Here is a 72089-nt window from a genome sequence, read left to right on the forward strand (position 1 = left end):
GTTTTGAAAGAAGTTACTGCCAAAAATGCAAACGTCTCGAGAAATAGCAGAAAAACTTACGTACACAAACTTAAAATAAAATCACAAACTTTTGCATCCACAAAACCGACATTACTTGCCTACCAACCCAATGTATTTGCATAACGATCCATAGTCTGCTTGTGATTACACTTTTAAATTACCATCTATAAAGGATGAGTCATTTAAATAGATCCCTTCGAATATCTTCAAAACTGTTGGTGATACCAAAAAACGTTTCAGATAAAAGTTGGTTTCAAATGGTTCCAAAATGGTTTCGAAGAGGAAATAATTTGGGATGCGTAGTCTTTTTGTAGCTAGCCGTATAGAGGGTATATGAAGGTGAAATTGATTTTTCTCAAAAGAATCATATCTTTTTTAACACATGAGTGGATGTTGCTGATCCCCTATAAAAAAGTATTGAACTATTTATTTATACCAAGAAACCATTTAGTTTAGGAGGTACTTTTAATTTCAATATTCAAATTTTTTAAGGACGTATTTTGGAAACCTTTAAGAAAGTACACATTGTATTACTAGTACCACTTCGCAATTTAGAAATTAAAATATATCCCAAACTAATGGTTTTTGGGCATAAATAACTTAATACTTTTCTATAGGAAATCGAATAATTCATTGAAAAACATATGATTCCATTTGAAAAACAAATTTGACCTTCGTATGTCCTCTACGATTCCATCTACAAAAAAACTGCTTACATCAAAGTATGCTCCCTTCCCCGAAACAATTGAATTTATTCGAGATCGATTTAAAAATGATTCACCCTATACATAGACGTACATAACCACACGTGCCCAAAACAAGGTAACCGCGCGTACGTGAGCAACGCATACCAATATAACCCCGCGAGTAGAAACTGAGGCTACGGGGGATTAAATAACGATCGAAGATGCGGCCGCGATCCGCCTCATGGTTTTCCTTCGTCGGCTAACCTTGCGGCGGCCCCTGATTTATCACGGCTTGAATTTATATCGCAATTAAGTGCGAGGCTGCGGTGCGTTTTACGCAAGAGATATCGATGTCGTGGTTGGAATGCCCCTCCCAAAGTCTTCGACGGGGCCTAGTAAAAGGTATCTCGTGTCGTAACCCGAAAATATCAGAAGGGTCCATGGCAATTCTTTCATCGTTTGCTGGCCGGTGACGAATCTCCTTTTGTTCCTCGATGTCCTCTCTCTGTCCGGTCGTCCTCGCCGAAATCATATCCATAAATCGAGCCCGGCCCGTCGTTCCTAACGTCGAGAGGAAAAATAAATTCCATTTCTGAAGACACTGGAAAACGTCCTGGCGGATACTCGAAAGTAAAAGGGTTGTTCGTTATGGTCGAAGTAGCCGGGGACGCTGGAGAAAAGGCGTTTGGCGGGAGGGGGCGAAGGAGAGGTTTGGCGGGAAGGTATGGGATGAGGTAGGTGGTGGAGGTCAAGTCAACAAGAATTCTTCGTAATGTCTTTCGAAGGGGTCGAAGATTGTTCTGACCTATTTGAAACTCTTGAATTCTATTGAAGTGAGAAATGCTAACTCCCTTTCTCGGAAGTGTCTATCAGACTTTGCGTTCACGTTGCATCGCGTTGAGGGCATTCGCGAAAGTATGGAATTTCATGGTACATTAGTTGTACGATACATAGACTGCGGATATTCGTGCAAGTATAATATGTCGAAGTATGCGGAGTATATGCAAGATATATGCAAAATATAATCGAAGAATAAGATTACATGTCTAGAAAATATTAATCGTTTTATTGTTTTGTTTATTATCATTGAAACTATATAACAGTATACTATAATAGTTATTTCTTTGTTCTCTGATGCTTTTTATGTTATAAAATTAATTTATACATCGGAAAAGAGCTTTATACGTCACATGATGTTCGATAGGCGTATTTAAAATTGCACTAATGATGCGTTGGAACATCTTATGGTCGTTCTATATGTGTATCCTTCAAAATAGTACTTACTCTTGATATTATTTTAACAATTAACGTTTCGCTGCAATACATACAAACAAAATATGCACGCAATATACCTACAAAGACTATGCAATATGTAATTTGCAGGTATTATGCGAAATATAGAAAATAATAAATATATTTTTAGAACCCCTTAAAACAAAAGAAATTTCTGTCCAGGTTCGCATTCTTTGACCTATTCTCTAGAAGAATTAGCATTTACATAAATATGTATAGTGTAGTGATACAACTAAAAATATTTAGCACGTGTTATGTTAAAGCGAGAAACACTTTCCAATTTTATCATCTAAGTTTTATTAGAACCGCTACAGTGCCGTCGTTTTTTACACAGCCATAAATACGACACTGTGAAATTCGAGGGAAACTTTCTTTTAAAGAATCTGCGAAATTGGATTGTGAAATTTTTAACGGAAATAAAATTTTTTTCATCCGTTGGGCGAAGAAGCCTTCAACCTTGATGTCCGTCTGCTATCTGGCGGGGAACATCGGCTCTCACACTTCTTGGATGTTCGAGGAGTCTCGCGACCGAAAAATATCGAAACTCATAAAATAAAAAGGATTTACGACTATCGTTCTATCCCAGGCCCGTCAACGGAACTTTTTGATACTGAGCTTTTACCGCATCGATCGTCGAAATCGACCGCATCTAATTTACGGAGCCGTTTCGTGGACACTGTTCACGGCCACCGGCGAATGTGCCTCTTAGAGAACGGTCCACCGAAACGTTCGAGTTAAGCGCATCTAATTAATTGATGGAGGACGTAAAAGGAGAAGAGAGTTTGACGAAGAAGAATAAAACTTGATCTTCCGAAGTTCACGTACGTCGTTGAGATTCTGCCGAGACCGAAGAAGGGCGAAGCGATGAGTTCTTAGAAATCTAGAATTCCTTTTGTGTCTGAGAAATTATTAATAAAGTAATTCTGGAGAAGCAGAGATGTCACAAAAAATCGTAAGGCAAGCGGTTAAGTAGAATATGCCGTCGTCATTGTTTACAAATATTCAAGGTCTATCGTGCAACTTGTTGAAATTTTAATAAAATAGAAAGTAGATAAAGTGATTGAGGGGCGGTGGATTTTTATAAAATAATTCATAAAGACATGGACAAAAGTAGGAATTCATTACCCCCCCCCAAATATCTTATTGGAGTAAGAATACAATTGAAATCTTGTTTCATCCTATGAAAGTGTTGTTTTTTATTGCATTTCAGAAAGCCTTGCGGGCTGTAAATGCATAAAATCGTCAGTTTAGTGATTAATGATGAGTTATTATTACTTGTTATGGTAAGAAAGTAAAGTACAACGTAACAGGAGAGAAAATCTTGCTATAGCATCCAATTTATAGTAACCGTGTATATTATATGAAGATAAAATATGAACGAAGGTGTAGGTATATAAAAATTAAGAAGCATTTGGCATATTTCTAATTATAGAAGTGAACGTGTAAAATGAACGTTGATCTAAATGCCACTTTTTATTAGGTACTGTACATTCTGTATATTATTACCAGACAACGGATCTTTATACAAGTTCAGATTTTTATAGTATCGAACTGAAATTATATCAATTATTTTTCTGAATTATAACAATATTTGGGTCCAAACTAAAGTAAAATTCATGCCAATCTTCACAAGATGGACTACTGTATTGTGTTTTTGGACACACAGATTTACGATAAATGCATAAAATTCACAATCTAATTATCAGATCATGCAGCCTTTCATATGCGCCACTAACGTATCCATTTCGAGATGGTGTCATTTAGAGTTAGTTCTTCACATTTTCAATCAACAAATAACTATCTGAATCAGCGATTAAATAAGTATATAAATGGTAATTACTTAAACACTGAACGCGTATTTATCAGGGTATAAATTTTAAACTTTCTTCTGACTACTATTGTATGTTCCACAAAAAGATAATACCTTTCTACGAAACTCAATTCCACAAAAATTACATTTATCGAATACTACCATATATGTAGTACGTACATGTAGAGATACGAGACATACCGAAGAAGTTTGATCGAAACATCCTGGGACCTGCTGTATGTTCTTCGCAGGAAGAATCGTTATACCAGTTATGTGTTCGAAGAAATGGGGACCAATTTAAACAACATCCGCCTGTCCCCGTTGTTTCTGCTACACTCTTACCGAGAACCGTACCTTCTCCTCCCAAGAGTCTGAAAAATCTACACATTCCCCGTGATAACAGTTCCCTGGAACTTATAAACGAATAAAGACACGGAAAAAGGCAGTTCGTTCTGACGTTATTTGAGCGGACGTTCCAGATTTCTTGAAATCCCTCGACTTCATCCGCGAGGCTTCGATTTTCAACGGTAACTAAATTACTCGCGTAGAGTATAAAGTCTACCGGGTCCGGAGGTGAAGATTTTTAACGCGAATTCGAAGTTACGCTCGTTGCCTCCATTGTACAGGCGAGTCTTTCTTTCCAGGGCAACGGCAGCGACCCGAGACTGATGAAAGTTCTAATCCTTTTGACACTCTTGAATGAAACACTTCGCTCGGCAAACTTAAATCAGCGAAAATGAAGATAGAAGTCGGACCGGTTAAAGTCGCCTTGTACCTTGTATTGTTACCTTGGCGTAACTAAAATGTACCGATACGTTCTTTCAAGTATCACTGCCGATCGATGGTTTGAAAATACGTTGAATGATCCTTCTTGCCTCTTCGAATAACAATAAATATTAGTGAACATTGCAGCACAACATTTCAGGGGAAAATAATAGCTTTCTGTGGCGAGAAATAGATCATTTATGTTTCCTTGTCTGGAAATTCAAAGGGTTGAAAATAGAGTTTCGGCATTTTAGAATTGACATTTCTAACACGAATCACTAGTACAAGTAACGTTCCAGAAAAGTCACATACACGAACTATACTTCCTATTATTGGCTCTGTTGTCCTCCTCACTTATTTCTTACGTTTGCCTACTTTTCTTCGGATAAAATTATTTCAAATGTTGAGTAATGGGAAGTAAACCAACAGCAGACATAAGATTTAAATACATTGAATACTAAAAAGGAATATTTCAAGACGTAATATGTATTGAAACATTAAATTCATGTCGGGTCATATAGACCTGAAGAAAGACAGCAAGTTTCGGTAAGTTGATTGAATTTATCAACTGAAAAATTATATCAGGTGTATAATCGCAAAAAACTTACTTTATTGCATTTGATTTTAAACTGGAAAATCATTAATGGTGTCTAACTTATTTCTTGTAACGTATAGATAGGTACTAATCAATAAACTGCACCTTGTAGGTGGTGGACGCAAATTGAAATAAATTGTGGGTCTAGTATTATCAATAATCAGAACTAGTATTATCAATATGTAAAGTATATTTGTCCGTGGACTTTTAAGTTCTGGATGGTTCACTAGGTATTGTTATCTGAAGAAGTACTACCAAGGCTCTGTGTTCCTTCACCCAGTCAGCTTAATTAGCTTCTTTTTTGAGGGGTTGCTTCATTAGCTCCTGAGTTAAATTAAGGAGATTCTGAAGTGGCTTAGTCACTTGATCATTCCTTCGTCTGTTCATTGATTATATAAGACAATCAACTCTCGGTCAGACGCTATAAATCACCCTATTTGACGCCAAGCTGTCTTTAAATATTGAATGTAAATCTAATAATGCTTGGTCATTAATTACTACACCTCATTTTTAACAATCATATAATAGATCGGTTTAAAACTAGCGTATTTAATACAATACAATAATAAGTGAACCTTACTTGTTTACAGACAACTAATTTTAAAGTTACCACTATACGCATTAATATTTACAATATACTGTCATATTCCACCGTGTATTTATTTTGTACCTTGCATTGTGTAATAAAAGGTAATATTATTCATTTATATGTATCGCAATAACCGTTTTACAGTAATTATTTCTCCATTGTTGTATTATTTGTCGATCTATCTTAATCCTTAAAACTGTTTACGTTACTGCGGTTTTAACTTATTTTATAGAAAAATCTAGCTTAACCGGTTTGAAGGTAATACTCGTGTACTTGGTTAACCGTAATAAATAATATTATCTGTACACTCAAGATTGCCAAACGACTTAAAGACTCTGATACAAACAGGTAAAAGAAGGCAATATACTGACCGATATTTTTTTCACGTGATTTTTATTTTTTGATGGAAAAATGAAAAGGATAAACTACTATTTAATTTTCATTCTTATGAAATCATGGAGAAAATTTTAAATTAGCATAAATATCTGCAGCTATAAAAATTTTCTTTATATACATAAATGTTCATTGCATACGGGGTACACGATTAGGGACAGAACGTTTTACCTCTAATTACGGATTAGAGAAACTGCAGCTTCTTCCTCGCTCTTAGGAGAAACTGACGTATCGTAAATCCACAACAACGCCAGATTTTGGACGGATTTGGCTAGAGGATTGCAGACCGGTGTCCCAAATTTGAGACATGTATATCGACCCTACATTCTGTATCCCCACGTCCCATGCACTCGGTCTCTAAGGTATGCAAAATTCAGAGAAATTCTCAAAAATTCCCTGTTTACACTGCTACATTTCCAATTCTACATACGACCATCCCACATTCATATTTACTGAATTTTCCTGAAAATCAAATAATTTTGTGGAAAATATTCCTGTTATGTGAACGTTAGGAAAACTGGGGGATAAATGAATAAAAATGTGGCAAAAAGTTATGAAAGTTAGAAAATATGGAGATTTGACATTCTGCTAATTTTACGATTTTAAAAGTAATGGAATTCGATTGAAATGCGAAAGAAATATATATATAAATATAATAATGGGTTTGTTGTATTTGTGTCAACAAATACTATCATATTATGATTAAAAAGTACAGATTTACGTTTAGAAAAATTAACTTGACTTTGATATCTCCCCAATACTAAACTTAAAAAAAAATTCTTTAGACCACGTAATGTCTCCTTTTATACCAAAGAACTTTTATACGAACATTTTCTGTTAATTTTAATCTTTCGTGAGATATTGCACCTTCTGCAGTTAAACAAAACACCCTGTATATATGTTACATACATAGTTACCTACATACTATTTCATAATTGTCCAGGACGACGTCATTTGAGGTGACATTTTTAAAGTATTTCCAGTATGTAAAAGCAAGGCCCCTAATGCTCGTACCTGGAAATTACGAGGAAGTGCATGGAAAAAAAAGGTCTCGTTGCGGTGTCCGTTGAAAGTTTCCTGGTGTAATATATGTTCATCTAACTTCATGTATGAATAATTAAAGGGAAAAGAAGGGTGACCTTTTTCCAACGACAAAATCATGCCGGGAAATCATTTTACACCAAGCTCGGGGATCTCTCGTTTCCCAGTTCAATAAAAGTTTGTGAAATTGCCCAGCATGGACGTATTAACTCGTATTGTACTCACGATTGTATTCTACATAGCGCCCCTTACGGCTAACGAATGTTTATCTGCAAAGGACAGTTGAAGTAACATGAAATGCGAAGAATTTTTAATACGCTTCGCGTACTTTCGTCGTTATTGCACGACAAAACGGGACGGTATTATTAAAACAATGTTTGCTGTCAACAAAGAATAATTCAATTCGCAACGCATTAAGAGAAACAAGTTGTTAATTTGATTGCGTATACTTATAAAATCGTAGAATTTCAGAAATGTAAAATTAAAATTTAATTGAAGAATGATATTTTTAAACCTTGTACTCTGGTTTTGGTCAATTTTAACTGAAACGGGTATTTAATTATTAGTAACACTTTGTATTTTAAATACCTTGTATATAACTGCTTATTATATGTATGTATGTACATATATGTATACATTGCAATACACTTACAGGTGAAGACGTGTCTTTAATTTATTTTTAATACTGATGCAGCTTCACTGAATGGAATAATGTAGATATCACATAAACAAAGTATAGGAATTAATATTAGAAATTGAAATCTTTGACTCGAAAGTATTCAGGTGTCATTGTTAGTTACTCTTCAATACATTGAAAATATATAGCATCATTTCATGTATAAATTACAGGTACAATAAAGAGCCATTATAGTAATATGTTTTAGCTATAATGTTTCGAAACCTTTGTGGTTAATTGAGGAATTGTAGTTAAATTAGTAATGTATCATTTTGGAGTGAAGCTTTTATTATCCAAAACGATAGGAGAAGACAAAGATATAATTAATAGTTTTCACATTTCTTTACATTAAATGTTTTTGATTTTACAAGATCGACTTGAATATTGAAATTAAAAATATTAAATCAATAGAGTATGTATTTAAATAATTCATAATTCCATTTATAAAAAAATTTGAATTCATGCCACTCTTTTTGTGACTTTCAACGTTTCAGCGCCAATTAACACGCTTTCAGCTACACTTTCGTTGCTCTTTACTGTCATTTCATCACTAAAATTGCAAAGCAATTGATAATTACAGTATTAATACCAGTAATGCTAGAAACATTTACTACATCTCTATTAGTAAAATCGTATTTACTCTATTAAGCTTTCCAATATGCACTTTGCCGAGTGCTAACCTCAATTCCAAACAGTTTTCTAAACTGTCCTAACCAGTTGCCATTCGTACTCAACGTGCCAAAAGTTTCGTTATACTCAACAATCGGGAAGTTTATTCACCCATACATCATTATACGTAATTCAAATTATAGGAACGTCAACATTATTATTCGAACACTATTATGAAGGTGAATTTTTGTCAGTCACGGGAAGCTGTTGGTAGTAAAGAAAAAACAGTTACAAATTAATGAAGGAAATATACTTTAAAAATAGAAAGACATATCTATGCTAATATAGTATCCGGTAGATAATTTATAATCCGTTCAAATATTTTAATTCATCACATTAAAAAATTCAATAAACTTTAATGACGTCTCTAATTTTTTTGAAGTTTAGCAGAACCCTTAGTAGATTGAACACACTATTTGATGCCAATACTTATAAATTCATGTAAGAGAATTTATATTTGCGTAAACATTCGCAGTTTAAAGATTACCATACAATAAACTCAGAAAAATACTGATCATTTTTGAGCATATAATTATGACATCTGAAACCATTGTTTTACCTTTCACACGCATTACGCAACAGTTCGAGTTATAAGAATTTCATGGTTGTCGGTTACGTAAGATCTTTCTTGTAAGAAGGTGATTCTCATTGTCAGTGGTTGACGGGCGAGAATGTTCCGACAGGTCTATCTGCTGTACCAATACGTAATTTCCAATGGTTACAGTAAACATGTAGTATTATTCAAATTTCTTTTCAATTTATTGTTCATTCAAACTAACGTAGGTTGTTTTAGACAAATAAGACATATTGTTAAAGTAGCCTAAATGTTTGAGTTCTTTCTGCAATAACATAAAATTTTATACAAAATAGTTGATAACTTATTGGTACACCTTATATTTCGTTCAATTCGTATTTAGAGCACAGGCTTGCATTTCATTCGACGAGTTTAAATATAATTAATTGTTCATGTTATTTCATCGAATTACGTGATCGCATTCTTCAAAGTTTCGCGGTACGTTGAATCAATGTCGTCTGCACAGGTACATAAATTTTCAAACTAGCAGACATGCAGACAGAGGGAGAAAAAAGATCATAATTTTTATCGACGTTCGTACGCGCCACGGGAACAAAGCGTGCACTCGACACTCGTTCGCCGTGTTATCGTTATCTTGCACGCCTGTAACACTCTAACGCCGTAGACTAATGGCTTTAATTACCGAGGCATTTCTCGCTAAGAGTCCAATTTAGTCGTCTGACAAAGTTTGTAAGGTCAGAACAGTAGAGCATGTTCCAGGCCGGAAAACATGTTAAGTGAGCAGTACGAAATTTTAACGAGATATCAACTCTGTACTGACTTCCGGGATATTCTTTACGACATATCCTGTATATCAATTTATAATATGTAATTATTTTTTACTGTTAACTGAAGGGGAACGATCTTATTTCTAATCGCTTTGAATATTTTGTAATACTATATTTTAGAATCTTGTGAAAATTAATAGATTTTTATTTATGAAATTAATAAAATTTGAAATTCTTACTTGTTTTATGTTGTAGTTAATTATTGACTATAAAATGTCCTTTCCTGCAATCAAGATCTAGTTTATTTGTTTTTGTAATAAAATTTATGTTTAAATTTTTGAAGCTACAATTGAGCATATTCATAGTTCTTAAGTTAATGAGATATAGAACAATGTTATAACTAATGCTTCTTTAAGATTTAAAAGATATCGAAGACATGAAAATGAACACATATTAAGAACTATTATTAACACTGCATTCTATGATAACGAAGTTTAAATTCCATTTTTACTCGTTCCATAGTGCTATATCATACGTTCACTCTCAGCTTTTTGTCTCTTATTTTTGTATTTTTTATTTTCTACTTGAGTGTAATATAGAAAACTTATTTTCATTATTCCATTGAAAAATAATATGTACCTCATAAATAATAATATAAAAATGCGTACCTTTCAAACAAGTATACTATAATGTGTTTCATATTTTCAATACACTTAATTAACAGTTTAATGAAAACCGGAGGTTTCTATTCATTTGAATCCTGATAAAAGCCACAATGAAGAAAAACAAACTTTTTTCTACTTCTAGTTATCACAATTTACCCTTGAAAAATAAATACTTGCATAAAGATCAGCAGTCAACTACTTTAATGAATATGAGCAAAGTTTTCTTCTTAAAATCCTCCTAATTCTTCTCATACATTTTATAAAGTCGTCCCTCAAATTACACATGAAACAAAGCTCCTCAACACTGGCGAGACTAATGAAATTCTACCTTTGCGTGTAACTCCCGTCAGTGCCTTTGATGTGTACCCCCTATTGCATATAATTATGAACAATAATCTAGACAACAACTTCTCTCTGTTGTCATTAATTAGTCCCACGAGTAAGCAGCATCCACAATTTTTCATCATGTCCCGTACCGTGTGATGATTAGTACGAGTTCATTGGATATTAAAGTATCAGTGGATAAAAATCGGGCGATACTGGAAGAGTATCGATGAAGAAGGGGAGTCTGTAAAAGGTCCAGGGGAGAAAGAACGACAAACAACGTGCCTGATGTTTGAGATCTATCAAAAAAGAAACGGGTCTGGTAACGTAGAAATTTGTATTGTCAAGTTAGCAACAAATTAACATTATCTCCTTACATTACTTCCTTAAGGTAGTTGCCTTGGGAAGCGACAAACAGTTGTAGACACTTGTTCCCATATCTTGACACAGTGCAGGAAGTCTTCAACTGGAACTGCTTTCAATTGGTTTGTCCGTTAGGTTTCGATTTTTAGGAACAGGAAGATATCAAGAAGACTCACATCAGGGATGTAAACACGCTGTAGAACCACAGGAATACCCTTATTGGAAGAAAAACTAATTCACACAGTGTGCAGTGTGACAGCGAGTGTTGTCCCGATGCAGCATCCAAGGAAATCATCTGCAAGCGAATGTTTGACGAGAAAGAGTATTCCTGTTATACCTCTTTACGCTTTACTTCCTTAATCCGAGTACGTGTGACTCCCAAAAATAACAACCCAATTTCGAGATTGTCATCGTTGAACTGTAGACAACATCCAATATGTTGTGACCGACCAACTGAAAGCAGTTCCAGTTAAAGACCTCCAGCACTGTTTCAAGGACTGACGTCTCGAGCGGTTTGTGGTTTCACAAAATTTTATGAAAATTTATTAAAAATATCTTGAAGAAGATAATGTTGATTAGTAGATAACACGACAATAAAAATTTCTACACTATCAGTCCCGTGGCATATCTGACAGACCTCGTACATGTAAAAAATATTTTCGCTGTTAATGATATAGATACACCTGGCCCAGTGCATTCATCGCGGCCTGGTGATTTTCTACGCGACCCTAAACGATCGCGCGCTTCTATTCTCGGTGCTTTATCGCGCGTCCGTAGCTACGGGCTTTTTACGGGCCGTTATAAAAACGCTGTCGTGAATGTTTTCGGGCAATTAATCACGCGCGAAATAGATGCTGATTACGACGACAACGTGCCGTTGCTTAATTAACTTCGGCTTCGGGTAAATCGGACCGACTATTTTCGTTTCGTGGGATGAAAGGGAAGATCAGGATGGGGAGGGAAGAAATATAGCAAAAAATAAAGAAGAAAATGGGCTGATGAAGGATATCGTCGGCCCTTTCAACGCTTCCTATTTCTATCGTGTGGCATCTATGGCATCCCTTGCTCTAATTACGACCACCGTGGGGTATAATGGTATACATTTTATGGCTTCGAAAAGGCAAATTACGCGTAGCCGCCATTAATGATGGCGACATCCACCGCGTACCCGGAAAAGATGCGCGCTGCGAGCATAATGCTCGGTTAGCCATATGCGTTCCAGTTCATTAATTGTAACAGTGTTCATTGATACTGTTAGCGATGATAAATGATCCTGGTCGTTACACGTTGGGGAAATTACAATACAAATTACAAATTACATTGTGGACCGTGCATTAACACTTTTAAATTGCACTTGAGTACGTGTATATACTGTCTGCACTTGACGATACTTTTTTCAGTGGAACGTTAAGCTCTAGTTGTAGAGCTACTGGTATGTTTTGCTTGTAGAGATAAATTTGCGTTTCGCATAAATAAAAAGTATAGAGTTTCTTTTATTACCTCGCTAAATAAATTTTTCAGTTTCGATGTGACCAGGAATCGATAGTATATTTGAAAATTTATTGCACTTTATACGTCTTGGTGGTATGTATTAGAAATATTAACAATTCGATAATGCTGAACTATGTTTTATGCTTTTTATAGGCAATAAGAATAAAATTCGAAGTTTATAGTTGGTAGGTAGAGCATTCTTTACCGTGTGTGAATAGAAAATATGGATGTCTCCTTGGCAAATAGCCAGATTAAAATTGGAACCAAGCGTTACTGTAATTGCAAGACATTCAAGATACTCAAGAGCTTGAAGTGTTCCAAGAGACTGAAAAAGATTCACGAAATTTTCACAAGACATTCTGAGATTTCTTGATCTCCGTTTAAGGTAGCTTGAAGTGGATCATATCTTGTTACCACTTACGTCTCGACCCTTGAAATTCACCAAAACTGCTAATCAAAGTTAAATGGGGTATTAATAAAAATAAAAAGTATTGAAGTCTATGTAATTTAATTCATCCAAGAGAATCAAAGGTTTCGTTCTGTGTAATCACTGTGTCAGAAACCAGACTTTAATAATTCCTTAAATAATCCATTTAAAAAAGTTTCCCTTAAAAATTAAAATCAGAGAGAAGTTTAAAGACATAAGACAGTAAGGGATTTTAATAAATTTGCAATCAAAATTCTCAGTATGGTGGATTTAACTTACTATCAACTTTTTATTTTAAATATTGATAATAAGTTATGATTTTTCTACTAAAACTTTAAACTATTGTTAAGCCATTTTCAGAAAGTTTATTCAGGTTTTCTTTTCATTTAGAACCTCGCTAAAATCCCTAAGAAAGTAAATAAATTTTGCTTTGCCTTCAATTTCAAAAAATGGGTCCACGAACTTCTATATTTGCATAAAAATCCGCTGTCTAATTATTATGGATCATCTCAATACACTGCGTGGCATAGCTATAAAGCCACCCTAAAATTTACAATTCTTATGTATTCTGGTTAAAACAGAAACGAACCAAGTATGCCATGTCTGAACTCGTGTTGAAAAATAATGTTTCTCCAGATAAATATATATTATATTCCCTAAAACGAAGTGAATCATTTGTATTTTAACCACAATACATAAAGTTTCCAAATTTTAGGGTGGTTCTATAGTTATGCCACGTAGTGTAGTTCCAACGACTAGAAACACATAACTCCAACAACCTATCTACGCATAACAAATTGCACGAACGCTAACGCATTACCATCTTCCTCGATAAACCAAAGAGCCTTCCAGTAATCTGTCCTACTATAAACCTAATCCAGGAACCATTACGATCCATGTATCATTTCATATTCGCGGGCGGATACTTTCTAATTACATCCTCCTCGGAACGACGGTTACCCGTGTCGATAACAATGTCACGCGCGTCGCTATGGGCCGTGAATCTCAAACGATCCCAAAGACGGTCGTGTCATAATAGAAGATCACCGCCGCAATTTTATTTAAATTCTATCTCCGACGGGAATCATATTTCATCCACCAAGTGGCTGCTGCGTAAACGAGCTCATGGGCGTGATGGTGTGGGCGGAGGTGTTTTGAGGGGTGGTTGATGCCTCGCGTTACGACAATATTCAGAGTGGGGTGAGCGTTTACAACGGGACCCCGTGACACAGGTATTAATTGTTGAAAGTCGACGGAGCGTCGTCGACCGGTATCGGCGATTCAGCAGAATCGACGGGTGTGTAGGGGGTTGGGGCGTGGGTGGTACGATACAGAAACTCGGTAACGGTGCAAGTAGCTGGCGGAAGGCGTGGCAGCCTGACGGGTTGAAGGGATTGCGATGCGAACGCGACGCCGGTCGGCGTAGAGTAGGGGAGAACGACCGGGGTTCCAGCCAAGAGAGTAAGTTCGTTAACTTCTTATTAATGGTGATGAAGTTGCGCGGCCGAGTTATACTCGGTGCTCATAAAAACCCGCCTAGATTCCGCGCGGGGACCAAAAAACTTGCGGCGGTGGTTTGGTAAACGAAAAATCGGCTGACGCGGGAAAAGAAAAACAGGTCTTGGTAGCAAAGGAGGGGGGATTCTTAATAACCGACGGTCGTGTCGTCATCCGTCATCGTTTAATTCGATTCGTTCCCGGTATCCAGTAGATGACAGCGTAGAATCGACTGAATCCTCCGCGGACACACAACACTCCCGTTGTATGTTCGGATGAGACTTAATGCGGTACGTTACACTATGCAAATACGGGGATACTCCGGGGGATAACGCGGACAAGAAATTGCGTTTGACGTGCCTATATCAGCCGGTACTTAAGGGTATATCTGCTGCTCTACGCGGCTGCGGTTGACGCGCTTATATCAGTTACCGTTCTAACAAAGGACATCACTCAAGTGTAACACGCCGATTTTAATGCCGTTTGGTACAGAAATAGTATTTTGAAAAATATTTGACATACTTTTTTGTAGCTGCTGACATTTACGTATAGGGGGTGAAGCCAGCCCTCAAGGTCGTGGGTGACAAAATACATTTTTCTGAATATCTTGCAAGTTATTCGACTTAGAAAAGATACTTGTTAACAAAAATGGTGTGTTTTTTAATAAAAAAAATAACTGCTTAATTTGTTTTTCGAAATACTAATATGTTTGAATAACAATTTTTTATTTTTTAGTGTTTCGAAGAAACACTTAAGTAGTTATTTGTATTATTTAAAAGTACAAACGTTTTGTTCACAAATTTCTTTTCTAAGTCGAATAGTCTGCGATATATTAAAGCAAATGTATTCTTCATCCACGACCTTGAGGGTTGTTTTCACTCCCAAAATACTACCTGTGTACCAAACGGTATTAAAATCGACGTGTTACACTGCTTAATTTGTTTATCGAAATACTAATATGTTTGAATAATAATTTTCTATTTTTTAGTGTTTCGAAACAACACTTAAGTAGTTATTTTTATTATTTAAAAGTACAAACGTTTTGTTAACAAGTTTCTTTTTTAAAATTAGTATTTTAATATTACCGTCACATAGTTACTATTGATGAAACGGAGTTCGGTGTATGAAGTTGAATGGACCTGAAACTCGAAAGTGTATCAGAAACTGGTCCCACCCGTCCTATCAGTTTATTAGGCTTGTTCAAAGAGTGTCAAACTATTTACGTAACATAAGGCTGAAGTCACAGAGGACGTACTACAATACAAAGTGTCTTTTCTCTCACTTGTACGAGGTGTGACAATAAAGTTTCGTGAATAATTTTGTTTCCTTCACAGCGACAACAACGTAAACAGTTACGTGTCCCCGCTGTGTTGTGTAGCCTTATCCATCCTCTATCTGTGTGCTAATGTAAACATTGTCAATTGTTTAGTCATTATTTAGTTGTATGAAAAATGGAATTACAACAATGCTTCTGCACATTTAGCCACTCGTGAAAGAGTTTTTAAATTAAAAATCAATCACAATCCTGAAGCACCTTCCCCCTTTTTATATTTCCTGGAATAAAAGAAGCCATAAAAGGAAGGCATTTTCAATCAGTTTCTGCAATTCAAAGTAATGTAACACGGATATTAAAGCGGATACCACAAAGTGAGTAAAAGAAATGTTACGATCAATGGATCCGACGCTTGAATATGTGTGTATAATATTAAGAAGAGTACTTTGAAGGCGATAGACTCAAATCTGTTTAATATTCAAAATAACATTTTTAAGAGAATTCTTCACGAAGCTCTACTGTCACAACTCGAATAAGTATCTTCTGAAGTAATTGTGATTAGATTTTCTGGTTAATTACTTAAACAAAATTAGATTTGATTTCTGTTTATTCATTACTTGTTTTGATACCAAGTCATTGGTGAAATTAAGATCGAATAGTATTATAAATGTTTATTATAAACGAATAACGAGTATGTCAAACCTGTAACAGGAGAACTACAATTTCTTGAACTGTAAACATTTTCGTGTGTCCTTCCTTGTGACTGATGTTTCTACTTAAACCGTTTCATCGATCGTATCATCTCCTGTTGTTTAATTTACATCCACAGTTATTATGGAAAATTAATACTGTTACGTTTTTGTCTATGTTTATCGTTAATAATATACATAGAATTAACCTGCCTATGGGTTGATACATAGGCAAATTGTATCCAAATATACGGATACTACACAACTTTCAAAATCGCTTTTCTTGAATGTTAAACTACATAAAATCAAATTTCATCGTACTTGTTATTTGCTTTTACATGCTGAATCAACTCCTATCTGATTGTACAATTTATTTCGCCGTATAAAACTTTTCAGATAATATCAACGTGTCCTTTTATAATTATACAATGTTCCATTCCATCAACGAAGAGAAAATCTGAACAAATATATCTTCATTCAAGAATATCATATTACTGGATGAGAAGAAAGTTTCCGATAATAAATAACATAACCTTTTGGTTAGGATATGCAATGACCAGTCAATTTTACATTAACCTTTAGAGGACGGGCAGGTTCCTTCATGACTTTTCATATTTTACAGTTACACGTTTCGTACATTTGTTATACTGTTATACCATGAAAAATAAGCGACCCCTCTGGAGCCTAAAAATAGCCTTCCCGTCCAGTACGTCAATAAGAACAGATTTGTACAGGACCTCTATACATTATACATATTAAGAAATCTTTTATTTTAGATTTGAATGAGAAAAATGGTCATTGTATAAAGAAAATTGTTTTATGAAAATATATTTTGAATTTCATAAGTAAAATTTATAACCAATCCATAAGAAGAAGTTGTCGAAGAGAGATAGTACACACAAAGGCATATCACATTCAAGACACATAAACGTTAATCTTCGACAAATATATCGAATATGAAAGAAAAGTAAACGACTAATATCTAGAGGCTACATAAAAAGAGCAACACCTTTTCAGCTACATATACTAACAATATTAACAGCTATGACGTATCGAAACTTAATTCTCAAATGAAATTCGAATTGGGCGACCGACAAAGCCTTTATGTGTGATATTTCCAAGTGAAAACAGTTTACAACTTAAAAAGAGACTTCGCATTTTCTAAAAATTAACGCAATTATTCCCGTGTATTTACAAACGTTCTTTCTAAGCCATGCCACGATACAATTAAATCTACCACGTTTTCACTGGAAGGGATAAAGCACTAAACGAAACCGGGTATGCGATAATCCGCAGGGATATGCTCACCAGTCGCCCGTATTTTCGTTTTCATATTCCGAACTGTATTGCGCGGAGAGATTTCGAGCTTTCGATCTTTGATGGAATTGAATCGTGCCCAGCATTACGGTTTTTTGATACCAATATATACCCCCGCCAAGTTTATTCGAGCACGAGGAGACCCCGCGTTCTTTAGACGGATAAAATCGGGGATATAAATATCACTGACTTTGGCAAGACTGTACCAGAGTATCGTTACTCATTTCGCAGCCGTTCAGCGGCCTCCCGATACCCACGGGAAATCTCGCGCCACCATAATTCTTACGAATGTAAAAGAAAGCTGACATGGTGAAATAATACACTTCGTGTTGTTAGGCAGGTTTCCCGTCGGAAAATCTTGGCCAAAGTCTGCCGGGCATAAATCCTTCGACGGTCCACCGATTAAACGGGACTCGACGATTTCAATTTACATTCTTCTGTATGCGTGCGCCGAACCGTCGACAGTGCTTGCAGACAAACCGTGCAGGTGTAAAGACAAAAACAAATATAGGAAAAGAAAAGAGGTCGGCACAATGGCATCGAATCGATGGTGGCCATTAATAAACGAGCTCCGAAAAGGGCAGCGGATGATAAATGTAGGGGCAACCATTTTTCCCAATATTGCCGTTAATTCGCGTCGCGATGACGCGATAATAACTTGTTCGACGCGTCGAATTTGCACAGGGGGATTTGATTGTTTATCGAGCTGAAATCCGTCCCAGAAAAGATCCGAGCGTAATGGCTTGGTTAGCCATATGCGTTCCAATGCATTAACCCTGATACGGTCCAGCTATATATTCTTCTGACGATAATGACGAGGAACGAGAAACACGCGGACCAGTAACAGTTTCCTCACACACTTCGCGAACATAAGAACATTTCTGAAAGGATAAGAATAACTCTAGAGAACGGGAAGGCTATTTTTAGGCTCCAAAGGAGTCGTTAATTTTTCATGGTATAACACTATGAGGTGGTGACGTGGAGAAATGAATTAATACACTACTATAACTATGCTAAAGTTTACTTACATTTACTCACTAATATATACACATAAATTCTGAAAGGAATTAATAATGTTAGTTTCCCAACACACAATGAAAACTTGCCCTAACGTTAAGGATAGCGAAATAGTAAGTAACTTTACTCGGCGAGTGCTCGTGACTGAATGCTCCCAGCCTACACCCACTGTCTTTTCGGGGAAGGAAAAAAACCCTTAAAAGAGAAAGTTCCCCCGACCACTTAAACGGAAATTTTCCTGTCGCACTGGAAATCCTTGCGCACAGCTGCAAATCATTTTATCACCCTCGAAACCTTGAGCTCATCGGCTCGAGGGCCAAAATGACCAGCAACCGTGCGCGGACGCTCCACAGCCAACTACCTGGCTGTGTACGCTACAACTATAACAAATACAGGGTGAACCATGAATCGTGATCAGTAGAGATTACTCTGTTATTAGCAGTCAGATCGAAAATGTTTTTTATCAGGTATAGCATGGTTAACATCACAGGCTTTTTAAGGTGTCAAGTAGGTATTACAATTTAGGTGGGCCACCAACTCCCGTAAGATGAAAAGTCTATTCTTATTCCTCGTCGGTGTCCCTACATACCTAATACGATATGTTTTCGTTTGGTCGTTATGGTGTAATGAAACAAGTACAGAACAATCATTGATATTGTACAACAAACATGTGTACTGAATTAAAAGCGTCTGCAAAACTTCCATTGGATACTTGCTATCTCAAAAAATGATACGCACTATACGTCGCACGAATATAGTCGTTCGTGGCAACAAAAAGGTTAATTATCTTTAACTTGATTAAATCTGGTTACCACTGACCTCTCCATAAATGGAATACACGCTGCTAATCAAATGTAAGAGGAGGATTAATAAATTTAAAAAGTATTAAACTCTATATAATTGGTTTGTTCTTTTTATTCACAATGTCAGCAGATTACCTGTAAAAGTTCCTTAAAAATCCATTTAAACAGATTTCACGCAATAATTAAATTAAAAAAGAATTCTGAAGGAGATTTTAAAGAATTTAAGATTATACTTGAGAATGTAATGGATTCGAGGTACTTTCGAATTTTTATCTCAAATACTTATCATAAATTATGGTTTTTCTACTAAAAATTACAATAATATACCAAACAATTAAATGTGACTTTTTGATAGTGCATTATATACTACATGAATTTGAAAGCCTTTAGTTTGAATTTGTTCTCGGGTAATGGATAATACAAAAGTATGTATTAATTTAACTCTCTTTCAAATGTCACCCATTTCTGCCGATATTCCCCTTAATTCTCGTCGCGGTGACGCGATAATAACCCGATAACACGTTCGACACGTTGAATTTGCACGCCAAGTGGGGGGAGGGGGATTATTTATCGTGTTGAAATTCGTCCCCGGCGCAGTTATTCGGCGGAACTCGAAGAATTTCGTGCCGTTTCGTGTTCGCGAGGGTTGAGGGGCAGGTTGGGGTGTTGAAATTATAGTGGTCGCAGACACGCGAGTGGTCGCCGACGAAGAACGAACCCCCGCGAAGAAGAGAATTGCCGAACTCCACGTAAACGTTCCTCGTAAAGAGCCCGACGAGGTTTGGATACCGGACGTTGGGACCATTCGTTGTCACCGAGACCTCACCGCGGACGTAATTACGTATGAGGAATCGGGAAAAATTGCGGTGGCCCACCGGAAATAATACCCCACGTAATGCTGCATGCTAGCCCCTCGACGGTTGAATTATTATACCCCGGATAACGTTCGGTTTCGTGTTGCAGAGGAAAGATTTTGTGAAACGGCTCTAACGCGCAAGAACTTGAGTACGGCAATCTGGGTTTAAAGACGGCTGATAACTCGCATAATTTAATGTTGTATTACCACAGAAATGGTTTTCGTGCCGAGAAACTGCGCGGAATACGTTTGTATGTAATTAATCGTATGTATGAGTAGTCTTATCTTGATAGTAGGATTTCCAAGAATTGTTAATAGTATAATGGTATACTGATGTTAAATAACATTACATGTTAATGGTATTTTTGTGAGGTTTGAAGCCACGAAGCTGGCTTTGCGTTATAATTGAAGATGCCTCTGACTTCGAGAATCGATTGTAGATCGGTCAGTCGTTTCGCTGACAACCGCCGGTATATAAAAGAAGAGAGTCTCTGACATTACATGAAAGAGAATAGACGTAACATAATTAAGTTGTACATATTTGTATATAATTAACATTGTACAGTTATACAGTTATAAATAAACGTTGTGTTGTGTAGTGTTATACAATAAACTGTTATGTCGTGTGGCGGAACGCCAACGCGTAACAGTATTATTGGGTTCAACGGAATATTACTACGTCTTTTTCTTGCTAGATATGATGGAGTGTTTCATCAATGTCTAATTAGAACGCATTAAACTTCATTATGACTTCTCTACTAATGATGCAATGAATTACGGACAATTGTCGCCTTAAATCATCTGCATCTGCTGCCCTCAACTGTCCGAAATGTATGATAGTAAAGCATCTATACTGAAATCACCAGACCAAAATCTCTGACATTATATTACAGTGGGTGTCAAAAGAATTCGTACACCCTTTAAAACGGAACAACTCTTTTAAAATTGGTCCAAATGACTTGAGTTTTTTTGTGAAGTTAGAGACATTAATTTACTAAATGATGTGGAAAAAAAAATTTGAAAAAGTTGCAATTTGTCCGAATTGCGAAGAAAATATTAAAGGTCGTGTTTTACAATTTTTTAATCTGAGGCTATAATGAAAATTTAATAAATACATATCGAAGATTTATGTTAGTTATGTACATACTGAAACTTTCATTGAAATAAGAACTAAAAGGTTACAATACTGTTATCACTTCAACAAGCATAACAGACAATTTTGGTTATACTATAATAGGTTTAGTAGACGCGGTTTACCGATAACTTTTTGAACACCGCTAATTTCATACGACACACAACCTAATAAAATAACAAATCTGAATTTTCTGATTTTAACGGGTTTGGTGATTCTAGTGTTAAGAGAATAAAATAATAGAACATTTAGTACGTGACATATGTAGACAGGTGACGTACTGATGATAATTATTTCGATGATAATCGACTGGTAGAACACACATCTCTTGCAAAAATTACTACTTACTATAGTTGTAACAAAATTTTAATTATTTCACTCTATTCTTAATCTGCAGCCTCAATATCTATCTTCATATAATAATTCTCCAACAACTTTAGTTTTTCTTTCGTACCATCTAAAACGTATTTCTATCTACGTGACAGTATTTCATAATCGAGGTTCCACCATCTATATAATTTGCTTCTACACACGTTCCTTCGCCTTTCATGCTCTCGGAAATTCACTCGCCATCCGTTCGTCAAACATGCATCGTACACGTCTGAAACATTCAGGATTCCAAACGGCTGTATAAGGGCGGTCGTAAAACTGGCGAAATTAATTTATAACCATCAGCCAGTGTTGCTGAGAACATAAATCTCCCGTGATAAATGTTCTAGCCCGGAATCAAATACCGCGTCGGAGACTGGAAGTTACACGTCTATCTGGAAGTCAAGCGAACGATTCTCGTTCACAATGCCCGATGGTTCCCAGGCAGAGGAGCCGTGGAACGAGCTTGGGGTTCAAAAGGAGGCTGCCGGATTTCTCATAGATTTCAGATTCCCTGTGTAAGCCGCAGAACGACCTGTCATTCATCTTGTCATCCGTGGATAAGAATGGAAAGCGTGTACAGGAGAAACGGTGATACGTCTTACAGAGGGTTTGCTTATTCGCGGTGGTGCACCACATACCTTCGCGATACATGCGAATATCCAGAGACATTCGCAATCCTTGGAGCTCATAATTTTTTTTTTTTTCGACCAACCGAGGGTAAAAGAGCTAGCCTTTTCGAGCAAAGCTAATACCACGGGAAAGATACGAGGACAGACGCTGATGGCGAAGGGATAGAGGGGAGGAAGGGAGAAACATCGGATAGCGTTTAGGAAGCTCGTTTCTCACCAGCGCGGGAAAGCCGGGCGAACATCGTTGTCCGCGATATTTATGAATTATGACCGGCCACGGTGGCATGTACGTGTGTATTTGTGGGCCGTGTCGCCGCGATCTTCTTATCGGGCTATAAAAGAGCTCGCTATTACTGTTCTTAGAGATTATTGGTCACCGACTGTTTCGTCTGTCCGCGAAACGGTTTCCAGAAAATTTGTGCTGGCGGAGGGAGGGGGCATTAAACTGGCGGGTTTATGGGTCTGGTGGATGATTCTGTCGGTTTGTATCGGGTGCCATTTGACAGATAACACTAACTGAATTATTTCGATCATACAAAGTGTTTAATAGCTGGAGTGTAAATATCTTTGCGGTGTTCATCGACTTTGATGTTGTAAATATCAATATGCTGTTTTCGATGATTCAATTAGTTCAGTTGTCGAGGACATTTGTTGATACCTTCTTTGTTGGAAATAATAACAGGAGTGATGAAGATATCTTCTTGACATGTAATGAGAGCTTGAAGTAGCATGAGGCCCGTTTAGTAGTGGACATCACAATGTATTCAAATTGTGCATAGTTTTTTTATTAGAGGTTTCTTGGTATACAGGGCATTTAATATTTAATGCTATGTATTTCATGATTGTAATGTAAAATTATATAGATGACTCGCGCGTCATTTCGATTTTTCAACAAAATGATGTAATTGTAAGTCACGTTTTAATAAGTTGATTATTTTTTATAATAAAAAACAATACTTCAGACAAATGTTTCTTGATTTCAAAGAACATACGATGTGTTTCCTACGGTCCTTCTGAAGATGGAAACGTTTTTTAAAGTAGAATAACATTTCTACTTATTTTTTCCTGGCTAAGTTTTACATAGTTGCGTGCAATTGACTATAGTAAGGAACTACTTAAGATTGATGATCACTTTTTAAGAAAAATAACTTCTTATATATTAGATAACCTTTTTTAGTTACATTGTAATATATTTTCGCAAACAAACCTAAACACTTAAGATAATTCCTAGCCTCGATGGAAAAGAATATTTAATGAATACATAATTGCCGTTTTATAACACTGCAACATCGTGTTATATTTTTCCTAACATTCCTACGTATTACACAGGTACATAATATCTTAAGTTCAATATATTTTTTCTCACTTGTACTCGATAAAAATGGCGTACGATGATAAAGACCAACTATCAATGCCCTATGTGTTTTTCATTCCCTTCGAAAAAAAATGGAAAATGTGTTTAGGAATAGTTAATCAGTATACCTCATAACTACGTGAAGATAAAAATTATAACACTAAGTATGTCGATAGAACAAAATATACATGTAGTGGTTTGATCTTGCAACATTTTGCCCAAGTCTTTGCTATTTACTTTACCTAAAGAGTCTAGGCACGAAGTTCTTGCTATCAATTCCAACGTAATTCCATTAAAGGAACGAGCTTCAATGCCGATAAGCTCGGTCAACTTTGCTTTCAGTTGCTAAAATCAACGATTAAAGACAGGTGTCCTATCAGTATGAAGTTGGAGCAGATCTAATGCCCTTAAAGGATACACAGAGTGGAGGGAATTATAGAACCGGGGCGTCACTCAATCCCAGTTATTCATAGTCAACATTTCCAACTCAGTTTCGACGTCCTTGCAACTTAGATTATTCGTGGTTCCAGTATGCAAATTGTTGCAAATACAGCGATAGGAATCAACAAGGGAATCCTATAACTTCGCGAACTTATAACACATTACTCTGCTAATTGATTTCGACTTACAAAACAGTGTCCTCCGTCTATAAGGTCGCCCCAAAACTTCTACTAAATTGCTTAACTAGTTCAATCATTTTGATTAACATAAAATGACTGGCTTTAATAGGGGTTTTCTGCATTCAACTGAACCATGAATACTTCACATTTTTGTATATGCAGTGTGTCCCACGTAAGTGTCTCCACGAAATTCTAGGACTTTCCTTGAACTTTACAAAAAATTGTGTTAAACAAGAGTTGAACTATATTTAAGTGAGCACAACTTCTGTAAATTTCTCTGTAGACTCTTTGACACTGCGATAATAGAAATATGTATGCAGATTAGTGTTTCCATACAATCAGTCCCAGATGTAACATAAATTTAGTTGCCATCTGCCGATGACGTAATTGCTAACCCATTAAAGACCATGATCGTTCCACGAAGAGTTCTTAACATTTAGAGATGGCAGAGCTGGTCCATTTTAACCGATACTATATCCACGTTTGCTTTCACAATAAAATGTTCCGCCGCTTGAAGTTATTAGCCTTAGTTGCATGGCTTGGGTCTGTCACAAAACTTAGAAAAATATTGCATTTCTGTAACAGTAGGAGAAAGTGGAGTCTTGGAAATAACACTGATTAAATCTGGTTTGACCCTTGTGTACTGTTAAAAGAATTATTCCATAGGTATTCATTGCGCACAAGAATAGACTACAAATAAAATTGAATATAATTAAAATTGACTTGCATATAGATAGTAACACGCATAAATTATTCGTCAAGAAATTATTGAAATTTACTCTTTAGCTACGGATCTGAGAAATTTGAGAACGTCATCGTTATACCAGAAAGTATTGACGATTAAATCGCTAACTCAGTTTCAACTGGTATTTCCTACTAACACACTAGGTATTAATTAAAATTTTTCAACTGACAGAATTTAAGACTCAAGAACTAATCAGTCTTCAGCTTTTTCTCAGTCCAAATTTTGAATTATATTCCTGACATGCTTTTGAACGCGTTCAAAAGTATTATATTTAATTATTCACTTAACACAGCTAAACAATACAAGAAACGCTGCACCGTACACAAATGCGTACATATACAAAATTTAAAAGCACAGGCCAATGAATCTCACGACGACCTTAGTTAACGACGAAGTTAACCACTGTTGGTCAAGTGTTCATAATTTAATTTGTAAGTTAACTCTTAGACTACTTTACTTTAATTACCGTTGTCTAGAGTATGTCACCTCTTCAACACATTACAAGTTCCATCGTGCAAGTTCCATGAGTTGACGACTGTGATTGTAACCTTCCCCACAACAAAGTTGATAATTTAATATCTGGTGGAATGCGTTTGCCGAACCTCTATCATCTCAGCGTACTCACCAATTGCACGTGTTCAATGATGCATACATTAATTTCCTGATAAAAATTTGATTCATGAAAATTTTGAAAATTTTATTGTCCACGAGTACGTTTGTTTAATTTAATTGTAACAGACTACGAACGATAAAGAGTCATCAAAAATAATAAAAATACGTTTATATCATTACATAAATTATTTCAATTCCTGTTCAAGACAATCATATCGTGATATTTATAACGATATACCTACTATTGCTCTCACAGTAGTAAATATTAACATTACCATAATCAGTTAAATATAATTTTATTTAAATATAAATGCCTTTAACCTTTTTATTAAACATGAAAAAGAAGTCAATGTTTCGTAAAAGAAAGTTATAGAAAGGAATTATACGAATGTAGAAATATATTTAAGGATAACAAAGAAATTGTAATACCATTTAATTTAAAACTTTTAAAGTGTATATAATAACTCTCGATATGCTTAAATCGTATGTGTAAACACGTTTCTAGTGTCAGAACCTGTTTGCACGCGATTGAATGGTTAGGAAAGACGTCTTTTATCTATCATCAACAACGCGTATCACGGGAATTGTGAAAGGACAGGAAGATTGATTGATTTTTCATGGCGGCAAGCTGATAGATTCAAACTGACCCAGTTATAAGGCTATCATCGCCCATGCTGTACGAAGCACACAATCCGTTCGGTCCTTATGCTGATCGTAATCCAGCTTATCGAATAAGCCCACGTACACTTGTAATCGTTTCGTGCGTCAGGATTAACAGTAATCCTTCCGCACAACGGTGTAGATTCGTCTGTTCAAGAGGGAGATCGTTTCGTTGTTTTCACAGGGTTAACGGGATAATTTTTTCGATGTATCTACTCTTTTCCTGTTTTTTTTTCTTTTCCTTTTAAACCAATAAACTGGATCGAAAACTATTTTGTAAATACAATGTGGAAAACTTGTGGCCATTTTTAACACGTAAAATTCTTAAAAATAAAAACTTCAATTAAATTGAATAATATTTATGAGTTATTGTATATGCAGAGACTCATAAATATTTCACGTCGATCTGTGGGATCCAGATTAATAAATCATGTACTTAAATGAATTTTTACATGATTATATTACTAGATTGATAATACAGTAGGTACTATAAAATAAGTGTAATACTTTGTTGTTATCAGATTTGCCTTTATTCATAAGGGGAGTTCCCATAGTGTCGGACGCTCAAGGTTTTTCTTAAATAAATCAAAAAAATAATATTTTAGGCAATATGAAAATGAAGAAGCCAGTTAATTAATAAATTTGAATATTTACAAAAATTTGTTGTGTTTATCGATCCGATGGAAATAAATATACATACGTTTATCGTCAGTAGTTCTAGTGTTAAGGGTTGGGCGACATCAAAATTGAAGGTTGAACGTAATTAAAATAATGAATAAAAAGACACATAGGCCGGGATTCATAGTCACTACTTATTCTTAAGCAAATGCTTAAGTTCCCAGTTATGAATGTATACGTATGGACTACACATTTATAACTGGGGACTTAAGCATTTGCTTAAGAATAAGCAACGACTATGAACCCCGGTCTAACACGTGCCCAAGTAACAAGGCACGCCCCTCACGATTTTCTAGTGGCAGCGGATATGTTAAACTCCAAGTCAGACCTTTGTATCGACTCCGTAACCGGGACGCTCTCCACAAAATCACATCCCACGGCATTTAGCTGGGCTGGTTCCAAGTAGACAGATAACGGCGCGGCAAGTGGCAATCGTTAGAGAAAGGGGCAGTCATTCTCTAATGTCGCCCGCAGACCCGACGAGTAATATTCCAACCAAGATTTCTTCCTTGACAAACATAAGAAGATACCGCGCGCCGTGGAGTCTTCTGCCCGGCGAGCAACAATGGGGCCACCCGGGCACGGATTCAAGGGGGCCGCTAGGCGCTAGCTAGACGTCGGTGCTCTCCGCCGGAACTAATTTGCGGAATTATCGCGTCACACTTTTTCCAACCGCGAAAACTCGACCGACCCCAGCCCGAGTTTCAACAGAGCGGCGAAGAGGAGAGGGTGAGAACACCGTTGGACCAGGCAAGTACGAATGAACTGGGATGGGTCGCGTTGCACTGAGACGATTGTGCTCGTACATTAGTGCCAGGAGATGCCTCACGGTGGGTCGTTAATAATTTTACCGGCCACCACCCCTTCATGGCGTGCACGCCTCGAGTATTTATCCGCGCTCTGAGGTAGTAACAACGGGGCTGGATTGTTCCGCCGGTATAGCTCGTGTTCCGGCGGCTTTCCGCGGTATAATTGTAACACGGCCTGGTAAAGAATTCCCGTCGACAACTTGTGGACCACAGCTCGCGTACACTGGCTAACGTATTGTTGCGACCACTCGACTCTTCGTGACTCGTAATTCATTTATTTACGGTTTGCGTTACATTATGTAACGTTAATAAAAGTAACAACGGGAAATTAGTGATAACCTACGGAATAAAGGGTCGGTCAGTTTGATCGTTCAGGATTTGAATTTCTGGAGACGTTGAGAACAAGGAACGGTGTTTATAGAATGGTAGACTAAATGAACGACTTGTTTAGTCTAGTGAATAATATACAGGGTGATAAAAAAGAGGTTCATAATTCATAGGGTAAATGGTACTCGTTAAATGATGATAAAGGGGCCTAATAAAGATGGATTGAAAAATTAATATTTTTAAAGTTATAAGCAATTTTTTGTTTCGGTTAAAGCGACCGACTTTCTTGATTCGGGAGCCATCGTATCGTATGGAAACAGTGTATTACTTTATCATTTTTTCTTTTCCTGGTTACAGAATGTTTTCTACAATATTTGTTAGCGTCTTTTACCATTTTTTTGCGAGAAAGTCACACTAAAAGACCAAATTGAATATTGATTCAGGAAGCGTTGTCATCTCCAGGTGTTGAAGAAAGTTGTCAACAACTCCTGTTATCAACTAGTTTGTTTAACTCTTCAGCCCTAATGATTTTTAACAGTCTTCTTTGTCACTTTTATGTTACAGCGAAGATCGTAAATGTTATTCTACGTTTGTTCAACAGAGAACAACATTTAATAAATTCTTGATGCTCCCTTGAAATATGATCAATCCTTCTATACGATTCCTTTGATATAAGTAGATATAACAGTATTTTCTGTTTATAATACGTATGTCTATCAGTAAAAAATAAATAATTCTTTTGTTAAATATTGAATAAACAATATAAATATCTCAGATAGCACCGTACATCCAAAGGACGTCCATTTTACGTCTAGTTTATATCTGAATGCCCCACGTCCATTTTGAATATCCCTAGGATGTTCGTAAGACTTAAATTTCGGATGGGCTAGGGATGTCCGTTTTTTAAGTCTTACGAATGTTCATAGGCTTTAAATTACGGATCGTTTCGTTTAGTAAATTTGGCTCAATTTCATTCCGTATAAGATGATGGATCCCCATGAACAAGGTGTCATTCTTTAGAGAATCAATACAGAAGTGTAACGACACTAGTGGTTTTGTGCGGAAACCTCAGGAAATTTCAAAACACATTTTTTTTTCTTAAACTGTCTCTAACCAACACCGAATGAGTATCTTGATTTGAGTCAGTGACTTCTTTTCTTAAACTGTCTGTAACCAACACAGAGTCAGTGATTTCTTTTCATAATAGGATTTGACAATAGAAATAAACACAATGTACACACAGATCATACCCCCAGACCTATATTTTCATTACAATTCCTTATAGGAAATTGAACCTTTTATTTATTAACAAGAACTAACTTAATCTAATTTCCACGAAGTGCGGAAATCGCAGGAAAGTTAATCTTTTATATATTAAACAGAAACCAACCTAACCTAACTTCTATCACCTTGCACAGAATGAAATCTAACTGTATCTTTAAACATTTGGGAAACGTTTCTTACACGCCTTTTAAGACATTACCGCAGCGTTTTCAAAAACTCTTTAAATGTTCCCAAAAAGTACAGAGAATGTTACTTTTACATATTCAAAAAATGTTCTGAGAATATTGACACAGGACGTCCTCAAGACATTATACTTTGTAAATAGGACCCTCTTACTACATTTAAAGATGTTAACGAGGATGTAAAAGGGACATGTGGACCTTTTCGGGATATCCTCCGAATGAATCGAACGTCCGAATCGTATGTTCTCCGGACGTACATATGACGTTTTTGTGCTATTTGGGATCATAGATGAAAATATTATTTAAAGATTAATTCGATTACGCTTTAATATACGAGAACTTATAATTCGATGAGTAATTATTCTATGGGCGAAATAGTTTGACAGAACGCATTTTTTACAGAATAACATTCACTATTATTTATCAGCTTCTGGAATAACAGCGGAATAATACATTACGATGGAAGTCCTCAATTCCGCTCCACAATTCTCTTGTGGCCAACGTTTCGACTGTACAGAAAGAATCGAAGGTATCGTGAAAGAAAAAGACGTAATGGAGTCTCACTTGCCCCGATTGCCCCGGAAACGAACGAATCCCGATGGTAAGAGAGCATCGTAGAAAGGTAACGCAGAGAAGCGTAATCCCATGGAGCCCGGCCTTCTTCTCTCGTCTCTCATTTTACGGTTAAAATACGAGAACCCTGATTTCGTCTTTGAAGCTGAAATTAGGGGCGCCTTTGTACGTCCATGCACGTACAAAGTGGAAGAGGTGCAAAATAACATTCGATTTGGCATTACGATTGGGAATGTAAACGTTCGATTGAACACTTTGGATATTACTATTCTCTAAAGGGAACTACATTATTGCGGTTGCTATCGTAAAGAATACTTTTCGTCTTGTGCTATCTACCGTTTATATTCCATCCGATTGTGAGTAATCTTTTAGAACGGAACTTTAGAAGGATTTTAATGCTTTTATTACTATTTTCATAGTACTCACGATGACATGATAAGAATATTATCCTTATAAAGGAAAAATTGTTTATATGATATTTGTTTATATTTCAATTAGTGTAGCTAATGCATATTGACTTTGTATTTAATGCAAATTGCATGGTAGCTTACTGATTCCAATAATTTGGTCTGCCATTTAGTATACAACTAATATGATAATTGTTATTTATATATATTTTATTTTATTTTATTTATATATAAAAATGTGGTAAGTGTACATTCCACGTTACACACATAAGTTTCGTTATTTTATTTATAAAAGATGCAATCATAATATCAGTGTATTATAGATAAAGGTACACTAAACTTCATATTATCATTTAAAAGCTCTTAGTTGCTTCAGTATAAAAATTTATGAAAAATTGTACACAATGCTTTACTTTATAACAATCTCATTATGACATATGCTGGTGTTATTCCTTTAATCTTGCAAAAATGGATTTATTCGAATTCATTTGTTTGTACAGATTCAACCAGAATATCATGCGCCTGTATAATTACTTTTTTATTTAAACACTGCGGTTACAAAAACAAGACACCAATATTCTAATGCTACGCGTAAAATAAAATAAGTTGTAAAATTTATTATATTATACAGTGCTTTAATTTCACAGATATCGGGTTTCAAAAGCAATTTAGGACGAGTGGTTAAACTGTTCAATTAGTCTACCATATACTCACTGCTTCTACTTCAAATAAATATTGATAATTCCACACTAGTTCTATCCTTCATTGACATTAGTCTCTCCTAACTATCAATTCAGAAAACCAATTATTACGGGAAATAAATGATACCGTGCCAGTGTCAGGTATACATGAACAGTTACGCAAGTAGAAATAAGTACCAATGATCAGACGGATAAACTGCACGGCATTCAAATGCACGTATGCTAAATAAATTTTCAAATTTGTTTTCTTGAAAAACTGAACTTAATTTTTGAAGATATAATTCTACATTTTCGATTTAGTAATTATACTAATCGTTAACTTCCAATTCTTTCATGTTCCATATTTATTTTTAACCAAATTAGAAATAAATATTATCTACAATATTCCTGAACCATGTACAGTGGATACAAAGAGTACTTATTAGGCACACCCTTTTTGTACAGATAACTTTTTACATTCCACGATTATATTATAAAAATTTCCATTACCTTACCGTACTTGAAATTAGTAAACTTTCAAGGTACTTATTAGTAAACTTACAAGGTACTTATTATGAAAATCTTGAGTGTGGAAATACTATTTTTAACCACTGTAAATAAAGGTACTTTGTGATCTCATTGAAATAATAGTGAGGTTATATACCTATAATTGTTTCCCACTGTACCAACTCGTACACATGAGTTTGGACCTTCCTTACTACCACACTCTGTACATTTGCTTTAAGAATTTACATTTATTGACTGTTAATAAATACCAGACACATACACTGATAAACATATATTTAAATTTTTTTTTTCAAAGTGATTGAAGTTAATTTAACAATTACAATAATGTCCACGAATACAACCCTAAAAAGAATCCAATGGATCTCCTTTAAAATCTATAAACTTTACCATTAACAATTTTTCACTCAATCCTATAATTCTCCTTACACACAGCGGCCACGTTTGGATACCGAACAATTGATCTACGCTCTGATAAAAAAATATGCTCCATCGCCTTTTTTCTGTGTTCGCGAATTCGATGAAGAATGGAAATATTCATCGTCAGGTACGGCACAGCTGTAATTCATAATTTGACATACGGTCATCCGTACCATGAATGCGTAATCAAAATAGTATTCAGCCGGGGTCACTGATTAATAGCCTTATCGAATCTCGGATTGCCGTATCGAGTATCGCGCCGGGGACAGCATACAGGGTAGTAATAAAAATGTGGAACACATTTACAGCATGGATTCTACATGCCAAACTAAGACGAAAAACAAGAATAACGAAATTCTATTCCAGGTTTAATTTACGATATAAAAATACTGGTGAAATTCACGTAAAATACGTCTACCGCGGTGGTTTATACTACTTGACAGGCGCGATCTTCAACTGTTTCACGAGTCGGTTTCATTCGTTTCAGTTTATTTCACTAATTAGTACTTAGACTGCAGATTTTTATACCGGTGTAATACGTATGTCGAAATGTTCAAAATATGTACAACATACATGTAAAATATATGCGAGGAATATGTAGAAAATGTGTTTACATATCGACGAAATATATATAAGTACTTTTTCATACTATCCAAAAAATGTCATGCAAATTAATGTCTCTAATCCGGTAAAATTAATTTAAACGCTGAAAAAGAACGTTCTATGTCACGTGACGTTGTAGGGGCTTATTTAAATTTGCATCAATTATGTGCACGAACCTATGGTTTTTAAACATATGCGCCCTTCAAAATCTTACTAATTTTGTATATTGTATTAAAATTAACGTTTCGTTACTGTACAGCTTTAATCTTATGTTTGCAAGATTTGGGATTGACCAGCGCCTGATCAGGGGGGGGGGTCTAGGGGGGCTCTACCCCGTGTCTCACGTTCCAGGGGTGGGGGGCGTTCCGAACCTGTCATTTCGTAATGATTAATTGTTATTGAATTTTATTTAAAATAAATTTGAATTTTTAAAGATTAAGGATTTTGTTGTGCTGTATTACAAAAAATCCCCCCCCCTTTTTAAGCAAGGAGCCACCGAAAATTTAATAACCCTGGGCGACAAAAAATCTTAATCGGGCCTGGGGTTGACATTATAGTCGGAAGTAGGCAGCCTCGACACGAGTAACATCCAATGTTCTATATTTAATACTAAACGTTTTTATTACACTTAATCACTGGCTACTTCCGACTATACCGTCGATCCCAAATTCTACATGTGTAACTTTTTGTCTGCAATCACTTGGTAGGTATCTATATTTTTTTAAATTTCTATATCGGTAGTCACTGTATCTCTTGATGCAGTTAGAAGTAAACTTACTAATCAGCCGAACATACACGAAATATGCATGACGTATATGCCGAATATGCAAAGAATATGAAACATGTCCAAAATATACAATATACGAGATATGCAAAATAAAAAATATATTTTTAAAACCCTCTAATGGCACAACAAATTCCTGTGCAGGTCGCATTATTTTACCTACCTTCTACAAAAACATATCATTGATCGAGCTCGCGTAGAATCTAGGAAACGACTGTTGTAAGTAGTATAACCCCTCGTACTAGACGTATTTCCCGCGTAATATTGCCCGTAGTTTCAACAAGTAATAACTGAGGAACGAAACCTTGAATGCAATTTCGTCATTCTTGATTTTCATCTTAGTTTTGCGCGTAGAATCCACCATGTGAAAATGTCACACATGTTTGTTACCACCCTGTAGATCCCTGTGTCCACTCTCCCCAGCAATAAAACGGAAAGAATAGCCCGCAAAGTGGTTCAAAGATTGTTCTCGAAAACGAGAACTGACCGCTCCCGGTACAATATGAGTCGGGATCGGGGGCGCAATTTGATGCACAGTTCGTCAAGTTCGAAAGTCACGGAGTCATTGTCAGTCAATTCCGGGGTTAACATTGAAACGAACCGTGTCACTGCACGATCCCCGCCCCCCACCGTTGTTTCGACTTTCAATTAAATCGAAAAAACTCGGCCCTCTCTCCGAGTCTGTCGAGCCTTTTTTTTAATTAAATTACTACCGGGCGTGTTCGGATGCCCGGAGCGTACTCGTGTATCGGATAAAGAGAAGGTCTCTGGACGAAAAATTATTTTTATTGCCGTGTCCGGTGTCCCTCGTCAAAATTAAAAAGTTTTTTTCATTCGACTCGGTCCGTCGGTGTTCAAGGAAACCTTGTATTTTGGTCCTTTTTTTTTTTAAACGACCCGTAGTTCAAATGCTTAATTAAAGTGATGTTTTTCGCGTTTTTTTGGCTTTATTGCGATGTAATCGTTTTAGACGAAATTTTTCACTTATTACAATATGAAATTACAATTGTCAGATGTGACAAAAGCTCGATATTATCGTTATGTTGATATTGTTACATTTTATTGTGTATACAAAGTGTGTAGCAAGTGATAGGGAATATTATCAAGAATAGATTGTATTGTTTTTTGTAAATAAACAAATCAATTAAAAGAAGGCCACGAATGTTCTGTACACTTAAGATATTGTTAGTTTTGTTCAAATTAGAACGTAGACGTTTTGTCACTCGTACGAAATTACGAGCTTGGTTTCGAATAGAAACAATGTTCCAATTTTAACAATGTTCCACGGCTACTAAGTTAATGTAATAGTATAAAATTAAACTCACGTATCGTTAATTTTTGTATTTATTTATTGTTGTAACCTTCAATTTATTAACGCTTCATTAAATGGATTTCGATTTCTCCATCTAGAGTCACGCTTACTGTGTAAATCTATACCTTCCATACATGCATATGTATGTGTGTAGATACTACGTGCATTACCAGTCTCTGCTTGGATAGGTACAATAATGCCCTTGCCCTTGCCCAAACAGCGAGTTCTGTTTGTGGATTAATGCCTATATGAACGTACATGTACATATGTCTATGTGCACATGTATAGAGCTCAATAATATCGTACTCCTACATACTGCTAAACGTTTTGATTCCATGAAACAATTGGGTAGAATAATATCGTATCTAAATTCAATTTGCAACACCCTTCGTTCTATATAATTTTTTGTAAAATCAGTAGAAACAGTGATTTATTTAATTTAATTTCTTGAGCTATGCGCAATTTTTTCAATCTTGCCAAATAATGGAACGTTGTATATATAAGTAGACAATAAATGTGACCTTATTTTCGATCTCATATAATTGTTGTATTTGATGGATACGACGAAAATGCAGCGCGTACGAAAATTACTGAACATCGTCGGAGATACATGAGGAGCACATCGATAAATGTACACTTCGATCTTAATACCACATTGACGACTGGTCAGGAAAAATTTCTGACCAAGGAAAAGAATATGAGGAGCTCAATAAACATGCTCCAAAGTACGTTGTAACAGAGAACCATTGAAGCTAAACGAGCAACGAGATATTAATCGTTTCCAGTTATTTTACTTAAGGGGACTTTCGCATTCAAAATTGAAAAAAAAGACACTTTTTTAATATTTGTTTATAAAAAAAACTATTATATTTAGAAACATAATTCCTTTTGTACGCTATTATATATATTATTAAGAACATAAAGAAATTTTTGACACTTTACAGACGTCCTGTAAAAAATTAAGTAAAAATTCAAACGGGATTCTATTCGTGAGACTTAAAACTAGACAATAAACCTCTAAAATATTTTATTTTTTGTATTCTTTATCGTTTTATACATATTTTTCCGAAAAATTCGAAAAATCACTCTTTTTTGGGGGCAATTCACCCCTGTATAAAAAAGGGGGGGTAGTTTTATGAACTTTTAGCTGTAGAGGGCGTCTTCCAAAAAGCCACGTTTTAATCGGTGCGACACTTTGCAGACGTCCTGTAAAAAATTAAGTAAAAATTCAAACGGGATTCTATTCGTGAGACTTAAAACTAGACAATAAACTTCTAAAAGTTCATAAAACTACCCCCCCCCCCTTTTTTATACAGGGGTGAATTGCCCCCAAAAAAGAGTGATTTTTCGAATTTTTCGGAAAAAAAGGAAAAAACGATAAAGAATACAAAAAATAAAATATTTTAGAGGTTTATTGTCTAGTTTTAAGTCTCACGAATAGAATCCCGTTTGAATTTTTACTTAATTTTTTACAGGACGTCTGCAAAGTGTCGCACCGATTAAAACGTGGGTTTTTGGAAGATCGCCCTCTACAGCGGTCGTGGTGAACTAAAAGTGTTAGAAAAAATTTCTTTATGTTCTTAATAATATATATAATAGCGTTCAAAAGGAATTATGTTTCTAAATATAATAGTTCTTTTTATAAAAAAAATATTAAAAAAGTGCCTTTTTTTTCAATTTTGAATGAGAAAGTCCCCTTAATATGATTGTTCGTTTAGATACTATCGTATCTACTAGCGATAATATTACAACATTCATTAGATATATGAATCAAAATAACGGACAAGTTGTGTAAAATACGAAGGCACATCCATCTTCTACATTAAAAAGCTGGGGGCACGTACACCCAAAGAACGCAGAGCTCTAATCGTAAACAGAGGAGGTTGGTCTCGTTAATAAATAAGTGCGTAACAACTTTTTAAATACACTATCGAACTCTATGAATACATATCTCAACATGCAATTTAAATTTTATCCAGATATCACTAATACACTCTTTTGACAGACTGTGCATAACAAGAACTATATTCTTCTGAAACAGAAAACACACTGTTCCTTGAAATGTAAAAACTGGTTGATAAACCAAACGTATTTAAAATTACACACATTACAATTGCTCATAACTGTGCATAACGTGTCTAACCTAACACAAAAGTTTCAACAACCAAGGTAGCGCTACATTAAATAAATAATGTAAAAAACAGTCTCTGGTATTTAAAATCCTAGATGAAATTATTTGCTGGCGTATACGTACCATGTTTCACCGGGCGCAGACGGCGGAACACGTCGAGGCAATGATCCACGAAACAATCGGAGAAACACCCGCGGCACGACAAACCCGCAGCAGTTAATAAGATCAAATTAGCAACAAAACTTCAGACTTACCGCAACGTCGGATCGGGCATTTCCACCTGAAGTAGCGCGCATCACCGCAAATTGCATTCAGTTTCCACGATGGGAGAGAAGGAGAAAGCGCGCACAAGCACGTAGCGATCGAAGCAACGCAATCGATGAAACAATCGGATCGGCCACCACGGTCGACCGGAGAACGGTCGAGCGGGAGGGCGGGTGGTCCCTTTAATGCAGACCGGCTGCGTCTTCGACCGTGGAATATACAAAAGCCTGTGGAACCAACAATTACTTGCGGTGGCATTCATTCCGCTTGGGGACAGAGCGGTCGAGTGTGTATGAATGTGCACGGGAGCTCGAAGCCACGCATAATTAGTGACAGAAAGACGGAAACGTGACCGAGCCGGGAACGCGCAATATATCCGACGAAGCGTGATTGACGTGTGTACTGACAATAACATCGCGCAGCCTAGATCCCTACCCGGTCACAGGTAACACGTCCTGTTAGGGTAAACAATGTCAGTATAAATCTATGACAGAAAAACGATTCTTGCGGTTTCACGTTACAGGCGATTTTATCGAAGACGAAAATACCGTCCCAGAAACAAACGAGAAGATTTCCCGAGTCGTACTGTGATATTTAGCAGTTTGGCACTTGGCCCGGGAAAGTTCTGGTGACGCTAAGGACAAAGCAGGGCACAAACTGCAAACCCCTTCTAGGTAAGGCGCGTGACGGAGGACAGACCAGTGTCTTGGCTTCAAGAATTTTTACCCAGCAGAATTCATTCGACTTCAGAACGTTAATTCAGACACGGTATAGTTACCTTAGATCAGAGATATTCAACTGCTGCTCATGAACAAATTTTACCCTCCTGAGGTACCCTCACTATGGAGCTCAAGCTGACACACTTGAGCCGTGGCGGGAACACTATTGGTGGAGACACTCGAGCGAGTCAACCTGAGGACCCCAGTGGTGATACACCAACGAGCAACCTCGGCTTCCTTCAAGGGAAAAAGAAATGTAAGCGTAAGGGCCTTCTATTGCTTGATAAATTTATTTCAGTATTTGAAATAAATGTTAAACCGAATGTTAATTTGGCATACATTTCAATAGTTCCTGATACCAAATAATACAAAGCACTTCCCCTACGTCATTTTTTCTACTAGTGGAAGTCGAGTTTGCTCGTGAGGGTGCCTACGGAGGGGAAGATTTACTCGTGAGCAGAAGTTGGACACTTCTGCCTTAGATCATACAGAGATCAATTAACTCGTGCATTTCACAATACCATCTCTAATAATTAAAATAGGGGAAGGTTGCTGAATTTGGACCATCGCCTAGGTTGGACAACTACTACAGCTTGTTATGTGTAAACAATTTGTGCCGTATAATATGTGTATGATGATGGTGAAGCATTATGTGAGTGTATGAGGAACACATATTATTTATCATACGGTCTAAATTGCTTACACATGACAAGTTACAGTAGTAGTGCAACCTAGGCGATGGTCCAAATTCGACAACCTTATATATTTAATTGAACAAAATACATTGAGTCTATTAATAATCCCGAAAGGGTGGTCCTTCGAGAGAGAGAGGCAGAGACTGAGAGACAAAATTATAGGCGGCACTTCCTTGTGTGATATTTCATGGAATAAATACCGGTTAAACTTTACTTCCCCGGACCAAAAATTATCGACTTTTTTTTATATCTTCTGGTAGTATTCAACGAGTAGAATCTAGACATGCAAGTTCTAAGTTTAGGAATCTAGCGATTCAAAACTTTTGCGTATGTAAAACCAAGCATTTGTAGCGTACTTTATAGGTTAGTTTAACGCCGTTCTGACTTCTATACCAAATTCGTTCAATCAGTGGTGTCACTGCTTGTAAGGAGATGCACGTGATGGCATTTTGGCGGGATAGTTCAAATGTGCTTGCAAAAAGGAATCACTTATTCAAAGCGAAATACTGATTCTGAGTTGGTTAGAGTTAGTTAATAAATAATCGTAGAAATTCGTCTGTTGTTTTGGGGGAGGGGCTGCAAACCCCCTCCCCGCCACCTGAACTAGATCAAACCTACTCAGAATCAGTATTTCGCTTTGAATAAGTGATTCCGTTTTACAAGTACATTTGAATTATCCCGCCAAAATGGCGCCTTCGCGTGCATCTCCTTACAAGCAGTGACACCACTGATTGAACGAATTTGGTATAGAAGTCAATATGGCGTTAAACTAACCTGTAAAGTACGCCAAAAATGCTTGGTTTTACATACGCATAATTTTTGAATCGCTGGATTCCTAAACTTAGAACTTGCATTTCTAGATTCTACTTATTGAATACTGCCAGAAAAAAGTCGATAATTTTTGGTCCGGGGAAGTAAAGTTCAGCCCAAATACCTTATCGTGCCCAAACACATCGCCGTAAAAATTCGATTGGCTGGCCCGTTACACACGGCTGCTCACGCCGCCTTTTCTTCAACCGGGAGGTTGATATTCAATCCCTGGTCTGGCGGGATCGTGGCTCCCGTCACGAAACAAGTCGAGGAAGGTCAGAAATGTGCTTGAACCGTGCAAAAGCCGCGCGCTGGCACCGGTCAAAGGAAATTAATCAAGCGACTCTGTATGCCGGACGGCCTCGCGGCGCACCTGAACTGAAATTGAAATGCCGAGGGCGCGACCAGCGCGCCATCTCGCGCGAATATTACCACGGATTATCTATCGAGGGATCCTTTCGACCGTACGAGAAGCTGGCAAAACCACGGTTTAACCTACTGATCGAATCAAAATCGACACACTCGGTTCGATTCGATTCGATTGCGGTCTTGTTTCGTTGGAGATATACTTAGAACCTGGGATGGGGAACCTAACCCAGTCCTCGAGGAAACAATTCCGGAGTCGATTCTGTACACGAGTGAATGCGGCTGGCTACTGCGCGAAATGAACGTATTCCGGTTCCCATTGGATATCGTCGAGGTGGCGTTGACCCAGACGGAATGAAAACGTTGCGCCTTGATTCAACGTCTTTGGTATGTTCGGCGGGAGAGGAATTATTATCACTTCTTGCGACCCGTGATGAATTCCGTCCGAGGGAAATACGGGTTACGCGTTCCGCGATCTGATTTCCGTTGCGACCGGGGAATGTGCTCTGCTGGTTTACGTGATTGCGTCGTAAATACGAAGTGTTGTAATGCAGTCTGTCGGTCCTTACACAGTTCTATGTGTAATACAACAATGGCATTGGATGAACTACGCGTATCGTTTCATGCTGTAAGTTACTTTTGTTTCTGAATCGTGGATTATAAATTATAGTTATTTATGGTAAATTCAGATTCTGAATAATATTCAATTAATTAGTTAACTTAATTTTTAACATAATATTACGTAGTCAGATATTCTCTTGAACGTTTAGAAGCGTTTGAACACTGCAATTGACATTATCCTTTTGTATTACATATTACATATAAAAGGAAACAATCATTTTTGCATTAATATTTCACTCTAGTACAAATAAAAGTCTCTTTCTCTGTTCCATATCTACTAAACAGATGTGAACACATACTATTATGTTCGTATTTTCTTTACATACGATTTTTTTCCTTGTTCCGTTTCTACACTATACAAACAACAAGAATTTTTAATCATGTAAATTTATGGTTTGTTTCGGGTAGAATTACCGATAAATGATAGAAGCTGCCACATAACTATTATCTTCTATAAATGAGTTTATAAACCCGCGAATTTATTAAAATAAATATGTATAAGTGTTTGCAGTTAAGTTATAAGAAACTGAAAACCAAACATTTACCTTTTCTAACATAGGTATATCTCACATAGTTATTATAAGTTTAAAAACACGGCGTACTTATGCCGCACTCGCCACAATAATATTGGATTGTTGCAAAAATAATGGGAATTATTCCATATGAGAATAAAATTTTTTATTTAAACATGAGGACAGTTTATTTAATGAACTATGTATTTGCCATTATGTGCTATGTAACGTACCACTCCAACAATACGATCTGTGGATAGCAAATTGTGATGACAGCAATACAAAAACATCACTCTGAGAATACCTATTACTTCTGCATCAACCCAATACTTACAAAGAAAGGCTCCTAAACTGAAGATTCACATTTTAGTGAAACTTTTCAGGATTGTAGAGCATGTTGTAATACAGAAAATAATTTTCTATCTGGAGAAGTAATTTTTCTCTACAACTATTTACTCTGAAGAAATGAAACTTTAAAGTATATTGTAATTTTCTGATTGTCACGATTCGTGTAACTTCTCATCAATAATTTTTTGATAGTTACCATGTTTGCATTTAAGCGTATAAAAAGTTTAATCATTTGTTCTTAATAATATACCTAGACGAAGAAATTGTCGCACGAGGACGTGCTTATTTATAAAAGAATCTAAAGTGCACTAAAGAGGAAATACAGGAAGGAAATGAATATCAAGCCAAGAAATCAGCTCGTTTAGCACGTTCTGAGGTGTACTGCTCTTGTTAAAATGTACACCGGTGTTTAGAAATTCTCGATGAATCAACGCTAAATACTAACAGATAGTTCAAGTTTAGATTTTTGAACACAGCACCTGAATTTGCATAAATATAGTAAACGATCAAAATTAATAAACTTCCTTATGCAATATGAACATCGTTAATTATTCAAAAGCTCCTTAATAGTATTTCATTTCAACCTATTAACAATTGAGTTCCCTTCAAAGAGGAAATAGAAATAATGAAAGCGTAATTTCGTGTGGAATGAATTCCGCCAGAAATCGCGAATAATGAAAAAGATTATCATATCTCCATTTTAACTTCTTTCACGTGAATTATTTCCAAAGTCCACCGGATGAAAAGTTATTGACAAAAGGCGTTGATTAAACCACCTTTTAATTTCGTTGAAACGAAAAAGATAATTCCTTTCAAAAATCACGAATAAAGACTATAAATCCCATTCATAGAACTAATTAATATTCGGTCATTTATCGTTTCCACTGTATTATCGTCTTTGGCCATTCCCTATCCAAAAACGTACCCTCCTAAGTAATAACATTAAAAATTACTAATATTCGACCAAAAAGAACAACTGATTCGTCTTCCTGTTTCATTATAAAAAGAACGGTTTCAGGGGTAGTTTGAATTAAAAATCTAAAAGAAAATTTGTTTCTAGCAAAATGCTTACATAAAGATTCTGGTACTATTTTCTTTCTAGAATAAAAAACTGTCTTTATAATCTAGTCTTATATAGAGTGGATTGGAAATTGTAGTACAACAGGTAAGGAAGTGATTCTACATGAAACAATAAGAAAAAATTTTGATATAAAGTTTATTTTCGTCCGAGGCTACTTTTTCGAAAAAATCGAATATGAAGATTGATAGATACGCATATGATTGAGTACGACTTTTCTCATTCCGTTACTAATTGTTTCTGTTGCGTGCTCATCCTTCGAAACACTTTTTATTTATAACTAAATCTTGATTATAATGTTTGTAATATCTACGAACGACAACTTTACCTACGTTGTGTTTATTATAAACTCTAGTTCTCCATTCCGTATAGCATTAACAGACAATCTTTATGTAACCATTTTGACTAAATTCTAACGAATGCTCTAATATGGAATTAATCGTATCTTCGCATGAATTCCGATTTGTAAATTTAATTAACGCGGAAAAACGGGATAAAATTGAGATTTACGTAATGGAATTTTTCAAAGGGTTTGTAATATATTAATCCTATTTATAATTACGTGTACTTATATCTGAAAAGACACTGTATAACGCTATACAGTTAGATTCAAGTTAAAAAAATATAGTGACGCAAGGTACGTCAATTTCATAAAAATCTGATCTTGCTAAAACCTATATTTTTTCCCATTTTTAAATGTTTCCCAAACAATTTTGGGAATAAGCCTTATGCGTGCAAAAACATAGTCCATAGATATAAGAATCAATAGCTAAAATAGCATTTCCAAAGAAGTCGGAAATTTTGACAGTTGAGCTTGTTTTTTCGGGTTTCAGACCACTGTGGCGGCGTTTCGTGGTAACGCATCGCACGCAAATATCCGTGACGGACGGATAATAAATTTTATTCGAAAAATTCGTATTACGTCGCCGCACACTTGCGTCTCGCGGGCGAACCAATGGCCCGAACTGGCACGATTTTCCTTTCTGACCGTTCCGATAAATTCGACTGAAAAATACAGCTTGGCGCCCGTAACCGTTTACGATGCTTCCCGGCGGAAACTCGCTGTTACCCTAGCCCCCCCCCCCAACCACCCTCCTGCCCTCGTTGGCTCGACGGCATGTAAGGACCCCGGAGGAACAGAGATTTGCTCCCTTGGTTGGAGGTCGACTACGAAAGATTGCAAAATGAGCATGATCCATCGTCGAACTCGTTACTTCTACTTCATTAGACACCGTCCACGATAATCCCGTGAAAGCTGGCGGTGTGGACGCGTCTTGAATTTTTGTTCGGTGCTCGGGCACTGATGAATTCTTTGGAATATAGGACGGGGAGGATGAGGGACTCGTTGCAGTATGCGCGGCTGGAGCCTCGTGAATACATTTTCTTAATTCGTGACGAAGGGAGATATTATCGGGATGGAAAATATTCATATTGCGGATAAAGTTGTATGGTGGGAAACGAGACGGTAATACAGGGTTTGTCACAGAGATTTTCAAAGTGAAATTATAACGATTGTTTTCGATGAAATGATGATGCTTTTTGTCATCGGGTATTAGAAATTGTATCTTTTTTAAGGGATATACTGTTCATGGTAATTTTGGGAACTCTGGAAATGGTTCTGATAATTCTTAGGGTCGAAACATTTGACTTCACGAGTCATGAAGGTTAGACGATATTTTGGTCTCAAAATGTGTCTCACAATTTGACTATCCACCGTATAACGTCTAATTCAGCTACATCAAAGTAATTACTGTTATCCAAAATTGAAAACAAAGACAAGGAAATGACAATCTAAAATTACTTTGACGTTCACAGAGCTTCGAGGACTACATCCTTCGCCATAGTGATGGAGTATTATTATCTGAGCTATTTTCAGTGTTTGTATAATTATCATAAACGGTATAACACTTCAAGAGGAGACTACTTTCAGTAATTCCTGATAAGAAGCGTAAATATCATATGAAAAGTTGCTGTTTCAAGTTCAATTTGGAAATTTTTGTGACAAACCATGTATATTAGGTTGCAACACACGAAAATTTCGATGTTCGTATAATTGATAATCAACCACGTTTGGAAAATTGAATGACCTTCATTGTTTGCTGTGCTTGTCAGAAAATATATTACATTTTTATACATAAAGTATAACATTACATTTCACTTCACTAAAGAGAACTGATATTTTGATTGTGAAATAAAATTCAGACGATAGATGTAAAAACTTGATATTCTTCCGTGTGTCGGATTATTTTATAAGTCCTCGTATTTTTTAAATTTATTCTTTATGATTTCAACGACCTCTATCAGCAGGGTTATTAGCGACTACGATTACATTTGAAGTTACGATACAATAGATTTTCCTGAAATTTTGGTTGTTTCATAAAAGCTAATAGCTGTAGTATTTTTTCGGATTGTTCACATTGTCTTTTATTGCTAATAGTGCGATATCAAAGTGTTGCCTATCCGAAAAACTGTTCCAGTATAAAATAAGGTGGTCTATAGTGCTTTTGGTGTTGCAGGTGTCACGCAATGGGTCTGCCTCTTTTATATAGGAGGTATTGTTATATAGGAGGTGTGAGTGAGTGAATTTTGTATGCTTATTCTTGATAATATGGTATGGTACTGTTTAGAGAGGTCATTTGGTATGTTGTCGTACAAGGTATTATATTTTGTTGGACACAATCTTGATACATTGTGAGGACACGCAATTAATGTCACATACATTGGAAAGCCTTAAAATTCATTCTTTGTGACGAATAGTATATGTTTAATAAGAGGGTGCATAGAAAATTTACAGTAAACACAGTCCCTTTCAACTAATTCCCTATTTTCAAAAAATTCAAAAACAGGCTTATAGTGCATCTAAAACACTACTACGCAATTACCTAATATAATACATAATCCCCTTCATTTTCAAGTGTAGCCTCTATGCTATTTGCTCAGGTTTTCCGCGTACCCCTCAGTCAGTGTCCTCCATCTTTGTTTAATTTAGCGTCATAGCTGGTTTAAAGTAAGTATAGATCTTCCACGAAGCTTAAGCTTGCTGATGCTTCAGACATTTTCAACCGGATTAGCGTCTGGTGATTATGAAAGCCAGTTTACTGTTTAGATACCATTTACCATTTTTCACGAAGTGCATAGTTGACTTCGGATTTTTGGATCACTGACTTCTTCTAACACCCAAAGTGAATTATCTTCATCATACCATTTTCTAGTAGACTTGAATGGACATTTTTCTTTTAAAAAATTTGAACATATATGTAATTGCGTAATATGTTTAGACGAATTTGAAAATTAAATCACTTGTTCTGCAAGAAAACTGTGGGAAAATTAATTTAATTACAAGAAAAAACTCACACAGTGAGTATCATTCTGTAGATTATTAATGTTTTTGTTATGGTTATTTACACATTCTCATTGAGTAAAATTCATTTTGTTGAAAAAATCCAAAACTTACGGAATAACCTGATACTAAATTACTTTGAATACAACCTATTCTATTAAAGCATTTTTATACCATAAATGGATAATACATATATTGTATTTAACTTTTTTCAAAATTTTTATACTCACAATCAGTAGCACGTATTCAACAAAGTTTTTACTTTCGAAATATGCCTTCCATGGCATAGATTGTAAGGAGCAGTAGATAAATATATTCCTTTTTTAGACGTTGAATAAAACATACCAGAATTACAGAGAATGAAAACTGCAGAAAATATAATTTCAAGTTTCACTCGTACTGCATCGTGAGAAATTTAATTGTGAAGTTTTATTATTATACTAATTTCAGAAATATGAAAATATATTGCGAGCATATGAAATGTTCTGACTTCGAGCTTGTACATACCTATATTAAACCGGAGTATGTATATGTATTACGTACTTTATTTTAATTGGTGTTGCACTTTTTCTACATTTTTTTCGCCAACATATTCAACAAAGCTACTTTGTTATGAATAAGTTTCCAGAATAAATGGAAAATTCGTATTATTTCAGTATTTATATAAGATTAAGAATTTGTTAATTAAGCATCTAAATGTTAAATATTATTGCCGTGTTTATTAAATCCAGTTTGAAATCATTACCAAAAGTCTGATTTGATATTATAAAGGAAGGGGTTAATACAATTATGTTATATTAATAAATGATGAACGTTGAAAATTAAGTAATACGAGTGAAATGCAGAATATTATATTCAGTAACATACGCGGCTTCAATCTCATTATCAGCTCCAAAATATACTTCCATGCATCGACACTGACTACTTCGAGCATCTGTAGTGTGATTTCAAAATGGTGCCCTTGGCTTGAACACGCTGTTGCTAAAAATAAGCAAATTTTAAAGATAGCTGTCATGAAAGTTCATGTTAAATTTTGACAGAGACTTTGAATAAGAATTCACTGAAATTGAGTAGTTACAATAATATTAGTTTAAAATTTTTAAATATACCGCCAAGAATTTAAGTTTTTAACACTAATGGCAAGGTCATACTTATGCTTCGGAAATATTAATAATGGCACTTTAAATAATATTGAATGATTACTAATCCATTGATTAGGCATGTAAGATTCAGAACAATAAAGATTTAATAAAGTTCAATGAGCATTTGAGTCACACTTAGAGTCTAAAAATCTCTCAACAGTGTTCCAATTTCTGTTTGATTTCAATTTCTTTACATTATTCGCCAAAACTCTACATTTACATAGACATCTGCAATCTACTAATACGATTTAAGGTTAAAAGGAAATAAAATATCACCAAAAAAAATTCCGTAATACTTTCAAGTAACGAATAAATGCCAACAGATCTTCATACATCCAATCCGAGTTCTTTATTCGTTCTGCAATCAAAGCGGTTTCTATGACATAATTTCACGTCGAAGTAGAAAAAATCTGATTTCAACTTTCTGCAACGTCACGTCGGTTCAGAGGATCGTTTTCAAGTGGTCATCTCTGGAAAACGACGGTCATAATCGACCTCCAACACCGGTACACTTTCGAGTGTCCTTTGAACGCTCTCAAAGCAACGAAAAAACTATACGGAAGTACGATTACTCGTCTTCTGCATTTTTAAACAGGTCAAAGAGCATTTCACCGAGTCCAATAGGACCTAGCGCGCAATCCAGAACTTTCACTGTTCCTCAACTTGACATCCCACGATAACGACGCTCTTTTCCGTCTTCTTTACCCGACCAGTATTTTGTGCACCGTCGACAAAAGATTTAGATTCTCAAACGTTCACCGACATTTCGTTTCTGCGGTGAAGCGGAGTGTTTGTGCGGATAGATGCATCTTGTTTTCGGAAGACTTGCACCTCTTTTTTGGACGAGTTTTCGACTAAAAATTTTCGACGCTCCGCATCCTTGACCGAGATTCTGTCTCATTCGGGAGACGATTTTTGAACTGAGAACTTTCCGATATTGCGGTTCTATAGAAGAATATCTCAGCGTGGAGAAATATTATTCAAGTCGATCGCCATTCGTACATACATATGAGCCATTTTTTAGAAAGAGGTATAAGTCGATTATTGAAAAAAAATGAGTTAATGGTAGTTTTAATGGGACATAGGTGTCTCTTTTAATATTTATAATAACACAGTCAATGGTGTACAATGTCTTCATAAATTAATGAAAAGAAGTTCAAGGTTTAGATGTCCTCTTTTTATATTTATAATAACACAGTCAATGGTGTACAATGTTTTCATAAATTAATCAAAAGAGTTCAAGGTTCAGGTGGGACACCCTGTATAATAAAATGTTCAACAAACTTCAGCTTGATAAAATCAATTTTACTATGAATGAAATCGCACTCTTAATAGAAAAATCAAATTTCTGTTTAGTTTCAACTTCTTGGCATTAGCCCACAAAAATCTATAACTCTATACACCTTCATCCACAGTCTACTAGTAAGACGCCTTTAAGGTTCAATCATAACAGAAGAAAATATCCAGCAAAGAACGTTCAATTTTATCGTCACGAAAACACCTAGATGCATTCGAGGAGCTTTTCGGAATCGGAACGCGAACCCGCGGAGGGCTGTTTCGTAATGGACATTGCCTCACGGGGTGTCTCCCGTGGTATTCGATCGTGCGAGAGCCGGGATCAAGAAAGTCATCTTGGAAAGGAAGACTCCGTTCGTCTCGTAACGGACAGAAGGGATTCCGGATGCAAGAGAAGCCACGGGGACGAGACAAAAGCTTCCGTGCCTGACAAAGTAGATGCTCTCCCGCGATAGGTCGCACCGGAGGGGAAAGGTGCGGGGCACACAGGTAAAGCCCGTCCAGTATTTCCCGTGAGAGTGTGGCAACCGGAGTAGTTGGATTATGTCGACGACACCATGGATACAAACGCGCAAGCTTCACGCTGTGCCTAACGGTTTACCCTCGTAGTTATGTGTGCATTAACATTAACGTCAACGTCGACCCTAGCCAGAAACAAAGGCAAGCCCTGGGACACACTTACGCGCCGGAGTGAATTGTTTATGGGAATAGAACGCCTCGTATTTTTGGGCATTGCGATGGGATGCCACTGCACGATGTCTTTTCGATGACTTTTCGTGCATGTATATCAGTTTACTGAGTGGATTGAATCATATTGGGGCATAATGAAATGTCCGTTTGAACACTTCAGATTTAGCTCAAAACAATTAGAAGATCATGTACTGAAGTTGCTTTACTCCCGAATATGATGTTGGGGAAGGGGGGAACTGTATTTCGGGGAAGCGAGGTAAGACAGGGTATCGTATTTAAACGCTAACTGAATGATGACACGTGACGAATACACCAATAGGAAGCTGTGAAGTTATAACAGTTGAGGCGCCAGCAACAATAAGGGGGGGAGCACGCGTCATTTGTTTATAGCTGTGATAGTCGGTGAAACTGTTTGTGTGCTACGTTGATCTTATTTTGTGTGTCAACACAATTTATAATTACATGTATATTTTCGAACGGCAAGTACATTGTTTTTCTTATGTTATAATCTTCATTTCATTTATTTTAATGTGAAATATTCAGAATTAGAATTTTTTTTATTTGTTGTATAAATATATTAATTTCTAGGAAACGATGGTTTGAGGCAAGATGGGGTCTTTGATACGAAGAATACTGAGAAACAGTATTGTTGAGTTTTACGCTAGGATTTGGAATAAAGGCACGTAATTAACTATAACTGACAATTGTACATACATTTAAAACCGCGAAGGTATTACAATAAACGTGTTGTTAATGTAAGGTTAGCGTTAATACTGACTTCCTGCGTCTTTTCTAGTCACATGGACGCCAAGTCGAAAATAATAATAAATGTAATGATAAATAATAACAGAAATAATAATAATATGTAATTCCGAAGAAATACATATTTGTATCCACTGTGAGAATACATAAGCAAACCAGCTTGTTGTATTTTCGGTACCCCGTTTTACATCGTGAAAGGGGCAAGACAGTTTATCTCTGGATTTTTTTTAATGCTTCATACCTTAAAAGTCTGACTGTATATTGTCCCAAGCATGTGCCAAATACTAGACTGTTGACTTATAATTACATACACTTTATTTGCATTTTTCCTTAGCTTCCCCATCATGCCCGTCAAGAATTAAACTTAAAAAATACTATATTTAAAAATAATAAAAGTAACATTACTATTATGAGTAACAATATTCACGGGAAAAATAATTTTGACACTATTACAAGTATATAAAAATCGGGAGTAACTGTTATTCTATAGTTTCTCTCTAGAGGCAGAATGTTTCACGTAACTTATCGAAATTCACTGATTGAAAGAATGAAACGCTAAGGTAACAAGTTCGGGCTGCCTCTTAGAAACCAGAATAAGGAAATGAAAAAGAATTAAAAGGCGGGCAGCTCGACTGAAAGGAATGAAGGATTGCAAAGTAAGCAGTATCAGCAGAATCTAAATGAAATGAAATTGAAGTATCAACTTGATGAATACATTTTTCTTCAATTACCTTTATGGATGTATTTTTCATTAACATTCTTGGCATGTTTGGACTATTTTTTGGACTGTACAAACCTTGAATTTGTTTGTCACTTTGCATACAAAGTACTTTATTTCATTCGTACGGGGCTTTCTAAACATTGAAACGAAAAATTTGTTATCGATATACTCACTCACATGCAAAATTAACATACAATATTGCAACTGTAAAAATTAGCTTCGATTATCAGTTTACAGAACAGGCCATATTTAATTACTCGAGTATACTACTATTGTTTAAATAAGGGAAATGTAGTTGCGAAAGCATCTCTTACAGATCATAATAATTCTTTAAATATACGAAAATTTATAACAATCTTCTTATTTATGAATTATTTAGCTTACCCTCTTTATATTTAAAAATGGGAATATTTCAATAATGCTTTGAAAAATCATTGTAAACAAAAAGATCTTGTAGCAAATATACAGAAACAAATTCGTAATGTTGGTAGAGCTTTGTATCTAACAATAACTGCAAAGTAAGAGTTGAAACATTGAGATTTCAAGCTTCAAATTTTGCATTTCAATATTCAAAGTGTAATATTCACAGTTTCAACAAAAATATGGAAATCACTTTGTCCTGTTGTGCAATCAGAATTCTTTGCAACCAGATTCAAAATATTAAAACAGGGAATGGCACACTGCTGCACAATAACACGGAAAATAAGAGTGATGCCATTTTTACATTCAGTTTATCGATAACAGTAAATTTTTAAATACTATTTCCATGTTTTCAACACATACCTGCTCCGAATCGAGCAATATTTTATCAAAAATATACACATATAACGTTCACCTTCATCACGTTGAGTACCTACTGTGATTGCGTTTGTCGCCCAATCGGAGTAAAACCTCATCATTTTCAATTTCGGTATACAAGTTTTCTTCATTTATGTAATTTCATACAAAAAGCTTTTGTTGGTATATCAGTTAACTGTAATGTTTTCATATAAAATGGATCATACGAATGCTCTTCGTACCATACGTTAAATAAAAGCTGCATAGGAACGTACTAATAAATTGTTCAATGTTTACAATCACTAAAAGCCTAGACTCATTGTCAGTTTAATTTTACATTAACCTGACTGAGTTAATAAAGCAATAACAGTAATAGGTTTTATGAAACAGTCCTCAGCATACTTCTTTTAGTATTTGAATTTTCCTATAAAGATAGATAATGTCGTAATATTTTAAAAAATTCAACTATCATTATTTAGCAATTTCATTAGTAGTTTTTACTTATCGCGCTTTAATTATCTTATGCATCGCGTTAACGTGGTGCGTGATTTCAATTTCAATTTCGTTTCACACACAACTGTTCACTAACATTTCAACTCATTTCTACAGCAAGACCCCTTTGGAGATATTTCCAGCGTGAAAGGTTTGAAATACATTCGTATTTACACCTGCCACGAATTTTGAAACTGCAAACTGCGAAAACAAATAGTTCGTGTGGGTGAATACAATGCGGATTGTTTTCAGTGACCGTCCAAATAACACTTCAGTACATGTTTAACGGTTGAGCGATATGGTGACACGTGTATAGTTTAACCATCTAAAGTACTTATTTTAATAAATATTTTGTAATGTAAAAAGTATATTCGATATCAAGGTATTAATTAAAAATATACCACGTTTAATTATCGAAACATTACTAAAAGCATTTTCTGTTTAAAGTTTCTCTCTAAAGAAACGTCTTCTCAAAGAACTGAAAGTTGTGCGGAAAATTAAAGGTTGAACTGACAAATTTAATAAACTTTTTACCACTAATATAGTGTACGAAGTTTATATTTTTTTTCTTTATAATAGGTATTAAAGTTTTAACTATTTAACCTTTTTACTTGTTTGACACCATGAATCCAATATCAATGCCTTCATCAACTTATTATTAAAATAGTATTCCAGTTACAGTAAGATTACAGATTTGATTATTAATAAATGGTATTAAATTTTTAAACTGTACACTACCGATCAAAAGTATGACTTAACTATAATTCACTTTTAGTTTAACGAAAATGAGGTTATGGGGAAGATCTATGGAGGCTCCATATTACGGACAAGATTGAAAATCTCAACAAAACCTTATTAAAATTGTTATGTTGTTCTGTTTTAAAAGTTAAGAGATGCTATAAATTCATGAACTTTCGCTGTCTAGTAACTATACTGGGAAGTACTATATTCATATATAATGGCAGAAAAACGTACTCATACACCGGTGACACTTAATATCGACCAATAATACTGTTTTCAGTGTAAGACTAAATTCATAATCAAATCCAACAGACTACGCCATTGACAGATAACTAAATTATTATAGAATAACAGAAAAAAGAATCATTTTTTACTTTAGTAGCATAATGAAAACGGTAGTCTTAATTGACAATTAGTTAATACACTATTTTCTCTCATTTTAATTCGACGAAGCAGCCTTGGTTCAACATTCCCGCCATTGTCCTATAACATTCCTCGAAAACCGTACTTTCACTGTCCAATCTGTTTCTACAATGTCGTATAAATCTACTACCCAAGATTCATACTTCCAATATAATAGATGTTCCAGTCCAGGACCACAAGGAATATTAAACGCCACTTCTTCGCCTCATACATATTTTCCCTCAGTCACGCTATTCTTTCTTTTTCATCGGGCGAGTGTACCGTTAGGAACAATACTTTACAAACTGCGGAAACGCGTTCGAAAGTTTTTTTGATCGTTATTCATCAGTGGCGGTCCGCGGCCAAGCGGAGTCCAGTCACCTGGACGATATTTAAACGGTTGGTTTTAAACGAACCGCTACAATCGTATTTCGATCCGCTGACATTCGACGTATGGAAGACTTACCCGCCACCGACCACGAATTTTTGGTTACACCGATGGCAAGGGAAAATGGAAGCGAGCGGCTCGTGGCGCGAATCCAAACGAGAGAGCGGTAACAATGTGAAAAAGCGGCGGTGAACCGCGTCGATTCGTAAAACTCAGAAGGAACGTGGGGCCCACTGAAATATCTGAATTCTTGTTGCTCTGTAGACACGCGTGTTCACGACGAAAATATGCAGTTTCCAAAGATTGCCCTACAAATGATTGACACTATCGACACATCGTTGTTCACTGTTGACATCGTAGCTGTTATGTATGTGAGTTGGCGAAAAAGTAACGTCAGATGTCTCTGAAACACTGCTGTTGACTAATCAAATATGCAGGGTGTCACACTTAAAATCGAATACCTTTCTAAACATCTTGTTTATTTTTAATGATATGAGGAATGCTCCAAACACAGTTTGAATGGTTTAAAAAGAGAAACTTCTCAATCAACCAAATCTGCATAGCTAGAATTTGTCTAATGCCTGTTACAAGCTTTTGTAATTAGAATGGCTACAGATTTAATACAAGATCTGCTGTAAACAATATGCTTCACAAGTCTGTCAAACAGGCTCCACCTGATATACCCAAGAAAAATGCGGAAATAGATGGCTATGAATTTGTAGACAAATTTCGTCACTATGTGCTGCCAATCTACACGCAATTGGCACCCCAAACTTGGGTTCGCACATGGAACATTTTCTTTATGATTTTTTTTTCCAACATTTTTTAGATCACCAGTATTTTTTGCCAGACAGCATATACTATTTTTAATTGCATCATGTAGCACGCGTTAAGATAACTTAAACATTGAAAATTCTTGCTAAAGCAACAAGAGTTAATAAAAACACACATACAGAATAAGTATGATTATTAAAATTTCGTATCTATTTAAAGCATCTGTGCCTTCCAACCTTCCTTAACAACCGCATAGTGTTCTACCACGAAGGTTAAGAAAACGAGAAGTGTTATCAGTCGATGATGAAAACGATTATCATATATTTAATATTCTCGAACCTGACAAGCATTGGCCAAATTTATTTCCTTGAACATTATAGGTAACGTAGATTAGGTAATTTGATATTCATGGGTGGGCAACATGGCAGTCCAAATATAAACGAGACAATTTTTATAGTATGTAAATACATATAAACATGATCTTTTATTCTTTTTGACAAAAAAGAGTTCAAGGTCCATATTAAAAACTTCTTACATAATGTTCCCTTTTCGAAAAAATCACCTTAGAAGATTTATTTGAGGCGCATGGATCATTACTTTAGATAAGTGCAATAAAGTGGAAAAGTTGTTTTCTTACACGACAACGTTTGCCTGCACGCCGCTGTACCAACGAAAGATAAAGTTAAACTTGTACTGGGAGTTGTATTCCATCGATAGGTTATTCCATACTCTGATCATTATAACACACCCCGATTGAATGTAATTTGAGAAACTATTCCAGCCGCCCTGCATTCAAGAACTCCAATGATGTCGACAATTTCTTATTAGGAAACTTCCATTTTGCTTCAACCTGCCTGTTTTTATGTAAAGACCAATCTCATCAGGTTATACAATATCTTTCAATAGGATCTGTAATGTAGTATTTTAATCATTATAATAAATAGACATAAGACACAAATCCGTACTAATAGTAATACACCACATATGAGTCGTTCATTTGCTAAAACGATTAACTCGACAAAATTTGATATCTAAAATGTATTTGAAGTATGAAAATACACTTTCCGCTAATATTTGAAAAAGATCGACGAATTGAGTTAGTCGTTTTAGCTTGTGAACGACTCAGATACTGACAATTATTCCACTGCTTGGGAATCTCGATCATTTCTTCGTGTCGGAATACATCATCTATTTAAAAAATGGAAAAAAATATTGGCACACGGGAAATAATATTTCAAAAATGATTAACTGTGAATATAATAAAAAGCTATTACGTATTTTTGTGCTAACGAAGAAATGAAAGGTGACTTTTCGCGCGGATCTAATACAAAGGAAGAAACAATGCGGTTTGAAGGGTTCGAACAGCTACATCCCCGTGTTATATGCCACTGGTACTGTATGCATTATTAGCTTTTCATCCTCGAGCACCGGGTACATTCATCTTCGTTGAAGTCGCACACTCGCGGCGAGAGATTGAAACGGGCGATCAAATATTATGACAGGCAAATGCATGGAAATTTTGTCGGAAGTGTTTTCGCGGTTCATATTTACATTCCATAAACGTGCCCGTCTGTGTCTTCGAGTCATCTTTCCCAATTAATCTGCCGCGAGTTAACATTAATCTCGAAAGAGTTCTTTAACGGTAATATCGGGGCCTGATCTCACGCGTCAGTTTATATTACTCCACATTCACCGAAAGCAATTATCCCGCGGTATGCTTACTGAATTGTGAAGTCTGTTGATCTAATGATTTAATGATGAATCGGGCAGTCAAGTGCCTGAAGCAATACTGAAAGCAGAGAGCAATTCAGTCCTACGTCTCTCTGACCCGCAATCATTATAACCGTTCTTGATGTGAATGTTAGTTTTGGCATCCGACTGCCATTTTCGTTGTTTTTTTAAGTTATTTGTTATTTTCAAAAGAATATCTATAACTTGTATAGTAGAGAAATTTATGAAACATAAAATATGAAAAAAGAATTCGCATTTCTTACTAAATAAAGAAATATTTTAATTTGTGCATCTTGTTAGCACGAAATCATTGATGCTTTTACATTATCATTTTTTTATATATCTAAACGAGTTCCAATTATGACTATTAATTACTCAAATTAAATATGTGACAATAATTTCGTTAAACCGATTGACACAAAATACGTAAATGTTGCTATTCGAATAAATTAATTATATTCGTTATTAATTTCAATTGATTTCCTCTAAAATATTTAGAATCGTATGTATGGTACCGATGGTTGCGTTTGCTACCGATCGCCTATGACCTATACAATTCAAAGACATATGATATCTCTTAAACAAAATTCTCATTAAATACTCACCACACAAGTATACAATTATATTTTCACTAATTATAAATGTGAATAAATTCTGTGAATCGCTCGACTTCTTTAGTTCCCAAGCCTTTTTTAGGCATAGAATATACAGTAATGCCTCGATGAGTGCGACGAACTCGGATCCACTTCGGAGCATTCGTGGCAAGGCAAAAAGGTTTTCAGTTTATAATGTATTTTATACTTTATAAATTTATTTTTTACAGGAAGCCGAGTCTCTGCTTAGATTCTATTTACTCTACTTCGATTGGTTCCACGGGAGTGGGGGCGGGGGGCTTCGCCAGTGCTGGAAATAACGCCGTTGTGTAGCATTCATCGAGGAATCACTGTAGAACATATCGTTACCTAGAACTGACTGACTCTAACCGGATTATACACCCGTCTATGAATAAACAGATACATAATTAAATAAAAAATCACTTGAACAGAATCACTTTATAATTTTATATATAAATAAGAAGAAAACACCTTCGTGTGCCAATTTCACCGTAAATTTCCATTACCCGAAGCTACTTCGCAAGTTCTAGAAAACCGGGGCGAACTTTTATCATTCTGATAACGCAATAGTCTGCGCGCTGACCGACGGCCAGCCTGGATTTATATTCGATCAGAGACGCAGAAGCTCGGAGCGGCGCGGCCCACGGCGTCGTGTTCCGCCGGGAAGATTCTAACCCATCCGGTTTACAGTTTCGTGGGTAGGAACGTATTGGTTCTACGTGAACTGGCGGCTCCAAGAGTGTTCTGCATTATTTATATCCGGACGGTACATGTTGCCCAGCCGCATCCAGAGCCCGCATCACGTGACTTACACAGATCACATTAATGCTGGTCGGGGTATTGTCGTATTTCACTGAGAGAGAGAGACCCGACTTTTCTTCATTGAGAAAGTCACGCTGCGTGACGTTGTGTCTTCGATATTTACGCGATTTTCTTCGCAAACGTTCGATGCGTCTTTAAGGCCCGTTTACACGGTCAAATAATTTGCGCAAACTGACTTGTGCATTCACGTTTGCTCAAGCAGATCTAGCGAATAATTATCATTACTTTTCTTATTATTTCTTCGTAATAACTAATTAGAATTATAGTTTATTCTTTATACGTGGATAAAATAATTGTGCAAAGTTGTCTAAACGTGTAATTATTTGAACGTGTAAATGAACCTTTACAGAAGCGGACAAATTTTTTCGGACAACTATTTGACTGTATTGTTTGAATTAGGAATACCACTATGATGTTATTGAATTGAACGAAAAGTTCGTTTTGTTTTCATCTGACAAAGAGAAATTGATTGAACTTTTACATTACCGACTATATTATAATCTATAAGTTATACAGGGTGTTAGTAAAAATGTGGGAAACTTTTACATAATGGATTCTACACGCCAAACTAAGACGACAATCAAGAATGTCGAAACTCCATTCAGATTATAATTGTTCAAGTTTCATATGGTTTTTTATCTTAATGTGTTGAGGAGATTGATATTATCATTTTCGGATTTCCTTTGAGCACATTAATAATATTAATCCTAAAACAGAACATTATACAAATTCTACTTAAAAGAATGAAGGTGACCATGTTTTCCTCAATAAAAGAATATTGTATGTAAACTTTCGAACATCTTAATTATTATTGGCGACTAAAATTATTGTATATGCATAGGTATTTGTGCCGCAAATATAAATAATATCAGAAATTGATTAAACTTGTCTAATATTAAGTACCTACATCTGAAAATTTGTTCATTTCTTTTGTTTCAATTATTTAATTTTTCGTAAAAAGCGTTATTTCGACGTTACTCTAGAGTATTTAACTATTCAATTTAACTTCCTGTAAAAGTCGTTGATTTTGTTATTGAAACACATATGGAGGGTCGATGAAATATTTCAAAGAAGCTGTTGACATGTATAAATTCTTGCTCCACTCATTTGTCTAGAATAACATCAATTTTAAAAGAATATAGAACTCTGGTATCGCGTAAAACATTCTCTACGATATCGCCGTTATTTTTCATGAAAAAGTATGTGACCCGGGGAAAACAATTTTATGAATGCTGAAGGAAAGTTGTAGAACCGAAAACGTCTCCTTAAGTTCGTGGTATGTGAGCTCCTTATCGGAAAAATGTATGGATTATGAGCCGCTTGAGAGTCACGTAATGTTCTGGTATCTAAATCTGTGAGATCACGGGACTTTCGCTGAATTTATAGCCACGTACGAAGGGAATTTCAATTTTTCTATATTTGGAGTAGCAGTTTTTCAATTTCGCAGCTATGAATCAACGTGTTTTACACGACTACATGGAAATAACAACTACAGTAATGTAACAAAGATATAAGATGTGTCAAAGTAACATATACAGAAAATACAATACAAATTGTATTGTATACATGTTAATAACAATAAAGTAATTATAAATGAAAGAAATATTGTAAGACATCTTAGCCTCATCAATTCACTTTTGAATCCATTAATGGTATTGAGTGTGTTACTTAATATTATATAATTTTTCATTCAGACAATACTTACTATTGAAGTGTTAAGGGGACTTTCTCATTCAAATTTGAAAAAAAAGACACTTTTTTAATATTTCTTTATAAAAAAACTATTATATTTAGAAACATAATTCCTTTTGAACGCTATTATATATATTATTAAGAACATAAACAAATTTTTTTCTAGCACTTTTAGTTCACCACGACCGCTGTAGAGGGCGTCTTCCAAAAAGCCACGTTTTAATCGGTGCGACACTTTGCAGACGTCCTGTAAACAATTAAGTAAAAATTCAAACGGGATTCTATTCGTGAGACTTAAAACTAGACACTAAACCTCTAAAATATTTTATTTTTTGTATTTTTTATCGTTTTATACGTATTTTTCCGAAAAATTCGAAAAATCACTCTTTTTTGGGGGCAATTCACCCCTGTATAAAAAAGGGGGGGGTAGTTTTATGAACTTTTAGAGGTTTAGTGTCTAGTTTTAAGTCTCACGAATAGAATCCCGTTTGAATTTTTACTTAATTTTTTACAGGACGTCTGCAAAGTGTCGCACCGATTAAAACGTGGCTTTTTGGAAGACCGCCCTCTACAGCGGTCGTGGTGAACTAAAAGTGCTAGAAAAAAATTTCTTTATGTTCTTAATAATATATATAATAGCGTTCAAAAGGTATTATGTTTCTAAATATAATAGTTTTTTTATAAAGAAATATTAAAACATTGTCTTTTTTTTTCAATTTTGAATGAGAAAATCCCCTTAAAAGAAAGTGTTATTCTTTAAAACCGTCTGTGAAATTTAGTCCTATCTATAAGAAGTAGAAAAAGGAATTAATTAATGAAGCAATTGTGTTTCCCTATTCGTGACTATCAACTTTTTAATTTAAAGTACAATACTTTTCTGTATACTTTCGAATTATAAAGCTTTAGTAGAAATAAATATGTGTATAAATATGTATTCCCTTCATTTCGATTTCTGATATTCTTAGTTATAAAAGAATAAAACATACATATTTCTTACTTTTATCAACTTTGAACAATTAGTCAAAGCGATATAGAAAATTTCACTTGTATCGTTAGAATCTTCTGAATCGATCCAACCACGAAACTATGTTCAGAAATGTGTGGCTCGGTGGGCGAGACGAGAGTAAACCGTACCGTAATCTAATCACACTGTCTCCACCTCAACTTAATGAGGTAGAGCTTCCTTGATTTGGTTATAGGAGCGTTGTTTAGCGGCCTTGGTGTAACAAACTACTGTTGATATTCCCTCGGTCAAGATTCAGGATGCGTTTCTTGATTCGATAAATTATATCATACTACTTGCACTGGTGAAATGATATATTTATTCGTCAAGCTCTTTTTTTAGATAAATAGCTCAAGGGACATATTCTTATCATAGTAATAGAAAATGAACCATAAATATTATCTTGTAATTCTTATTAATACATACCTACACATTTTCGAGATATGTTACCTTTCTTCTAATAATTTTAGCATCTGCATTTAGGCAAGCATACAATAAACGTTTAGAAATGTTTATAGAAATCGCAAAACTATTTTGTATTGTTTCTTTATATTTATGGGAAAACATGATTCACGACACTAAGTATTACATGGCAGCTAATTAGGACTAGTCATTAGACTGCAAATTTCATGCATTTGTAGATCATGGGGCTTTCTGAAATAAAATAAAAATCAAAGCTTTCATCAGATGCAACGAGCTTACTATTTCATTCTTAACCCGATGAGATACTTAATAGAAGAAACTGCTACTTTTGTTCTTGTCTTCATTCTTTACTTCTTAAATGTCATTTTCCATCAAAATCCGTTGTCTAACTATCCTCTTATTAGAAACAATGTTCAAATTGGTCGTCAATCAACTCACTCAAAATAATATTGTATCAGCAAATATATTTTCATTACATTATTTATATTTATGAAACACATATAGAAATTGATATATGTTTGCTACATCGGTATTTGTAATAACTTCAAAATTTATATACGGAATGTCCCGCTATAAATTGATTGAATTGTAATAGATATGTCTGTGCTTTGATATTTTTCTTTACAGATTTTTGCGGAAATTGCATTTGAAATATTGTATTGAGTAGGTACGTCTGACCAGTGTCTGCCTCTTACTTAGCATTACTACTCGAAATGAAAAGTGTTTATACAAAACTATCTGCCTCTTACAATTGTTATTGTCTCCTAATTATACCACAAGGAAACCATTTATACTACATCCCTCTCGTCGATGCGACTCTAAACTTGCAAAAAACTACCCCTGTCAATGTATACTAAAATGCAGGGTGTCCCAAAATAGTTGTAAGTCCTTGAAAGGCGTGATTCCTGGGTTGATTTGAAACAACTCGTTCCTTAGCGAAAAATTTCTCAGAGGCTTTGTTAACGGGATATTAACGAAAAACTGCGACCAATCAGAGCATGAGTCAGACAGCTGGCAGACTCACGTTCTAGTTAGACGGGGTTTTTCATTAATATCTCGTTAACAAAGCTTCTGAGAATTTTTCCGCTAAGGAAAAAGTTGTTTCAAATCACCCCAGAAATCACCCCGTTGAAGGGCTTACAATTATTTTCGGACACCCTATATAAGAAACCAATGATGGATCGAAGTATCAGAAAAGAAATATCTCAGTTTTTTCGAACTATTATTTGTTCGTCACTTCGATCACTCAATTTCAAATTCAATCACCTGTACCTGGATTGCACCCTCCTCGAGATATTCGCACTAAATCTCTTTCAGTTAGCCCCGTGAAAACTGCACTGACTTTAAATTCCTCGCCAATATTATTACACGTCAATATTAAATTCCATCAATAACATTCGCAGAGTAACGGTCCTCGTGTATCCGTTTAATGCGTGATACGGACCACTCTCAAAACTGAGAATCGAGAGAGAGAGACTGATTCCCATAACTTCGTGCGCTCGTTATCGACCCCCGATGCGCCTAACTTCTTCGAGCCAATAGACTTTGGTCGCCGATGCGGGTAGTAACGATCGTCTGACTGCATCGTGGAGGTGCAAACTTTTCGGGCTCAAGATCGCTGAACCTGAACGTGGATCGCGAGCGGGGCTGGTTGGATGGTGTACCCGTTGAAGTTCAAGGTGGAACATTTAGCCTCGACGTAGCGCAGAGGTTGCACATTCATCATGCTCGCGTACACGAGGCTGTGACCGGCTTGGCATTAATCAGTGGAAGCGTCGCGCATAGGTAGACATTTAGGCGCGTCCCTCCCTCGTCTCGTCTCGTGAGTGACGCGCCCAACCGATCGATCGATTCTGGCGAACAGTCACACGAGCACACTCCCCCATGGGCATTTGATCGGCCGGGTTTAAATCGATAAGTGCAATTGGATTTACTGCATTGCTACCTACGTAATGCATACTTTATACTCGGTTTCTCGTCCTTTCGATTCCGTTCCGTTTCCGGGACCTAAAGACCACGGGCGACAACGAACCATCGCGTCCCCGTGTAATGGGATCACCGCCTTTTCTCCTCGACTTCGTCTTCGTCCAAGAAAATCAATTACCGTCGCCCGGAACCAATTCCGTGATATTCCCGTAGTCACGTTTTTACCTGGCCATTCAGAACATTGCTTTCAAACGTTTATCTTACTGCTTCCGACTCTCCCTCGAGCGTTCTCACGGATCGGCTCGATTCCTTTTATTTGATTGTTTAGGACTGCATCGATCACCGAGAACTGGTTATTAACGACGGATTGGTATTACTGTCGTGGGAGAAAGGCGATGGTGTTTCAGAGGAGAAACTGTGTGCCTGTAGTAAGAAGATGCGTTGAAACTAAACATTCCTTTACTGAAATAATGATAAACTCGGAGTGATATGGTTGCATTTAGTGTACCTACAGTGATTCCTCGATGAATGGAACACCAAAAAGTACGTTTGGGGTCTCCCTTTCTGGGACCAATCAAAACAGAGTAAACAGAAACTAAACAGAGGCTCCGCTTCGTTCAAAAAACAAATTTATGTGGGGCTGAAAATCCTTTCGCCTTGCCACGAATGCTCCTAAGCGGACCAGAGTTCGATCTCATCGAGACTATACTGCATTTTTGTCCATTTGCTAAATGGTCTACCCCCGTTTAATTGTAGCTGCTCATTGGAAAAATCCGATTGCCAACTGTCAAAAGGTACGATATAATATTTTAATGCGATATAATATATATAATATTTTCGTCCTACTTCTTTTACTCTTTTCCTACATGTATTTATAAATACAATATTTTATATTTTTAATACGTATGTGTATAAGTAATTTTGTTAGTGACTTCCATCGATTTCTACTACGAAATAAACAATTTGCCTCAATTGTTTAATTGTTTCCTCAAGCTTCCTGATGTTAGTATAAACGAGAAAATTGTGGTATAATGCACAACCTAACTTCAAATTAGTCTGAATCAAGTCTGAATAGCGTTTGAAGTTCAGAACGATCTACGAACCATTCTAAATGTCAAAGTGTGTACTTCTATGAAACCCTGAGGGACGCCTTTTTAGACCATGAATTGGACCGAAAGATAAACACAAGTTTCTTCATTAAACGCTACGGCGTCAACAGTGTTCGTAGACAAAGAAGGCTAAAAAAGGCAGCTTGCGATTTTCAAAAGAGTAAGGTATGCTCACAAATGAAACTTCACAATGATTTTCAATGTATTCGCATTGAAGATTCAGCAAATTTACATATCCGTAACATATATCATGTCTTTGTAAAGTTAAAATCAATTGTAACTTCAAATAGAGCTTTTCAATGTAACAATTGATTACTTTCAATGTAAAACATCTTCAACATACTATATGTATGTATGCAAAAGTAATATGTAATGGCTTTCCCATAGAGAATTTTTATTAATATTGAATTGTTACTCGGAATAGGTCTCATTTTCTATAACTTCATGCCACTTTTCTAACAATTGTACTACCAATATATATAATAAAAATTAATTACTCTTCAGTATAATAATTTTTTAATCTTTTACGTATCTTAAATGAATCTTGTAATCATATATAAGAAAAGGATTCTGAACATTTAAAAACCTCTAGTATGCAATGAAATGAGTACTATTAGTATTATTCGTACTATTAGTATTGTCTGAGGAAAGTCCCTAGCCTTTGTGACGAAAAACTGTTAACAGTTAGGAGTTATTACAGTATTGTTAACAGTTTGATAGAAATTTTTTTAATACACAGATAAGAATAGTAACACTGATTTATTAGGTCTATCTGATTGGAACTGTGTAATCCTAATTCCATTTTATAATCTTTGTAATAAATGTTGAAAAAGAAGCCTATACGATTCTGAGGATAGAAATCTTGTATTAAAATGAAGTGTTAATATTTAATTATTATTAGTACATAGTATACAGTATTTTGCATACACACTGACGAGCAAATTCAGCTTCCACTATGGAAAAAAGCAACGTAAGGGCCTTCTGCCACTTGGTAAATTTATTTCAAGTACTGAAATAAATGTTAAATCGAATGTGAATTTGTCATGAATTTCAGTAACTCCCGAGATCAAATGATAGGAGGTTCTTCCATTACGCCACTTTTTTCCCTAGCGGAAGCTGAGTTTTCTCGTGAGGATACGTATACAGTACTATTCACTTTCTACAAAGCGTCATGAACAATTCATAAAGTTCAGATCAGAAGCACCGCGATAACGTCACGTTATAACGTTATGCACATAATCATTTCATCTATCAAATATGAAGTTATCTGTATAATATATCACGACTACTTGAACAATTGTGGCCAAAATCTCAATACGTTTCCATACTTCATCAAGCTAATTAATGTGATAATCTTTCACAGATTTCGCCTCCTTCGAAAGATTTCCTAACTTGCAGCATCACTCAGCTTATTAAATTTCTATGAAATCAAAGAGAGAACATATCTGCGGTCGTCCGACTTGCAAATCACTTTTCTTCTGTTTGTAGCTTTCATTAAGTGGCAATGCGATGGTTCGTTGATAGAAGGAAAGGAAATATACGGAGCAGCGGCGCAAAAAATTAACGCGCAGTACATATAGTACATCCTTGAACCACAGAGCACGTTTCATTATTACGATTCGCGTAGAAATAAATAATTAAGAGCGCTTCATCATGTGCAGTCATGCTGGACTGAGATATTCGTGACGTCATCCTTTAACCATAGAAAGACGATACAAAAACACTGGAAAAAGTTCGTATAAACACACGTCCTATACAACCTTGTTCCCAAATTATAGCCATTCTTGTACTCCAGTAATCCTTCTTAGCACGTTCAGATCGCGTCGGTCATTGATGAAGGTTATAGGGGGTGATTTTGAATGTTCTGAAAGGTTTTTGAACCTCAAGATCACCATGTTACAGAAGAATAAAGTAAATTAGTAAAATTGCTTCAAAAAATTGCATTTCTGTGTCCATATTCATTTTCCTCAGAACAACCAATTTTAGGTAGATGACCTGTGACCTGTGACTCACGGATTAGATTTTGCACATATCTATTCAATCCTCTCCATAAATTTCTACTATTACTGTATTTATTTCATTATATTAAATGCAGATCAAGGAGTGATTTAGAAACAGATTGATTTCAACATTAGGAAATATTGCATTTAATTATATTATTGAACAATGGTTAGTGAACTGTGGTAAGCAGTTAACAATAAACCATAAAACAGGATAGAAAGAGCTAATCAAAATATCCATAAACACATATAACGTTAATTTCATTTTTTACAAATACACTTGAATCGACTACTCTCCAAATTGTCCCTATGTTTTGGAAATCAGCATTGAACACATATATGTAGGTATACAAACGCAATCAGAACCAAAATCAATATTGTATAAAGTGTCATCGAACTGGTAGTAAACCTCGGAAAATGATGAATGTACATGGAAAACAAATTTACATCTAAAATAAACCGAAAATATACAGTAATATTTTTTTATACGACGCGGCATTTCCAAATAAATCCATGTTGAATATTCGTCGAGTATGCTGGTTGGGTGCGAGCATGCAAAAGGTCTCGAAGTTATTAATTATGTTTAGAGTTCAGAGTAATATATTTTGACACTTATTAGTTGACTGTTCAAAATAATTAGAGGATCCTTTCTGTATTCAATTCTGTTGTGCCAACTATGCAGGAGACACAAAACTGCAGGACACCTTTAAATTTACACCTTTTAATTGATTTCTTTTTCGTACGATATTAACACTTAATTTAATTCCTAAGAAATTTTCTATTAATTATATGCCGTATTCATAGACATAAAACGTCTGCACTATATGATCTTATAATTGTTTTGAGCAGTATACTAAATACATACTAATGTATCAATAGAATGAATAGAAAAAATGATAAACATAATTTATTAGATCACTTTACGGAACTGACATTATGTCAAAGATTTGTTTTATTAAAGATTTTCTTTAAGTCCGAAGTACAGTAAAGTTCATACTAATCTTCACGAAACATTCTACTGGATTGTGTTTTGCACACTCATACGATTTTTACTTACATAAAATCCGCAGCAAACTAATTATAAATAGAACAATTCCATAGAATTCAGAATTCAATTGATCTTGCTTGTTTGGAATGGTCCGCGCACTACCCATGTTACATCTTTTACATATAAAAAATTGTATCAGCAAAAACTGTTGTCATATTACATAGATCTCTCTGGTACATAATAATCAGTTCATAACATTCAATGTACAATATTATGTTTTTCTAACTTTCTATTCAAATTCTGCTACGTTCACGTTTGAAGTCGGCAGCAACCATTCGTGAGTTTGTAACACTTTCTTCGCATGAAATATTTATACAGCTATTCTTAAATTCCTTGTTTTGCTTACCATGCGCATGGATAATAACCTGTGCACGGGTAGGACTTCCACAGTCTTGACAGTCAGTATAATAGACCTTTAAATTTCAGACAAATACTAAACTGTTTCATGAACACAATGCATTCAGTTTCTATATGCGTACATGGACATTTATAAGTGAAGCAACTAGTGAATGAGATGTTACAAATAATTTTATTGTCATTTCCTCAATGACAGAATTTTCCTGTTTCTATAGATAAACACGTATCTAACATTCCAGGTGACTTCCATTGTTCGTTCTAAAATTAGAATATTGAGAAGAGAAAAAATATTCCTTTATATTTTACAGGTATCTTCGATTTAATAATTCAATTACGCGATGCAGATACATTCAGCTCGTAAGGGGGTACACCAACCTGAGGCATCTAAAAATAGGTTAGATTTTGGAAATTTTTTCATAGGTAATTTCTAAGATTTAAAACGTAACATTTAAAAAGGAAAAATGTTATTTATGAATAATTCCTTTTTGATTCACAAATAAGAATATACCTACAAAACAGCGTAAGAGTTTTCAAAGATTCTAATACCCATAGAAATAGTGGCAATTTAAGGAGGAAAACTTTCTTTTTACAACAAAGATCAATTTTAAACGCTTTTACAAAATTAAATAATTGAGGTATTTAAACAATCTTGCGCTATATTGTAAAGTACGTTATAGCGAATATTTCATCTCAATTTGAAGTAAATGGGATGTATACATCCAGAGATTTTATACAATTTAATAATTAAACATAACATACAAATATTTGATTTTCGATAATATAATCGCATCGTGAACTTTAACAACAATCGTACAAAACGAGGATGTTATTCGAGATAAAAGAAACTTGATTCCGCGACGGAAATCAATCTCACAGAACGCCTATCGCAGACTCTACGGAATCAATTACCAACACCGATACCGTGGATTCTATACCCTAAAGGCGTTGAACGAGATAGCCGCGCAAGATTGAATTGTAACGTTGACGTGTAGATTATTACAACGCGCGTAACCGTCTAGGCGGTAGCGAACCTGTTATTGAGTTTGGTCTCTACTGCAGAAAACGATCGCAAAGAATTGTGTTCAGGATTGTATACCACGAAACTAAAGACTTAAACGAGCACACTCTTCTAACCAACATCTTAACTGCTTATTTCAAAAGCTTTAACTTCCAAGAATATTCTAGCTATTGTTGACTTACATATAGAAGTATTAAATATAGTAATTCCGAAAATCGCTGTTGGATGCCACACAAAAATTCATTCTGGATGTCAAAAGTTCATCAGAGGTGGCTCAGCGATGGTCTCCTTTCAGGGATAGTAATTTCCATATATAATCCGATTGTTTTCCTTTTTATTATGTCATATCGTTACTTTATTAGAACATCTTCGTCAACAACAGAAAAGTTTTTCAGCACGGATAACAGTACGTATGAGTAGGTTGTATCTTGATCGATAACAAGTCCTAAGTAGATTCAGAATAGGCCATATGAGGTTCAGACATTCGTAGTTGATATCTAAAGCAAATCCTCCAGTTTGTGACACACACAATTGCCACGTAATTACAGAAATCTCTTAAACCTACTTAGACACTCCGAAGCTCGCGTTAAGTTTAACATTAAAACAAAGTCAAGTAAACATTTCAATTATTGCCAGCAGATATTCAAAGTAGGCACTATTAATTTTGAAAAACTAAAAACTATAGCAGAATGTACCTAATTTCTTAAGCTATCGTCATAAATATAACAAATTTTAAATAAACTATGATTTGGTTTAGAATATATTATAATAGATAGTGTTAAATATTACCCATGCTAAACGATAATAATTTATAAATGGACACAATTAATAAATGGACAGTTTGAAATTTTGCAAATATTCAAACTAAAAGCGATAATTCCAACAATAGCGTCAAGATAAGAGTTTAAGTTTTGCGAGACAATTCAGCAAAACTAGGTTTATAGTACAATCGTGTTTAAGAAATAGAGGGAGCCGTGGAAGATTCTAAGAAGCTGCAATGAGATATACGGTGTCCTCGTAACACAAAAGATTAATCTTGTGAGTAACTTCACTCTCGAGTTGTAACGTAGAGGAGATCAGCTAACAAGATAACGTTTTAGCTTCTGTATGGCCTGTTTAACGTTCCCCGAAAAGAAACTTCCGCGACTGAAAAGAAAATTCTGTAAGAAAAAGCTTTGTTTGAAGGGTCGCCGCAAGAAAGTAGAATAAGACTTTATGAAGCGACGGAAAGAGCAAGATATCTAAACGAACAAAAGTAATTCTCTGTTAGAAAATATTTAATTTAAATGGAACTTCCCGCTGCTAATCTCGTTATCATAATTATACATCTGCATAAAGAGATTGTTTTGCTTAATTCATACATTTCACCAAAGAGAATTCAATATTTTCAAACATACCACAGTTTGATTACCTCTTTGCTCTACATTAAAATGGAGGCAACATAATATTTTGTTCTACTAGTACAGAATTATATTACGTGCATACATATAATAATTATTTGCATTTTTTCTATCGTTGCTAGCGATATTACTTTAGACTGCTGTTTTTAGACTGCTTATTTATTCTTCCATTCTTTATTTTCAGCCAAAGAGAACAACCCGAGCAAGAATAGTAAATAGTGTATTGAATATTGTAGAAACAGTTTATTCTCATAACGTACAATATATGTATTTATTTTATCAGTTTTGTTTGAGTTGTACTTTAAAATTGGAGTTGAGAACAATTTCACTAGAATAATACACAGTGAAAACAGCAGTAGATATCTAAAAGGGTCACCCTGACCTTTAAAAAGTTACTGAGCTTAAATAATTATTTGCCAAGTATCTATTATGTTATGCAAATTTGAATTACCACATTCTAACAATTAAAAATGTCGAAGTATTTTTTAATCTTTTATTAGTTCTCCATTCGGAACGTTTTATCCAGACAATGAATTGGCTCATCCCTGATTAGTACATTCTTTCAATTACATCCCCTGGGAGTTTAGTTCTTTTCGAACCAATTTCTCTAAAATAGGCAGTGACTTTACGTTATTATACAAATTTGAATTACCACACTCTAACAATTAAAAATGTTGAAGTACTTTTTAATCTTTTATTAGTTCTCCATTCGGAACGTTTTATCCAGACAATGAATTGGCTCATCCCTGATTAGTAAATTCCTTCAATAACATCCCCTGGGAGTTTAGTTCTTTTCGAACCAATTTCTCTAAAATAGACAGTGACTTTACGGACAACGCTGTATAAACTGAATAAATTCCAGCTCGGTTGTGTATGTGGTTGCAGTATCGGTTCAACCCACGAAAAAACCAGCAGCACTTTAGACCGCAGAGCGTTCCATTTTTGTTCTTAACACAAATTACCCGATCTCATCAATGAAGCACCAAAGGTAATTCCCGTACCATAACGCGGCAATCAATGAGTCTGCTCTCGGCTGTGACCCGCGATAACTACGATCGCCGCGAAACGAGGCGTGAAACTTCCCCCCACGGCACGAAGATAATCTAACTTTATACACGTTTCGTGATTGTTCGGTATATTATTAGCCGCACACAAGCGGTTATTTTATTATTGATACCACAGCGGCATAGCGGGAGGGGGGCAGGGGCGACAAGTGGTGCAAGTTCATCATCCCTCGAAAGAGCCTTGGGGGCGTGTAAAGTGAAGTAGTTCGTGAAATATGAAACATCCCCAGGACGACGTCGCGAGGTCGTTCTAGCAGCGCGGTGGGTCGGCCCGTTGGAAAAAGATCGGCCAGAGATTTAAGTATTCCGACTGTATATAACGCGGGGGAAATATATACAAACCTCCATCTGTATCCCCGGAGGTGGTAAAAACATAGGTTGTGATTCCGTGAGTTATGACCTAAATTGATTTCAACGGAGGAAACGGAACACGTAAAATTAGAACCGCTACGACCGAGCGTCTCGGAATATTCACGCCTCCCGGGTATTTCAGGGAAATACAAGATTGTTAATTGAACTCTTGAATTAAGTTATGTTACATATTTTACGTATACACAAAAGTTAATAATACCCGTATGTTCATGAAACATGACCTTTTACGAATAAGTTTTCTAACCGTTGACCGAAGACTACTCGTCTCCAAGATGAATAATCTGAAAACGACTACTTCGTAATACTTTTAATAACGAACTGAATGTATTCAGTACTTCTGTACCACTTACTGTCCATTGAATTAAAGAACACCTAAAACGATTAACACTAGAACTACCAAGCAAGTCAAAATGACTTGCCAATACATTCTTACAACGATCATTAAAATGTTATAAGAATCCATTTCCTCAGAGCTTTTCTAACTTTTATTACGATACGTCATTAAAGAAATTTGTAAATTTTCGAAAGTTTGCCATACTTATCGATCGATCGAAAAAGATATGCGTTTATCGTTGGTAGTTCTAGTGTTAAATAAAGTTACGTTACAATATTAAGGTAATAGTAAGCGAGTACATCTACCCTAAATATTTTAAAAGCATACTTATTTACATATACCATCAAATGTTTTCGAGGGCTACGATGCAAAGGGATGTTAAGTGAAAATGTATTTGGTCTACGTTACCGCATCGCATTACAAATCAGTGTCGACGCGAACTATGCTACGACACCCGGGAACAATAGTAATCTCCCGCGAAGCGGATCCGTTCGTAAGTGGCCCCGCAGCAACACTGCATTTCCTAAGCAAATGGTCAATCATACATACCAAAGAGAGATCGCGCCAGAATTTCATGCATTATAAAGCCGGCCCCGGTTGCTTCTTACCGACTCGGTATCGTCTATTCCGAGTAACTAGGCGCTAACTTCCAGCGAAATGCCTTCTCCGATATTCTATTACCAGTGGTCGCGTTTGCGCCACGAATTCCCGCTGTATTCGCGGCTGACCTCCTGTGTATTTTATTTGCAATATTCACACGTTACACCGCAACTCATGGCACGTTCCATATCGCTCTTGATGTAACGAAGCTTCAACTTCGGTCGATTTGTGTTCAAG

The sequence above is a fragment of the Dufourea novaeangliae genome, unplaced genomic scaffold, assembly GCF_001272555.1.
Source record: "Dufourea novaeangliae isolate 0120121106 unplaced genomic scaffold, ASM127255v1 scaffold187, whole genome shotgun sequence".
NCBI classification, from domain to species: Eukaryota; Metazoa; Arthropoda; class Insecta; order Hymenoptera; family Halictidae; genus Dufourea; species Dufourea novaeangliae.